The sequence below is a fragment of the Coenobita brevimanus genome, chromosome 117 (genome assembly GCF_032717465.1).
Source record: "Coenobita brevimanus isolate Jiangsu-jjx chromosome 117, ASM3271746v2, whole genome shotgun sequence".
In the NCBI taxonomy this organism is placed as follows: Eukaryota; Metazoa; Arthropoda; class Malacostraca; order Decapoda; family Coenobitidae; genus Coenobita; species Coenobita brevimanus.
In genome coordinates, this window is record NC_137070.1 from 2,840,527 (window position 1) to 2,910,640 (window position 70,114).

The 70,114-nt window shown below is 49.8% G+C and overlaps 5 protein-coding genes across 5 annotated transcripts; 2 read left to right on the forward strand and 3 right to left on the reverse strand.

Annotated features, from left to right (window-relative positions):
* Positions 1-16,134: 16,134 nt before the first annotated feature.
* Positions 16,135-16,446, reverse strand: LOC145419038 (histone H4-like). Its single transcript, XM_080287284.1, has one exon. The coding sequence runs from the start codon at positions 16,444-16,446 to the stop codon at positions 16,135-16,137; it is 312 nt and encodes a 103-aa protein (XP_080143410.1).
* A 961-nt stretch (positions 16,447-17,407) lies between these two features.
* LOC145419051 (histone H3-like) lies at positions 17,408-18,424 on the forward strand. The gene is made up of 2 exons (XM_080287297.1): positions 17,408-17,437; positions 18,074-18,424. The coding sequence occupies exons 1-2, from the start codon at positions 17,408-17,410 to the stop codon at positions 18,422-18,424; spliced, it is 381 nt and encodes a 126-aa protein (XP_080143423.1).
* Positions 18,425-21,190: 2,766 nt separating this feature from the next.
* On the reverse strand, positions 21,191-21,559 carry LOC145418905 (histone H2B-like). The gene has a single exon (XM_080287163.1). It carries the CDS (start codon positions 21,557-21,559, stop codon positions 21,191-21,193), a length of 369 nt encoding a protein of 122 aa, XP_080143289.1.
* A 1,491-nt stretch (positions 21,560-23,050) lies between these two features.
* On the forward strand, positions 23,051-23,422 carry LOC145419052 (histone H2A-like). The gene has a single exon (XM_080287298.1). It carries the CDS (start codon positions 23,051-23,053, stop codon positions 23,420-23,422), a length of 372 nt encoding a protein of 123 aa, XP_080143424.1.
* An 18,265-nt stretch (positions 23,423-41,687) lies between these two features.
* On the reverse strand, positions 41,688-42,056 carry LOC145418906 (histone H2B-like). Its single transcript, XM_080287164.1, has one exon. The coding sequence runs from the start codon at positions 42,054-42,056 to the stop codon at positions 41,688-41,690; it is 369 nt and encodes a 122-aa protein (XP_080143290.1).
* Positions 42,057-70,114: the final 28,058 nt, after the last annotated feature.

The following is a 70,114-nucleotide window of genomic DNA, read 5'->3' on the forward strand; positions in this document are numbered from 1 at the left end:
ACTTGCAGCATCGTGGGCATATTGAGACGTGCGAGCTATTCCAGTGTTGACAGTGATAAACTTCGTACTCTTAACGTTTCTCCAGGGATAACTGACGAAAAACTAAAGTGTTGATAGTTTTGCGATTGCGATGTTAGCTTGTGGCTGAATTGTGTGTTTACTGGGCTGGAATGCCCGAAATGAGACAACGGTCAGCCGGTTGGTCGTCTGGGAGCAACGGTGAGGTGAGTAGCGTTGTAATTTTTGTGGTGTTCGTGAATCTTCGTAACGCGTCTTCTTTACTGATTTATTTATGTGCAGGGCTCAGTATTTTTCTCCTGTAGGTGATTTGTGCAGTCTCTAACAGTTTTAGAAGGATGCTGATGGCTTGAAATATTTAGGTGTTACGAAGCTTCCATTGACCGTATTCTCGTAGCGTTGGAGGCTTTGTAGCTCCGTTTTTAGTTATTTATCCCCAGCCTATTACTCCGTGATAGTCTTCCATTCCTGGTTGGCCCTTAGTTTATAGTTACCTGTACTGGTGGGGTAGGTGGGCAGTATAGCATATAAATCCTGCCTGCACATTGGGCAGTTGATTTCCTTCATTTTCTATGGGTTCTGGAGGACTGATGAGCCAACGGACCAAGCGGGATTTGTAAATACCTAAGGATATAACGTACTAAACCATGAGCGATGTGCTTCAGAGTGAGTAGATGTAGGTAATAAAACAGCTACGGGCATTTTATAGCGGTTTGCCTTAGTAACGCACCAGTTAAATTCAAAATAAATCTCGAGGAAAAGTTGCAACGACGACTCCCCTGTTGCGTATAATAGATTATTTTGTTTTTAATGTTTTGAAACGTTTGTTTTATAATATTTGGTCGTGGTTTGGTTATATTGTTTGGCATATTCAGTGTTAAAGTTGTCTAAGCTTGGTTCGGTAAAGTTATATTGTTAGTTGTCGCCTTCTCCCATCCGGGAGATTTGTTTTTAACACAGAGTTATACATAACTCTTTGGTTTTTAAACAAGATGGCATTTTCTTTTCTCTCTGTTGTTCATTTCTCTGTTCCTTATATTCATAATTCTCTTCGTTTCAGTATTCTGCCCACTGTATTTGCTACCACCTGTAATTCATTTTGTTTTAGTATATCTATTATTGATTCTTTTCCTTTCATTTCTTTTGTTATATCTTCGTATGCTTCACATATGAATAAATGGTGTTGATTTCCATTCTCTTCTTGACACATCTCATATATTAGGTTAGGCTCATACTTTTTCTTATAATTTTCCCTCAGTTCTAGAGTTTTGGTTCGCATCAAAAATATTATCTTTGCACTTTCAGACTCTAGTTTCTCTAATTATCTCTGTAGGCCTATTTCTTCTTCCACTGATTACTTTGCCATACTGCCTTTTCTCATGTCTTCACAAATTTCTTCTTTATTTTTTGTCATTATTTTTTCTTTTATTACCCTTTTTGCTACTCTCTCCTGATGTTTCTAAGTTTTCAGGTATGCTGTACTTTTCTTTAATGTCTTTTATTTCTCTCATGTACTCTCTTTCAAAATCTTCACAATGTTTCTCACCTTCAACAACTTCTTCCCTATTCTGAGTTCAGTGTAATATTCCAAGTTTTCTCTGGTTAATTTTGTGTTCTGTTTTTACTTCCTTTGTTTTATTTAGTAAAGCACATTTCGGTGTTGTCCTTGGTCCTTTGATTAATTTTCTTACTTGAGTTGGAACACTATATAGAGCTTTCTTTTCCTTTTCTCTTATTGTTTTCCCGCTTTCCACTCCAAACAACATTATGGTAATACACAGATGTTAAATAATTTTAGCCCACTTATAATTCTACTTTATTTTTCAGTTCTTTTCTGTTTATAATGTTAATACATTCATTTGCCGCTACTCTTGCCTTATTTACCATATTTTCCACTTAATTATTCAGTTTCCCTTTTTCTTGTATAATTTTTCCCAGGTACTTATGGCTACGTGTTGTTATAATTTCTTTACCCTTTATTTTTACTGTTTTTCCCTTCGCAACTAATGCTGATTGCTTTATGTTCATTCATTTTTAGTCTTTAATTTTAGAAACTCTTCTATAGTGATTATCCTGTATTTTGTATTTTTGTAATTTTCAACTATGATATCATCTTGAAATATTAATGGGCGTATCCTTACATTTCCTGTCTTGCAGTTATTTTCTTTTTCCTCATCATTCTCATTAGTGAATCCATAGTTATTGAACTTATCTTGGCCCCCAGCACTGATCCCTGTCTTATCATGTCCTGTACATACACTCCTTTACATTCCCCAATGTCAGTCATTGGTATCAATTTTTCATATTAATTTCATATATCATTCTCCAGTTTTTACCCTTTATTCTCTTTAGCCATAACTCCTTAATTACTTCCTTTAATACCATTTTGTCAAAGCACTTTGATACATCAAAAGATACTGCTACTTCTTTGCTGTGCTTCGTTAATAATAATAAAAAAAAATATATGTTCCCTCCCTGATTTTCCTTTCCTTGTATCGCACTGATAATCACTCATGTTCTCCAGCTTTTCTGTCTCCTTCATTTTATTATTATCTGCATCATTTTCATCAGGTGTGAGTTCAGTATCAGTTCTCTATAATTGTTTAAATCTTGTTACCTTTTCCCTTATATATATTTTTTATGTATGCCTTGTGCCATTTATTTGTTATTATTTCTCTTTCATATATTTTCATCATCATTCTTATTATTGAATCCTTCATACATTTCCCACATCTTTTTATCATTTCATTGCAAGTTTATCTGGGCCAGTTGCTTTACCAGTCTTTAGCTTTGTAATTATCCTTTTCACCTCTTCCTCACTTAAATTTGTCCTCTTCCTTGTTTTCATACATCCAACATTCTCTTATCATACTCTCTAAGCATTCTGTGTATTCCTCATATCCTGTTACTTCATTTGTTTTGTATATCTTTATAGTATTCCGTGACTCTTTCTTTTATCATTTCTGGGTTTCTTTTATCATTTCCATCTTTATCACTATACAGTATATTGCCACTGGGGTTTCTTGTTAAGTCTTTAATTTCCACAGCGTATCACCATTAGTCCTGTTATCATTAAGCTGATTGGTAATTTCTTCTCTCCTTCTTTCATCATTTTCGTTTTTTATATTTTGCTTTGTTTTATTCAGTCTCTTTTCTTTCTGTTATAAAGTTTGCTTTTCTGGTTTTATCATTCTCTTTTTTCATATATTTCTTTATCTTCCTTTTCCTTTCCATTAATATCTTCACCCTTTTATCTATTCCTTTTTTTTTTATATATATATTCTTAGGCTATTTTCCCAAATGCCTTATCCAGTATATTATACACTGCTTCCTTCCACTTATTCCACTCAATTTCTATACATTATTCTTGGTTGTTTACTCTTTTCCACATGCTCTCAAAAATTTCATTTTTCACATTTCTTTAAACTTTTCCCATCCTCCTCCTTTTTTTTTTTAAAGTACTTCTTTACATTTTCATTCCTTACCTCTGTCATTTTATCATCCATTGCAATTAATAGTGTATTATGGTCTGATTCTTTAACTTCTTTGTTTTTGTATTTCGTTTGCCTGTACATTCCGTGCCCATCTATATTCATATCTATTATGTCTTCATATACACTCCTGTTCTTTATCACATAATCTAGTAGCCTATAGATTTTTCCTCATTATTTCTTATGTTTACTCCTGTCCATTTACGTTTACATTTTTCTGTTCCATTTACAAATACACCTTTAACATTCTCTACCATTTGGATCAGCGCTTTGCCTGCTTTATGTTTCCCTGCATTATTTCCAACTATACCATTCTCCTCATTTCCAGATTTTGCGTTTAAGTCTCCAATGATTGTATAATATTCACCTATTATTTCTGTTTCTAATATGATCTTTAACCCCTACACCGCGGGCTTGTTTACCAATGACTTGCGTGTCCCGCGTGGTTATTTGGGCTCCGACAGACTCTCAAAAAATATTTGCCAAAAATCAGTTATTAGTCCTAGAATAATAAAATTATATATGCTTATTGCACATACCTTCAGCTTTCTCCTGGAATGATTGTTGAGCCTTCATCAGTTTCCGTAGGACTTGTGGAGACCTCTGAAGTAGGGTAACTAAGTCTTCACTTTACACTTCCCGACAACCCGTTATATGATTACCACAGCCAGATACAAACACTATAAACACTATTCTACCATTTTCAAGTAGTTTTGGATCCATACTAAAAAAAAAAACACTGAAAGCAATGGAAATTACGAGCGCGTCTGATCGTCGCACTTGCGCTAGTTCGCTCTAGGCACTCTGTCATTTATTATTCATAAAACCCCTCACACTTTATATTTCTATTACTGTATCACATTTATATATATCTGGAGTCTTTCTCCATAAGTTTCCTTCAGTCGTATTATTTTATTGTCACTGAAGTCATTCAATTTTTCAGTCAGTAAAATACGTAGAGAGCCACGGATTCACTTTCACTGTTATAACATAAATTATTTGTACTCATATTCTTATATTACTAATTACTTACATTACTATTTACATTTTCTATTCTATTTTCAATATTTACCCTTCTATTTTACTTACAATATGTTATTCACTGTCACTTTTAGTAAGATAAAACTATAATACACTGTTCAATCATATGAACTGAACATCCATTGCTTTCACCTGCTATTTACACATTATTTACACATTATTTACACATTATTTCCAAATAATTCTGCTTCCACACTTGCACTGTTAGAACTGCTTCTGGCTGTGATAATCGAAGCAGGTTACACAGAGGGGAACCTGGCATTCAGTGCACTGCCAAGAGGTGCGTTTGTACTCAGGTGTGCGGCGTGTGGTATGCGCACATACCTGACACCTGCGAATCGCAGCCTTCCTTTTCCCTGTGGCAGGCATTGGCTCAAGTCTGTGCCGATCCATATACGCCCTCTGCTCAAGTCGGTCGGGAAGTGTAACTGGATGGCGCCTTGGAGTTGCTGCTTGCACCCTACCATATTTTTCCAGCAGCTGCTGGACACAAGTCCTGGCGAACAACCTCAGGGAGAAGGACTTGGGTGGCTTTACCTTCATCTTGTACAGGATGAAGGCATTCATCATCGTCATATCTATGAGATGCAGAAAAACTTTCCTGCACCACCTAGTATTCTTCCTGAGGCAGTCGATCTCACCAATCATCATGTCGGACTTGTCCACCAGCCGCATGTTTATATTATAGCCCAACACAGCATCAGGTTTCATCACAGGTTCGCCTGTCCTACGGTCGACCTTCCCACTGTCATCTTCCCCTTATGTACGGTGGTGAGCATGTGCACGACTCTCTTGTCATGCCACCGTATTGCCAGCATCTTCTCAGACTTGCGTAGGTGCACGTCTCCTCGCTGCGAGTTTCCCGCCTCTGGGAATTTGGGGAAGTTGGCACGATTACTTTTCACAGTGCCGCAGGAGCCAATGCCGTGCTCAGAAAGGTATTTGGCAAGTTTCGGTGCTGTATAGTAGTTGTCTGTATACAGCACATGATTCCCACCAAATTACTTTTCTAGGAGGTACTTTCACTACACAGCCTGAGAAGCCAAGGGGGTGTGTTTTATCGAGATCGACAGTGCTGGCTGAATATGTGACGAAGTCAAGGATGTACCCCGTCTTACAGTTGCACAGTACAAAGAACTTAATTCCAAAGCGATGGCGTTTGCTTGGAATGTACTGAACAAACCGAAGACGTCCTCTGAACAAAACCAAGGACTCATCAATGACAACCTTCTGAAATGGGTGGAAGAATGACATGAACTTATCCTTCATTCTGTTCAGAATCTCCCGGATCTTCCAGAGTGGGTCTGTTTGGGAAGGTGCATCATTATCGGCAAAGTGCAGGTTTCCCATGATGTTCCGGAAGCAATCTCTGGCCATGTACTTGTTGAAGGTCGGTGAGGGTAGTAAGGGGTCCATGGACCAGTATTCTTCCAACTCATGCTTCTTGGAGTGTGGCATAAGAAGCATGAGGGCAAAGAACTCATACAGCTCCTGCACTCCCAGCATGGTCCACTGTTGCATCTTGGCTGCACCTGTACCACTAGCAGCACGTTGTGATTCGAACCTGTTGGTCTCATCACATATGTGCTGCATGACTTCGTCATCTAGGAAGGCCAAAAGGTAGTCGACACACTCAGCATTTTCGTCCATAGTGAAGGCAGGCTGAACTGACGAGCTCTCATCGAAAACCAGGTTTTCGGGGACAAAATCTGACCCTTCCGTCCATGCGAAGGCGTCCAGGATTCCCTGACGTGGCGGTGGAGGGCTGGTGGTGGTGGTGGTGGTGGAGGTTGGCTGAGAGGGAGGCTTATCTCTGTCAAGGTCACTCTCACTGACTCTAGGTTGCCGTACAGCACTAGCAGCCCTTACCCTACTAGCTACACTACTTTTCACTCTCTTAGATCTACCTCTACCTCTACGGCCGGCCTTCACTGTTGATGCTGGTGGTGACTCCGACGACGAAGACTCCGGAGATAACTCAGCCGACGATGATGACGAGATGAGTAAAGCGGGGCTTGGGGAACGGGGAGGTGAATGCACTCGTGACTCATGGCGGGCTGGGTCACGTGGGGGCATTGTTCTGGGGCTAACACGCCGCCTTTTCACTCCCTTCCCAAATTCTTGTCCTTCCTGCACTAAAGGCTCCTTTCCCTTGGAGCTAGACACTAATTCACTGGTAGGAGCACTTGTTGTCGCTGTTTCTGGCGCGATAACTTCACCTGGCTCATCACACGATTCACCGGAATCGTCAAAATCACTGTCCATTATTATCATGGACAATTCAGCAAGTTCTCGTGCCACTGCAGAGTCACTGAGGCCTTTCCTGCTTGCCTCAACACTTTTCTTGGGGGTAGAGGTCACGGGGCCCTTTGCAATGGGCGCAGAAGCGGCAGGAATGGCGGGGTGCGAGTGCGACATGTTGTCTCTGCAGTGGAGGACAAGGAACTAAATGCCGTGGCTTATCTGAGAAGGGAAGGGTTGACAATGACACTTTAGGCTGACTGCTGCTAACTTACAGGCTAATTTTTTATAGGTAGAAAATCTCGGCAATAAATAAATAGGTAGTTCCAGGTGAATGTAAATGTCAGTTAGGAATCTCCCTTCCTTTCTGATATATATTTTTATTACAGACATCGATTACAAGGCATAAATCAAAGGGGAAATTACCGTGGTAATGTAGCGAATGAATGCACGTGAGGTTTTGTCAGGTGATAATTAGCCAATTTCTGGATTATAACACTATCACTTACCTGTTTATTTTTTTGGTATAATTGGGTAAAAATATAGGGCATAGGGCTTATTTCAATGGATGAAATCTGTGGAAAAAGAAGGGGGAAATTTCCGTAGCGCAGCGCGGCGTGGGAGGTGAGAGGAGAGGGTAATGGAGGGCAGGTAGGGAGGGGAGTCACGAAGGGGGTAAATTATCTGAGAAGGGAAGGGTTGACAATGACACTTTAGGCTTACTGCTGCTAACGTACATGCTAATTTTTTATAGGTAGAAAGTCTCGGCAATAAATAAAGAAATAGGTTGTTCCAGGTGAATGTAAATGTCAATTAGGATTCTCCCTTCCTTTCTGATATATATTTTTATTACAGACATTGATTACAAGGCATAAATCAAAGGGGAAATTACCGTGGTAATTTAGCGAATGAATGCACGTGAGGTGTTGTCAGGTGATAATTAGCCAATTTCTGGAGTATAACACTATCACTTACCTGTTTTTTTTTTTGGTATATATTATTGGGTAAAAATATAGGGCATAGGACTTATTTCAATGGATGAAATCTGTGGAAAGAGAAGGGGGAAATTTCCGTAGCGCAGCGCGGCGTGGGAGGTGAGAGGAGAGGGTAATGGAGGGCAGGTAGGGAGGGGAGTCACGAAGGGGGTAAAATAGCTAAAATGTCAACAATGGATGGGAGTACAGGTGAGATTTGGAGTGCTGACTAGTGTTGGACATTGGCAGTACTGATAGATGATACAAGCCACCACTTGAGAGCCCGGGATAATTCAAAATAACACAGAATCACAAAAGTGACGCCCCGCGGTATGATCCATTGTAGCCGAGCGTCACGAAAGTGACGCCCCGTGGTTAAGGGGTTAAGATACAGTACTGAAACTGTTCCCAAATTTTATTGTTCTTCACATCCTTCTGTTCTTCCATATACACTAATTACATTCAGGCTTCTTTTTCTGGTTTCTCTTGTTACTGTCATTTCTGCATCTCCTGTTTCCTCACTAATTTTTACTGTGTTTAACTCTGAATTTATTTTAACTATAATTTCTATTCCTCCACCCACTTTATTTTCTCTGTTATTATTATATGCTTTATAACCTACCTTCACCACTTCTCTTCTCAAGAATGTTTCATTAAGGACTATAATTTCTAGGTCTGTTTTGTTCGTCACTTCTCTTAAACTTACCTGCTTTTCTTTACTTCCTCTACAGTTTGCATACAAAATTTTAATTTCACTTTTACCATCATTTTGTTACTTTGTACTGTTATGTTTTCTGTTTTCATTTGTTTTATGAGTGACTTTGTTCTTTATTTTCTCTTTCACTCTCACCTAGATACTCATTTTCCATCACATTCTTTCTTCCTGCAAGTTTTTCATTTCCTTCCATATGTCTTCCACTCTCAATATTAAATTTTCTAGTACTATTTTTCTGCTTTCCCCCAAATTTTCTTCCTTCAATAGTTCTCTCATGTTCCTCATTTTTGTTTCACTATTTTCATTTACCGGTACTTTTTGTTAGTGTAAAAAGTTTGATTAAGTTAGAGTAGAAGAAATGAGCCTATTATGTTAAATTCATCTAGGTTTTAAGTTAGAGATGAAGCTGTTATAATTTTTTTCTGTGTAAGAAGTTAGAAATGAGGTGGTTTCGATAAATTTGCCTAGGCTTTTAAGTTAGAAATGGACATGTTTTAAATTTGTCTGGGTTTTATGAAGATAGAGAAATGAGACTTTTATGTCAAAATTGTGTAGGTTGTATTTGAGCTGTTGTTAGAATTGTGTATGCTTTATTTGTGCTGGTGTATTATTGTATAGGTGTTATTTGTACTAGAATTGTGTATGCTTTATTTGTGCTGGTGTATTATTGTATAGGTGTTATTTGTACTAGAATTGTGTATGCTTTATTTGTGCTGGTGTATTATTGTATAGGTGTTATTTGTACTAGAATTGTGTATGCTTTATTTGTGCTGGTGTATTATTGTATAGGTGTTATTTGTACTAGAATTGTGTATGCTTTATTTGTGCTGGTGTATTATTGTATAGGTGTTATTTGTACTAGAATTGTGTATGCTTTATTTGTGCTGGTGTATTATTGTATAGGTGTTATTTGTACTAGAATTGTGTATGCTTTATTTGTGCTGGTGTATTATTGTATAGGTGTTATTTGTACTAGAATTGTGTATGCTTTATTTGTGCTGGTGTATTATTGTCTAGGTGTTATTTGTACTAGAATTGTGTATGCTTTATTTGTGCTGGTGTATTATTGTATAGGTGTTATTTGTACTAGAATTGTGTATGCTTTATTTGTGCTGGTGTATTATTGTGTAGGTGTTATTTGTACTAGTGTTAAAATTGTCAAAGATTTATGTGTGCCAGTGCTAGAATTGTGTAGGTTTTATTTGTCTGTCTATCTATCTATTGCCAGACGCCTCAATCCCGTAAGGAGTGGCCACAAACAAATCGCCTCCACGTCGCCCTGTCTCCTGCCATATCACTGCCCTTCTCCCAACTCACACCCCCCTCTCTCATATACCTCTCCTCCCCATCCGTCCATCTCATCCTCGGCCTCCTCCTCCCTCTCCCCCCCTCCACATCACTCACATACACTCCTCGTCAGTCTCTCACCCTCCATCCTCTCCACATGGCCAAATCACCTCAGTGTGTTCCTCCTAATGCTTCCTGTCACATCCACATCCACACCACATCGCTCCTTTATATCCTCATTTATTAGCCTGTCTCTCAATGCGACTCCACGGGCTCCTCTTAAATAACTCATTTCCACTGCTCTCACACTTGACTTGTGTCCTTCCAACAACGTTCAAGCTTCACTACCATACGTTAGAGTTGGTATCACAATACTGTCATGTAGTAACTTTTTCACTTCCATGCTCACTTCCCTGTTTCTTACCACTGCCTTGAAGGAACCAGCAACCTTTCTTCCTTGTTGTACCCTTTCAAGCACTTCATCCTCCAAACTTCCATCCTGACTCATCACACTACTCAAGTACTTAAACGTACTCACATTTTCCATTTCCTCATCCAACCTCGGTGTACATTCACTGACTTCACCTCTCTCAAAGACCATCACTTTACTCTTCCCTGCATTCACCTTTAGATTCCGTTTCTTACACACTCTCCCAAACTCATCTACCAAGCCTTGCAGCTCCCCTTCGTGTTCACTCAACAACACAGTATCATCTGCAAACAACAGTACAGGGAGTTTCCAAACACTACCCTCTCTCACCAGGGCCACTCCAACATCCTTTGCCCTACCTTGTACGTCTTTTATTACCCCATCCATGTACAGATTGAACAGCCATGGAGATATGACACATCCCTGTTTCAACCCAACCTTCAAAGAGAAAAATTAACTCTGTTCACCATCCACACACACTGCAGCCTTAGCACCATCATACATACTCTTCACAGCGTTCAACAACTTCCCATCTACTCCATATATTCTTAATACTTTCCACAATCCTTGTCTATCCACCCTGTCATATGCTTTCTCCAAGTCCATGAAAGCCGAATACAACGTCATTCCCTTCTCTAGAAACTTTTCCACTAAAGATCTAAGAATGAATATCTGATCTACACAACCTCTCCCCTTCCTAAAGCCTCACCGTTCTTCTCCAACTAATTCCTCTGTTCTTTCCCTAACTCTGTCAATAAGTATCGAACCATACACTTTTTCTATTACACTAAGAAGACAGATGCCCCTATGATTACCACACACTTCTATTTCGCCTTTTCCTTTGTACAAGGGAATAATTATACCTGACTTCCAATCCCCCGGGACTCTACCTTCCACCCAGGCCTATCTGCACATCTTCCATATCCATTCTACTACTATCGCTCCCCCATGCTTCAGCATTTCACCACACACTCCATCAATTCCTGGGGTTTTCCCCAATTCAACTTTCTTCATTGCCTCCACAACTTCTATCGTACTGATTTCTTCCTGTCTTCCCACCTCCCTGCTTCTCCCAGCCATTCCTCAGCCACTTATACTCGCATTCCTTCCATCCACTATGTTCAACAGCTCCTTAAAGTGTTCTCTCCATCTGCTCACTTTTTCTCCCTTCTTCAGTAGTAATATACAATTTTTATCTTTCATTCGCCAGCTAACTTCACTGCCACCCTGTCTTACTCTCTTCACCTCATTCCAGAACATTTTCTTACAGTCCCTCCACTTTGCACTCAAATTCGATCCAAATTCCTCATCCACTCTCTTCTTACTCTCGCTTACTAATCTCTTCCTTTCTACATATAACTGTCTCTTCCGCCTCTCAACTTCTTCCACGCCCCTGTTTCTCCTCCATTCATTGTATGCTTTCTTCTTTTGTACCACAGCCTGGTGTATAAATTGTCTAGGCGTTATTTGTACTGGAGTTAAAATTGTCAAAAATTTGTTTGTGCCAGTGCTAGAATTGTGTAGGTTTTATTTATGCCAATAATTAACATGTTTTGGTTAAATTTGTGCCAGTGGTAAAATTGCTTATGTGTTTTGAAGATGTCAAAAATTTGGCTGTTGGATGAATTTGTGTAGGTTTTAAGACATATTTGACTAAGATTGAGTAAAGATGGGGGGGGGGGACAGGGCGACGTGGAGGCGATTTGTTTGTGGCCACCCCGAACGGGATTGAGGCGTCTGGCATAGATAGATAGAAAGATAGGTTAGGCTGGGTTAGGGTAGATCAAATGATGTTTAATGCCGTCTGTCCAATGACATGGTTTATTCTTGCTAGCCAGACAATTTTTTTCAGCTCTTGTGATACTTTTCAAACAGGTTAGGTTAGATGCAGCCTCCGTGTCCCCCTCACTACACTAGGTCTTCCCACAGCTGAATAAAGTCGCTGAAGTTAGCAAGAATAAAACAGTAAAAGCCACCAGATTGATGGATTAAAAATTGTCGAGGCTTGGTTAGGTTAACCTAGAGCCGCTTACATTACTCTCTCTAATCTGATATTTATAATTCCCTTTATTTTTTGTACCTGGCATTTTATTTAGCGCAGGAGCGTTTTATAACGAGTTTATTCAGCTTAGGAGAGTTGTAGAACGTTTGTATTCAGCTTAGGAGAGTTGTAGAACGTTTTTATTCAGCTTAAGATAGTTGTAGAGCTTTTGTATTCAGCTTAGGAGAGTTGTAGAACGTTTTTATTCAGCTTAAGATAGTTGTAGAACGTTTTTATTCAGCTTGAGAGAGTTGTAGAACGTTTTTATTCAGCTTAAGAGAGTTGTAGAACGTTTTTATTCAGCTTGAGAGAGTTTTAGAACGTTTTTTTTCCAGCTTAACAGAGTTGTAGAACATTTTTATGGAGGATAAGGGATTTAGAACGGTTTTATTCGGCATAGAGAATATAGAACAATATTATTTTTCTTAGGAGAGAACTAAGTCTTAGAAAAGACTTAGAACGATTTTAGTCAGCTTAGGAAAGACATGCCCAATTTGTTCTGCTTAAGAGAGACTTAGAACGGTTTTATACAACATTTGAGCGACTTGGAACGATTTTATTCAGCATAGTAAAGACACAGAACTGGCGGGGTTAGGTGCATCGTCCATTGGTCTGCCACTACAGGTGCGATCTCCCATATTGAGTAAAGCTGTCTGGAGGTAGCAAAACTAAAATATAAAAAGCGTCTTTGAATGGACGTAGTTGTGTATGGGGAATATTAGATTAGACTAGGCTATGGTTACGTTAGGTTGGTTAGATTAGGTTAGTAATCGTGTTGGGGAAAATTAGATTGTACCAGGCTGTGGTAATGTTAGATTGGTCAGATTGGGATAATTGTGTTAGGATGTGCAAGTCTAGATTACTTTGTGCAGACACAGGCTCATTTAATGTGAACCTTTTTGACTACAGGCTAGAATAAAATTGGACTAGGATAAGGAATAGATTGGGTTAGGCTGTGGATGTTAGATTAGTTAGGTTAGTTTTGTTAGGATGTGGAAGTCTGGATTATTATAGTAATAGTTGCAACCCCAGGCGCATCTGAATGCGACCCCAGTTGACTAGAAGGTATTTAACTGATATACCGATAACTTGTCATGGTTGGCTAGCAACTTGCACTGTAGGGTATTAGGAGGTAAGTTGCAGTAATTATGATTTACCATTATTTTCCCGTTAATTGTTGCATGGTAGGATAATTTCTTTTTAAATAAATAGGCCGGTATTACCTTTTTTTTTTTTTTAATAATTATAGAATATAGGTATTTGTTTTACGTAGCTACGGTATTTATGTATTTTTATGTGGGTTGGGACAGGTAGACATTTTTTGTTGTTGTATACCGTAAATGTTGCTTGGTATGACGATTTTGTGAATAGCCTAATTAGAGATGCTGATGTTATAAGGTAACCAGTACTTTGCTGCTAATCACTGTTTACATGCACTTGCGTACCATATTCCACTAACATATCTTTGTTGTTTATTGTATTACCTATTATTTCATTATCTAATCGTTCTGTATATTTATAACGTTTCTTGATAATCGTTAGCTATTTCATTTACATACTCGTTCTTTATATTTTGCTACGTCATTTACATATGCAAGGCTTGGTGAATGAGTTTAGGAGTGTGTGTAACGGAATCAACGGTGGGTGTAGGGAAGAGTAAAGTTATGGTCAGAGATCGGATTGAAATGTTATTTAGGCCATTTTAGCTTTTCTGTGTATTACGTGTTTGCACTAAAATATATGACGGTAGAACTAAAATATGTAGTTTTAATCAGTGCTTTATTTCGGTGAAAATTCAGGAAAACTAAATCAGAAATGATACCAACCAATCCTGCATCCAAGGGGGACAGGGGTGGATTATCCCTGAAATCTATTGACATTTCAAAACAGTAGCTTATATAATACCGAATGATCAATTGATCGTATCAGCAAGCCATAAACTGACATTAAGTACATATACCGTAGCTAAAAAATGAGAAAAAAGGAAAGGAACATATGATTAACTTTTTGAATTAGCTAACGATTCCTCCCGAAATAAAATTCTGGCTACAGACCTGTATACAAAACATAGTACTGTAAGATAAAGCTCAGACTGCAGAACGATTGTAAAAACAGTTTGTAACCATGATTTTGTTCAGATTTTCTTCCGTAAGACGCTGTCTTCTGTCAGTCATTACCAGAGATCTGATAAACATGTTATTTAGGCCATTTTGGTGCATCTTTAGCGGAAATCATTTTTTTTTTTTCTTTGCAGAAAACGTGAGAAAATATTTTTTGTGCTTCACATATTTTCCTGATCTCTGGTTATGGTGTTTGAGAGAAGTGAAGTCACTGAATGTACAGTGAGGCTGGATGAGGAGGAAATGGAAAATGTGTGTGCGTGTAAGTACTTGGGTAGTGTGATGAGTAAGGATGGAAGTTTAGTGAGTGAAGTGCTTGGACGGGTACAACAGGGAAGAAAGGTTGTTGGTTCTTTCAAAGCAGTGATAAGGAACAGGGATGTGAGCATGGAAGTAAAAAAGGCAGTGCATGACAGTATCGTGATACTAACTCTAACGTATGGAAGTGAAGTTTGGACCATGTTGGAAAGACGCAAGTCAAGAGTGAGAGCAGTGGAAATGAGTTATTTGTGAGGAGCATGTGGAGTTACATAGAGAGACAGACTGATATTATCCGTGTGGTGACGACCATGGTGGATTTAACACCCCCAAATAAGAGGAATAATTAAGAAAATACTATTCATTCATTTCTCTCGTCATTAGGAGTAGTATTGCAACAACTAGTTCCTATAAAATCAAAAACCTTAGTCTATCTATTCATCCATCCATCCATTCATTCATTCATCATCATCATCAAGATTAATAATAATAATAATCATCATCATCAACAGCAGCAGCAGCAGCAGCTATCGAACTGCGAACTCCGGTGAAGGCCTGCTTAGTGAAACTGTTGGGAGGCGAGTGTCAGCCACCTTGTCAACCACCTCTTCTATATAATGCACTAGCGGTCGTGCAAGTACCAACCAGATCCATTTAAATTTGATTTCAGGCCTCAGCGGTTGTATGGCGGTTGATGCAATGCTTGTACGATGGGTGATTGGTGGGTTTTGGCACTTAGAGAAAACGGCCGTGACAGCGACAAATTCAAGGGATAACTTGTTCATATGCAGACATTCTGTCTGTCTAACACTTAGGCATTCATATCATGCACTGTGTGTGTGGTGCCTCACTGACGTGACTGACTGTCTTCTATTCTCTAGGTGCATCCTTCAAGTTTGCTGCTCGTGCATATGAAGGCAGAAATACCTTGGAATAGTGGGATTTGCCTTCACGATTTATGGAGGCGACTCCCTGAGCACAGCAGAGGAGATGCTCTCGCAACAGGATGGAAATTGCCCTGATAGGTATGGAGAAAGCTTTCCTGAAATGGGGGGGGTTAGATCAGAGGGACAGAGAAAGCAATGGTCCAGCAAAATAAGTGATAATGTATGTGTATGCAGACGTCCATTAAAATTAGAAGATGTAGAAGCAAAATTGACAGTTGCCTAACCCCCCAATTTTTTTTTTTTTTTTAAACTGCCAGAGAGAGAGAGAGAGAGGGAGGTTTGGTATGGTTCAGGTAGGTTAGGGTTGGTTATGTTAGGTGTGGTAAGAGTTGGTTGGGTTGCATTACATGTCTTCATATCCGTTACATTAAAAAAAAAAAAAAAAAAAAAAAAAAAAGGTGCTAGCTAGCCTGCTCAACGTCTGCATTTACTTATACTACTATGCCTTCATTCATTCTCTTTCACAGAAATTAGGTGTGGACCTCTAAAAGAGGTCTGGGGGTGGTTATTGTTGTTGTGTGCTTTGCCGTGGCCAGGTGGAATAGTGCCATGCAGTTAGGCACGCACCCTCTTAACCGCCGAAGCCGTAAAGGGTGCGCCCTTGTCTCTTCAAGGCGTACACCACGTCCATCGCGGTCACGGTCTTGCGCTTGGCGTGCTCAGTGTAGGTGACAGCATCGCGAATCACGTTCTCGAGGAACACCTTGAGAACACCGCAGGTCTCCTCGTAGATCAGGCCCGAGATACGCTTCACGCCGCCACAACGAGCCAGACGACGGATGGCAGGCTTGGTGATGCCCTGGATGTTGTCACGAAGCACCTTGCGGTGTCGCTTGGCGCCTCCCTTGCCCAGACCCTTGCCGCCTTTGCCTCGACTAGTCATAGTGTCTACAGCTGCTGCTCAGACCCAGTAGTAGTGAGTGTCCGCTCCGCTCCCAGCACAAACAATGATGACGACTCCGCTGGTGGTGGTGGTGGTGGTGGGATATTCGCCTCAGTGCAATACTGAAGCACGGGCAAACTTGTGAGCCCGTTCAGTGACGTGCGGCTGCACTGTTAAATAAATGAATGGGGAGTACTCTGTAATAGGGGGATGATTAAGTTGAAGTAATTTGAAGAAGTGCTGTGGAGGTGCAATACCTGGTCGTAAAAATGGTTAGGTGTAGTGCGTAGTGCACTGTCCTTTATCGTGGGGGGGGATATTTTTCTACTGTGGTAAGTATGGTTTGAAGTGGCATGTTGGCTATAATAGAAGGGGCATCAATTTCATCAATGTGAGTCCAGGTGAAGCCTCTGTTTAGGTTTGCTCTGAGAGGGTGTGTGACTGGACACCGTAGGATGTAATGGTGTAGTGGCGAGGGTTCTTGGTCCTGGCAGTGATGACAAGGGCTAGGATTGGTATTAGCAATTTGATCGTAACAGTGGAATCCAAGCCGCAAGCGACGTAGGCGGACTAGGACATAATTGGGTGTGTGTGGGAGAGGTGGAAGAGGCACACAACCCGTGGCCCTGCCGTACCATGTGGCAGAGCGGGAGGCTTCTGCAGTGAGGAGTTGGTGTTCCTCTCTAGTCCACTGCCATGTCGCTTTGATGATTGGTGCCAGGATTGTTCGAGGGGAGTCAGGAAGATTAAAGGTGATGTTGGGTAGGCTGTATGCATCTTTAGCAGCCTGATCTGCCCGCTCATTGCCCTGTAGGCCTACGTGGCCCGGCACCCAGTGTAAGAAAATGGTACCTCCATTATCTTTAATTTTCCTGGCGTACAGGAAAATGGAGGATAGAAGGAAGGGGTTGTTTCCTAGGGTGTGAGAATGGATTGCGCGGATCGCTGAAAGTGAGTCAGAATGCACAGCGATGTTATAGTGTGCATGATGGTATGCATGCCTTAATGCTCCCAGAATAGCTGTAAGCTCCGTTTGAAACACTGATGCGCCTGGTGTGAGTCGCCACGACACCACCTCATCTCCACAGACGAAGGCTGCACCCGCAGCTTCGTCTGCAGTGACAGAGCCGTCAGTGTAGTAGTCTGCAGACGACCAGCGTTGCAGAGCTTCTACACGAGCTAAGGCTCGCTGCCGAAGGAGAGCAGGGACGCAGTTGCGCACCCTCCCCTCCCCCGGAAAGACGAACCTGAAGGGTGGTGTTGCCCAGTGTTGGTCGTGCAAGTACGAACCTTATCCATCTAACCTTGATTTCAGGCCTAGGCCCCACCCCAGCTCCCAGGAGGCCAATCCTAGAGAGGTGTCGTAGCCAGGTCACGCCACAGTGCATGCCAAATTTTGCAAGCAAACCAGGAATTGCATCGGAAAAGCATGAACAGTAAATCATCGCCATGTACATCACACCCCGACCATTCACACGCCGCCAGTCCTGAGGCGGCATAAAAGGCCGCTGCCAAGCGCGGCGCGCCAACACTCTCGCTCTTCTCGCTCGCTCAGTCACGCTCAGCCATGGCTCGTACCAAGCAGACTGCACGCAAGTCCACTGGGGGCAAGGCCCCTTGCAAGTAGCTGGCCACCAAGGCCGCTCGCAAGTCTGCCCCTGCCACCGGCGGCGTCAAGAAACCCCATCGTTACAGGCCTGGCACTGTGGCCCTGCGTGAGATCCGCCGCTACCAGAAGAGCACTGAGCTGCTTATAAGGAAGCTGCCATTCCAGCGTCTCGTCCGTGAGATTGCCCAGGACTTCAAGACTGACCTGCGCTTCCAGTCCTCTGCCGTCATGGCTCTGCAGGAGGTGTCTGAGGCCTATTTGGTCGGTCTCTTTGAGGACACCAACCTGTGTGCCATCCACGCCAAGCGTGTAACAATCATGCCTAAGGACATCCAGCTGGCCCGCCGCATCCGTGGAGAGCGCGCCTAAGGCGAGAGACCCCTCACCTCGATCGAAAGAAATCTCGGCCCTTTTCAGGGCCAAAACCCTTTTTCAAAGAGAGATGATGACAGACCCTCAGTTTAGGTTTCCATATATCAGCTCTGGCTTTTCCGCACACACACACACACACACACACACACACACACACAAATGAACTCCATTACTTACCTACATGCATGCATTCATTCATTCTTTTTTTCTTTTTTTAAATCATTTCCTTTTTTTTTTTTTTTTGAAGGGGGGGAATACTTGCCTATTCGTTTATTTCTTTTATTGATCTGTTGTTCACGTCGCAGTTTTTATTTTCGTTATTTGCCTGTTTCTTTTACTTACTCATCGATTCACTCACGCCCTCATAAAGGTACACAGGTTTGCACAACGAGAAAGTCATTCCCGCTGCATATTAGGAGATGCTCTCTATCCGTCATCAACGCACGGTGAATCCTTCAGTTACTATGCTGGAAAAAAAAAAAAAAAAAAAGGTGAACCTGAACCCATCGATTTTCGCCTGCTGCAGTTGTGCTCGTGTATGTATGTTTATACTGTACCTATGTATTTGTGTGTCTTTGTGAGCATGTATGTCTGTGTGTACGGACGTATGAGCACAGACACACACACACACACACACACACACACACACACACACACACACACAAACGGACGAATGAACTGTACTTATGTAGTTACATACATGCATTCATTCATTCATCCCTTTTTTCAATCATTCATTTCCTTTTTGGGGGGTTGGGGGGGGTGGGGGGAGGAGGGGCAACTTGCCTATTCGTTTATTTCTTTTGTTGATCTGATGTTAACGTCGCAGTTTTTGTTGTCGTTATTTGCCTGTTTCGTTTACTCCCTGATCGATTCAGTCACGCCCTCATAAACGTACACAGGTTTGAACAAGGAGAAAGGCATTCCCGCTGCATATTAGGAGAGTCTCTGTACCCGTTATGAAGGTTTGACAGTGGCCACGAACGCACGGTAAATCCTTGTGTTAATATACTGAGGAAAAAAAAAAAAAAAAAGTGAACCTGAACCCATCGATTTTTACCTGCAGTTGAGCTTGTATGTATGTATGTATGTATGAATGTTGTATGTTTATACTGTACGTGTGTGTGTGTGTGTGTGTGAGCATGTATGTCTGTGTGTACGGAGGTATGAGGGCTTGTGTGTATGTGAGCATAACTTAGTGTGTACGTACATGTGTAGGTCACTGCGTACACAGTATAAATGTATTTGTGCACATGTGTTGTTGTATGTACGTACAGATTGTAGACTGACATGAATATGCATGATACGATGTCATGCATGTATTTACTGTACGCCTGTCGAGTGTGTGGGTTGGTACAGTCGGCCTAAGAAGTGCCGGCGGAGTATCCAGAAGTTTTCGGTCAGCGATAGTGTCCATACTCTTCCTTATATCTGTACGAGGTGAAACCTAATACGTAAAATTGTTACAAAAAACAATAAATCCATGGCCAGTTATCTGTATATTTCCAAATTATTGTAGGAAGCAGTTGGTTAGTTACGATAATAGGAATTCGTAAACGGAACTAATTGATATTTCACAACTGTCGCTCAGGGTGAGCTTCAATAAACATTGGCAATGATTAATTATTAGTTATTAAATAATTTCCGTTAAAATACTAGGGAATAATTTCAAGTCATTTATTTCCGTTTCCAATGTCTTCATGGACGACGACAGAAAGCGGGAAGGAGGCGTAAGCCAGTAAGCTATTTTTAATGTTTCGATCAACACGCACGAAAGGAGATAACATTCACTCAAGGACATGCAGTTATTACACTGCCTTTGGCCAGTTTCCCATGAAGAAAAATCTCAGGATTATTTCATATAAGACAGAGGGCTATCGGTGGAAAAAAAAAAAAAAAAAAAAATGCCTACCGTACATCAGAGTCGGAGCTCCTTGGAGAATGCTACCTTCTGTCAGTGTCTGATATCCTCAGTGCATAATCGATTCGCAAGAGTAATAAAATGCAGAGGTTCATAAACAAATCATTGAGTTCAAAACTTCCAAATAAGCATTTTCTGTTGAGCAGGACAGAGTTTATTAAAAAAAAAAAAAAAAAAAGTGACTGGGAGTTATAGGCGTACTGGCCACCGCGCGCGAAGTTAATACATTTCACATTCATTCAAATCGGGAAAGATAACTAAGTGTTACCATCTAATATATCACTGCCTCCTGTTATTCATTTTACATCATTATTTTCGCGATATGTACGTTATTTGGCATGACGTGATGAAGGCATTGAATGTTTACCTTATATTCACTGTTTTCAAAGAACGTATGGGAGTGGAGAGTGACTGAAGCAATCTGAAACTGTGCCGTCACTTCTTGGGGCGACGCGACGGTACGTTGTTGTTGTTGTTGTTGGTTCTCCAGATGAATAAGAAGGCGCGCACGCCCATATTTACTCTTTTATTTTGACTCTATTGTTTTAACCCCCAACCCTAGTTCAAAACATTTCGATTGTGCCTATGGTCCCATCCCAAACCACCGTTGCGGAAAAGGAAGAAAGAAAGACATGAAGGGAGAAAAGAAAGAAAGACATGAAGGGAAAAAAGAAAGACATGAAGGGAAAAGAGAGAGAGAGCGAGAGAGAGAGAAAAAAAAAGGTCGATAAACCCGAGTTCCTGAGAGGATAAATTGTAAGTCTGTCTTTCCCCTTTTTATCGAAAGTCTTGTGGCTCCGATTGGAGCCGGAAATGTTGAAATGGCCAAGAGCGTAACCTCTCTACTTTGAGGAGGTGTACTTGGTGACAGCCTTGGTGCCCTCAGACACGGCGTGCTTGGCCAGCTCGCCAGGGAGGAGCAGCCTGACGGCTGTCTGGATCTCCCGGCTGGTGATGGTTGAACGCTTGTTGTAGTGTGCCAGGCGTGAGGCCTCTGCAGCAATGCGCTCGAAGATGTCATTCACGAAAGGGTTCATGATAGACATCGCCTTGGAGGAAACGCCGGTGTCAGGGTGGACCTGCTTGAGCACTTTGTAGATGTAGATGCTGTAGCTCTCCTTCCTCCTACGCTTCTTCTTGTCTCCCTTGGCAATGGCCTTCTGGGCCTTGCCAGCCTTCTTGGCAGCCTTTCCGGAGGTCTTGGGTGGCATGGCGTCGCCGAGTCAGACGGTATGTGCACGGTGCGGGAGCGAGCGAGAGACTGAGTCGACATGGGTGATGCGCTGTGTGTTTGTTGAGATTTGTCCATTTTAAGAGTAAAATTGACCCGGGCTCAGGGTGTAGAGCCCACCAGAGTTGTCGGTGATAAATGTGGAGCAGCCTCTATGAGGAACTGCTGGGGCTGGTTAATTTTTAAAATAATTGTAGGTCTGTCAGTTTAAGACTGCCAAGAATTAAATCGGGATTGAGTTCCGATTGTACAATGGCCCGTATCTGATCTGCGTTGTGGAGCATGGAGTGCATGAGACGATCCCGGCAGGAGGTGGTGGAGACACAGGATCGTCAGTCTCCATCTCGTCAAGTGGTGGTGGAGGCCTTCCTTTCTTCCCCTTCTTCTTTTTCTTCTTCCTCGGCTCTTCGTCAGTAGCAGGTGGTGGAGTCGAGGGCGGCAGGTTTTCTTCTTCCCTGTCGATGGAGGGGACGGGAGAAGGAGCCCTTTCCTCAGCTACTGATGGCGAGTAGAAGTCTTCTGAGGCAGCTGTCTGTGTAGGCTCGGTGGGCGGTGCAGTGGCAGTGATGGCAGAGGCAGCAGTTGCCCTGTTTAAGGGAGCGTCGAGCTGCAGCCTTTTCTGCGGTGTTGTGCGGGGTCTAGGAGGCTGCAGCCTTGTGGTGTGACGCTCCTGACGCGGGGCTGGCCGTGCATCACGAGCGAAGCTCTGAGGGATGAGAAGGTGTGGCAGCCCGTTCTTCTCAAAGATTTGAGGGAGTAGAACGAGCATAGCTGCCTTGTCATCGCCACAGAAAGCCTTCGCCGTCGCGATGCACATGGCGACAATGGTGTCCACATCCCCAGGACATTGGGGATCGCCAGGCCGCCGCCCCTGAGCCGTGGGGCGCCGCTGTGCATAGGCAGAGCCTTGCACAGCTGCACCCCCCGGTCCAGTGACGTTTATAGCCTCGGGACCCTTCGGTGTCTGGAGAATGTGGAACTCCACTGTCTTACCCTGGCGTAACAAGGGCGAGTGGCGCCGAGAAGAGGTAGCAGCAATCCCTGAGCGAAGCACAAATACATCGGTGCCAGAATCCTGGCGCCGGATGAATCCGTACTTTGCCTTGATGCTGTACCACTTCACGGTACCGGTCATGGTGGTGGTCTGCCCTTCTCCCTCAGGCTCAGCTGCCAGGTTAGCCCCCCTCAACGGGTCGTAGGCTGTGGCAGAAGTAGAGGCCATGCTGGAGAGAGGAGGAGGTGTTGCTGCTACCGCTGCTGGACCGCGAATGGGGGGGGGACGCGCTTGCTGAAATCCTTATATGTGATTGCTGCCCGATCGCAGCCCGGCTTCTGCCTCGTTCCCATTCGCGGGTGGGATGGGGCCGGATCGGGAAGACGGGTATTTAAGGGAAGGTCGCGGGCGGGTGACGCATTAGTCTTCTCCTGAAGGTCTTCCTACTCCAGCGACGACGAAGACGATACTACTACCATGTCCGGACGTGGCAAGGGAGGCAAGGTGAAGGGAAAGTCCAAGTCCCGATCTAGCAGGGCTGGGCTCCAGTTCCCCGTCAGCAGGATCCACCGTCTCCTTCTTAAAGGCAACTACGCCGAGCGTGTGGGTGCTGGTGCCCCCGTCTACTTGGCTGCAGTCATGGAGTACCTAGCAGCTGAAGTGCTTGAGCTGGCTGGCAACGCAGCCCGTGACAACAAGAAGACTCGTATCATTCCCCGTCACCTGCAGTTGGCTATCCGCAATGACGAGGAGCTCAACAAGCTCCTCTCTGGCGTCACCATCGCTCAGGGAGGTGTCCTGCCTAACATCCAGGCTGTGCTGCTCCCCAAGAAGACGGAGAAGAAGTAAACACTTCCAAGAAATCCTTCTTCTTCTTCACCTCCATCGGCTCCTTTAGGAGCCACATTCGTTTCTTGAGAGAGAATAGACTTTGCCCAACATCATCATCTCTGTGTATGGATGAATGTGTTGGTATACTGTAATGTATGTGTCTGTCTGTCTATGTATGTGCGTAGAATGTGGTATGTGTTGAATGCTGGCATGTGTGTGTGGCTATATTTACGTTCGGTTGCATGTAAGAAGCTACTGACATCAGTGATGGTCGATTAATAATAATAATAATAATAATAATATTATTTCCACTACTACATAGCGTCTTGTCCCGTTCCCAACTGCACCTACATAATAATACTGTACTGTATAATTATGCCTCCTAAATAACTGCCTGGCCGGGTGGATGAATGAAAACATAGGTGATGATCATGGCTATTCTCCTACCATCGAAGGAATGGACAAAGTCGTTCAGTGACAGAGGATATGGTGATGTATACAACAGTATATATATATATATATATATATATATATATATATATATATATATATTATCCGTGTGGTGACGACCATGGTGGATTTAACACCCCCAAATAAGAGGAATAATTAATAAAATACTATTCATTCATTTCTCTCGTCATTAGGAGTAGTATTGCAAGAACTAGTTCCTATAAAATCAAAAACCACAATCTATCTATTCATCCATCCATCCATCCATTCATCATCATCAATCATCATCATCATCATCAATCATCATCATCATCATGATCAAGATTAATAATAATAATAATCATCATCATCATCATCAACAGCAGCAGCAGCAGCAGCCGCCATCGAACTGCGAGCTCCGGTGAAGGCCTGCTTAGTGAAACTGTTGGGAGGCGAGTGTCAGCCACCTTGTCAACCACCTCTTATATAATGCACTAGCGGTCGTGCAAGTACCAACCGGATCCATTTAAATTTGATTTCATTCCTCAGCGGTTGTATGGCGGTTGATGCAATGCTTGTACGATGGGTGATTGGTGGGTTTTGGCACTTAGAGAAAACGGCCGTGACAGCGACAAATTCAAGGGATAACTTGTTCATATGCAGACATTCTGTCTGTCTAACACTTAGGCATTCATATCATGCACTGTGTGTGTGGTGCCTCACTGACGTGACTGACTGTGTCTTCTATTCTCTAGGTGCATCCTTCAAGTTTGCTGCTCGTGCATATGAAGGCAGAAATACCTTGGAATAGTGGGATTTGCCTTCACGATTTATGGAGGCGACTCCCGGAGCACAGCAGAGGAGATGCTCTCGCAACAGGATGGAAATTGCCCTGATAGGTATGGAGAAAGCTTTCCTGAAATGGGGGGGGGGGAGATCAGAGGGACAGAGAAAGCAATGGTCCAGCAAAATAAGTGATAATGTATGTGTATGCAGACGTCCATTAAAATTAGATGTAGAAGCAAAATTGACAGTTGCCTAACCCCCCATTTTTTTTTTTTTTTTTAAACTGCCAGAGAGAGATAGAGAGAGAGGGAGGTTTGGTATGGTTCAGTTAGGTTAGGGTTGGTTATGTTAGGTGTGGTAAGAGTTGGTTGGGTTGCATTACATGTCTTCATATCCGTTACCTTAAAAAAAAAAAAAAAAAAAAAAAAAAAAAGGTGCTAGCTAGCCTGCTCAACGTCTGCATTTACTTATACTACTATGCCTTCATTCATTCTCTTTCACAGAAATTAGGTGTGGACCTCTAAAAGAGGTCCGGGGGTTGTTGTTGTTGTTGTTGTTGTGTGCTTTGCCATGGCCAGGTGGAATAGTGCCATGCAGTTATGCACGCACCCTCTTAACCGCTGAAGCCGTAAAGAGTGCGCCCTTGTCTCTTCAGGGCGTACACCACGTCCATCGCGGTCACGGTCTTGCGCTTGGCGTGCTCAGTGTAGGTGACAGCATCGCGAATCACGTTCTCGAGGAACACCTTGAGAACACTGCGAGTCTCCTCGTAGATCAGGCCCGAGATACGCTTCACGCCGCCACGACGAGCCAGACGACGGATGGCAGGCTTGGTGATGCCCTGGATGTTGTCACGAAGCACCTTGCAGTGTCGCTTGGCGCCTCCCTTGCCCAGACCCTTGCCACTTTTGCCTCGACCAGTGTCTACAGCTGGTGCTCAGACCCAGTAGTAGTGAGTGTCCGCTCCGCTCCCAGCACCAACAATGATGACGACCCCGCTGTTGTTGTTCTTTGGATATTTGCCCCACCAAATATGGTGGGGACACGGGCAAACAAGAGAGCCCATCAGAGGTGCGCATGAGGCGCTAACCTTGAATTATCGAGGGGGAGGGTAGTCCCTGACCGTTTGGAGTAGAATATGGAGGGGAGCATGGGCGACAATGCCAGCAGCATCCATAGAGTCATCTCCAGACCGTGCCAGTGCTGTGTCAGGTTGAGGCCTAAGCATGGTAGTGGCAGGACTTTTAAGCAGATAGTGAATGAGCGGCTCCATAGAACTAGCTAGACAGTGGGCACACAGTTCTGGCTCTGCGCCCATAATCTGCCTGTAGCCAGAGAACCCCAGACGCAAGCGCCTGAGCCTCACTAGAAGATAATTAGGTGTACTCGGAGGAGGTGACAGCAGGGAATAGGACGTGGCTGTGGCATACCAGGTAGCCGAGCGAGAGCCCTCCGTTACCCAAAGCCGATGATCCTCTATGGATTGCCTGCTGATTGCAGCATTTAGAGTGCGGATGAGGTGCGATGGGCCGGGGCGCAGTGGAAATGTTATATCAGGGTGAGAGCAAGCTGCCCGTGCTGCGCCATCCGCAAGCTCATTGCTGCGGATACCAACATGTCCAGGGAGCCAGTGGAGGATGATATTAGCACCCCTGCGGACAAGAAGTGATGCAAATGTATAGATGGCCGTGAGAAGAAAGATATTGTCCCGAAGGGAAAAGTAGCGGAGTCTGTGCAGGGAGGAGAGTCAGTATGAATAATGACTCGGTGGCGATGATGGTGATGGGCGTGTCGCAAGGCACCCAAGATGGCAGCAAGCTCTGCTTGGAAAGCTGAGACACCCTGGGAGAGTCACCAAGACTCTACCAGTTGGCCAGAAACAAAGGCCGCCCCAGCAGAGCCATCAGATGAAACTGAGCCATCAGTGAAGTAGACGGCCGAGTCCGGTAAGGCTAGAGTGGCTACTCGGCTTAGACCCTCCTGACGGAGGAGTGCAGGAAAGGATGAACGAGGTTTAGCCTCCGAGGGACCAAAAAAGTGAAAAAGCGGGGGATCCCATGGTGATGGTTCCACGTATCCCGGAAAAGGGGAGTCAGGATCCTGACAGAGGCTCTCTGCAGCTCCCAACCCATGAACAATGGCAGCTGTATTGCGGGCCCAGTCACGCTGAGGGGCCTGTGCAGGTGGTTGACACATGAGCCTTTTTAAGAGTGCCGAGACAGGCAGGTGGGGCCGGCATTGCACCAGCTGTAGAGCGATGAGCACCACTCGTAGCGCAATACGATGTGCCAGAGATGGCAAGCCACCCTCCATTCGCAGATTGATAACCCGGGTCCAGCGTGGAGCACCCAGCATGACACGGAGGGCATCGTTCTGGATGACCTCCAGAGATCGAGACACTGGTGGACTGAGGCCAGTCAGACAGATGGCGCTGTAGTCCACCAGAGATCGGATGGCGTGAATATAAGAAGTCCGGAGGACAGAAAATGATGCCCCCAAACTCTGCCTGGAGAGATATCTAAGAGCAGCCATTCGAGTGGAAGCACGTTCCCTCAGATACCGAACGTGACACGCAAAGGCGAGACCCCCATCTAGCCAGACCCCCAGATACTGGTGGACGGTGACCAGGGACAGCTGATGACCTCCAAGCAGCAGTGGAAAGTCGGGGGGGCGGAGGCCAAAAGGGAGACACTTCGTCTTGGCGAAATTAATCTTTAGGCCTAGCTCGGTGCACTTGGCATGCAGCCGAGAAAGGGTCAAGTCCGCCTGTGTGTAGCAGTCTCTCCTCGTAAAGACGAGGGCCAGATCGTCAGCATAGCAAAGGAGAGTTATGCCAGGCCCATATTCCACAGTTAGGAGCTCCTCCATCAGGACGTTAAAGAGGAGAGGGCTCAAAACGCTTCCCTGGGGGGTGCCATTAGGATGAGGATGAAAAGGGGAGAGGTGCCCCTGAAAGTGGACCCCCGCAGTGCGGTCACTGAAAAAGTCCCGGACCCAGGATATGAGCCTGCCCCCTACTCCCCTGGCCGCAAGAGCCGCTAAGATAACAGTGGGGTTTGCCAGTTCGAAGGCTTTCTCGAGGTCGAGGAAGATGGCCATCCCCTGTCCGTCCCTCAGCTCCCCAAGGAATGATGCAAGGCAGTGGGTGGCACTCCTGCCTGGATGATAGGCATAAATCCTTGGGTGCAGCGGTCCCAGCTGCCAAGCAAGACGAGCCCGCACAACCCTCTCAGCTGTCTTAGCAATGCAACTGAGCAGGGAGATGGGGCGCATGGCAGTGGGATTGCGAGGCTTCGGAATCGGGTGGATGACCGCCATCTTCCACGACCTCGGTAGACGCCCCTCAGACCACGAGAGGTCGAGCAGATCAAGAAGCCGATCTTTCCCACAATCTCCAGCATGCGATAAAAGAGAGTAGGTTAGCCCGTCGAGCCCCGGAGCAGTGTCTCCTCTGTGCTGCAGCGCTTTATGCAGTTCCCCGCTGGTGAAGGGAACATCGGCGGGGTCAGGCCTTTCACAGGCAGTTTGAATTGCTGCAAGAAGAGAGGTAGACAACTGCTCCTGCTTGTCTCTAATGGACTGTGGAAGATTGTGGGAAGCAGAGCGATCCGCGAAGTGTTGAGCGAGACGGCTGGCTTCAGCGGCTGGGTCAGGGTGAGAGGGAGGACCGGGGGGACGTGGATCAGAGATAGACCGGATTCTCCTCCACATCTCCCTGAGAATGGAGTGAGAGTCTAAGGTCCTGCACCATCTGATCCACGCCTCCTCCTTCAGCCGGCGTTTTTCTGACACGACATGTTGCGTGACAGCAGCAAGGTGTCGGCGGTGTGGGGATGTGCGGCACCGCCGGTATTGCTTTCGTACAGCGTTGAGTCTGTGGTTAAGTTCCCTGACCCTGTCGCAGTAGATCCAGCCGTCTTGATAACGCTTCTCGGAACGTCGCTGTTGCGGGATGGATATGGAGGCGGCCTGTACAAAAGCACTGGCAACTTGATCTGCACTACCCTCGAGGTCCAGGACAGGAGGGGAGGCCTAAAAAATGGTGGATTAGGCCCTGGCAAAGGCAGCCCAGTCAGCTTTGCTGAGGTCCCATCTCGGTGGGGGAGGTGGGGGCGGGGGGAGGGGTGTGAGTGGCAGCCTGATCTGTATGGCAAAGTGATCGCTGGCTAGGCGCGGGTGGAGCGACCATTGCGCCGGGCCAGGAAGTGGGGTGGAGGTGAATGACAGATCCAGGCGTCCTCCCCGAATGTGGGTGGGTTCTTGAATGTTGTTTATTAAGGAGACACCTTCCATCTCCTCGAGAACGAGAGAGATGTGCCGTCCTGCCTCACTGGATGGAAGGGGCGATGCAAGAATGTCGTGATGGGCATTAAAGTCACCCCCGATAAAGACAGAACGGGAGGCAGCATGGGAGAACACCTCCCCCAACATCAAGAGTGCCCTCCTGGCTTTTGTAGACATTGTACACAGTTAGTGAGGAGGATGCCAGGTGTAACACAACACCTTGCACCTCTACACCTGGCCCACAAAAGGGTAGGGGGTCACAAACAGTGTGGGGGACGTGATCTTGGACGAGAATGGCACATCCTCGTGTGACTCCACGTTCGTAGGGGAGGAGATGGGAGGTGTATCCAGGTAGCCGAAAGGAGGAACTGTCTGGGAGTAAGGTCTCCTGCAGGAGGAAGACGTGGGGCTGATCCCTGGCGACTGCCTCCTGCAGGAGGGGGAGCTTGTGTCTGATCCCCAAACAGTTCCACTGTATTAATCGGATATCTGCAGGATTTGCTTGCAGGTCATGAGGGGCAGGGGGCTGTCGCCCGAGAGGGAGACCGTGGCCTCGACCACCGTGTCGACTGCCACTGGTGCCGGCGCTTCCTCTGCTGGGAGAGGTGGGAGACAAGGCTCCTGAGCCCTCTGGGATGAGGTAGAGGTGTGTCAAGGCCATGCCCTCCGTCTCGGGCGAGCCACCCTGCGCGGTGGGGGGTTGGTAGTCTCTGGAGGGGGTGCAGGCTGAGGTGTGCCGCTTCGCTACTTTTTGATGGCCAGCTTGATGATCCCATCGATTGCGGCTGAGACAGGGGCTGTGGAGCACGTTATTCCCAGGCATTGGCTGATCCCCACAATTAAGGCCTCGGCTATCTGTTTCCCAATGGAGTGGAGCTCCACGAGGGTGAATACAGGCTCCTGCTGGATGGGGGCCTGGGAGGGACTGTGAGTGGCCCTGGCTGATGGGTGCTGCGGTGGCAAGGCTGGACAATGTACCACTGCAGTCGTGACGACCTGGGTGAGAGCAGGTGGTGGGGGGACTGCTGTCGTGGTGCATAGCGGTGGGCTCGGCGTGGTAGGCAGCGGAGGGAATTCTGCCTCGCTGGTGGCTGGGACTTTTTCCGTGGGCGGCGCTGTTGGCCCCAAACGAACGTACCTGGAGGGGCTGGAGTCAGGCTGATGGCCTGCTGCTCCTGTACCCATGCCACTTGCTGTTTGCGGCCTTTCAGTACTCTCCTCGTTCTGGCTGGGCAGCTGGGGTGCCAGGCATGGTGCGATCCTGAGCAGTTGGGACATCGGGAAGTTACAGGCTGTTTTGTTTTCAGCCTTGCCAGGCACTGCTCGGTGTCGTGGCTGGCGCTGCAAATGCCGCATACTGGGGGGCGGTGGCAGTTGGCCCTGTGGTGTCCGTATCTTTGGCACCTGTAACAACGGAGCGGCTCTGGCGTGAAGGGGCGCAGGTGGAATTCGCCCCAGTTCCCTAGATTGAGGGAAGGCATTAGCGGGCCCCTCAGAGTGACTGTGACCTGAAGGGTCTCTTCCCACGTGCGCTGATTTTGGCAGCGCTTGGCCTCCTCTACTAGGGGGTGCTGTAGGAGGATTCCCACCGGCATACGCCTGGGGTAGCCCATGACAGTGGCCTTGGTGAGCTGTTCGCCCCTTTGCAGCTCTACAATCTTCAGAGGTGGGGCCTCATCCTCCGCCAATGCCCTCAGTCGCAGGTAGGTCTCCTCGTCCCGGGGGATGAGGACGCAGCTGTCGTCGCGGCCATAGCGTTTTGTGATGGCTAGTCCCTTTAGGTGGTTTTCCAGGGCTTGGACCGCGCCGTAGCTGGTCGTGAATCCCGGTTGGACTGGGACACGAAAGGGTGGGAAGTTGGAAGGGGGTGGTGGAGGAGGCCGGACTGAGACTGAGGGGCGTGGCGCAGAAGGGGGCCTCTGAGGAGCATGGTGCAGGTGGTGGCTGCTGGGTAGCAGTCATGCGGCTGGCTGGGATTCGTTCATTTCCCTGTGTCACTCATGATTTTTTGCGCGACATAAGGGTCCAGCCCTCTTCATCAGGAGAGTTAACAGCAGTGGTGGCAGCAGGGGCAGGCGGGGTGCCTGTGGGGGCAGTTTCCCTGGCAGCAGTGGTGGCCTCTGTGGCGCTGTCGCGTGCTTGAACACTCGGCTGGGCCTTGGCAGTAGGCTGTGGTGCACTTGCAGAGGGGGGGCAGGGCGGTCACTTGTGAGTGCTGGAGGGGCTGCGAGTTACTTGGGGAGAAGCCTGGGAGCCTGAAGAGGTGGGAGCTGGGGCAGGCGTGATCCCATCCATGGTTTCGTGAATCCGCGCGATCTTAGCTCGCGCGGACGAGGATGTGGTGGGAGCAGCATACCGTGGGTGTGCTGCAGGTCCGTTAGGCCTTGGAGCGGGGGGAGCAGTGGGGGGGGCCCCGGAGGAGGATGAGGAGGAGCTACTGGAGGAGAGTTTACGCTCTCGCTTCTCCCCGGTAGTGGGCTTGGTAGGGGGTGGCCTCGAGGGCGGGGAGGGGGGGCGGGCAGGCCCCTTGGGCCTGGAGGTGCATGCCACCTTCATGGCATATGCACCAGGCAGTGCAGAAAACGTAAAGGCAACTCAAGACACACACACACACACACAATATGATAATTGATTTACTACAATATGCGGTCAATTCGTCTGTTGGGTTGACAGAACAAGTCAACTCAACAGTAAACAGATGAGCAGAATTGAAGCAAATTAATTATATAAGAATTTAATTTAATCTCAACCTGAGCAAATCTATCAGTGTGAACTAATTTGTTAAATAAATCAGAACACCTGGACAGACCTACGCAGGAGAAAGTAAATTAAATAAGAACACAACGGTAATGCTATTTAGTTTAGAAAAACTAGGTTAGGTGAGTCCCGGAATTAATTTGCAATACAAACTAATTCCTCAGACAAACCCAACGAGTTAGTGTAACCTAAATTTAAGACTGGGCAAAGGGAAGCCAAGAGCACAATACTAAAGTGATATTTAGTTTAGTAGAACTATGCTGGGGCAGCCACAGAACTAACTTGCAATGCAAATTAATTCTTCAGAAAACCACAGCAAGTTGATGTAAACTAAATATGAGGCGAAAAAAAAAAAAAAAAAATCGGCCGAGAAAAAACCCTACAGTGACGGGGGGGGGGGGTTCCCCGTCCTCTAAAGGACGTCGAGGGAAGACCCGTCACTGCCCCGTGAGGGACTTTCCTAACCCTAGCCCTAACAGAGAATGCTGCCCTCACCGCCTCCTATAACCAGGCCCTAAAGACCCCCTTCATGGAAATGCCCTGCGGCACTCCTTCAGGGTTCTGCGTCGTACTATCGTGAGGGACACTAACGGCAGGCCGGAAAAAAAAAAAAAAAAAAAACGCAAGAACGAAAACTCCCTAGAGCAAGAGCAGGGCTCTTAAAAAAAGCAGGGAGAAACGCTGTGCAGTAGAGAGAGAACACACAGCTCTAGCAGCACCGGCAAGGCCGATAACAGCTCCAGTGTCGAGCAGTGGTGATTAAGGAAGCAAGCCTCCAAGACAACACCAAAAACAGGACCACGTGGAGATATAAACAGGCACAAGGCAAGAACTGGAGAGCTGGGAGACACGTGTTGACAGCACGACTGCAGCGCGCGAGTGACAACCCCGCTTTTTTTTTTTTTTTTTTTTTTTTTTAAGATATCCCCATATTGTAGATGGGGCCGGGCCTTTGATTGGCCCAGTCAGTGGGTTTTTGGCTGTTATAAGATAGGTGGTAGAGGCAGCTAAGTGCCTTTATGCTTGAGGGTGCTTATAATAAAATGTATGCGCATGCAGCTCCATGTAGACATGTGCACATGCTTAGGCATGCACACATGTGTACACTGCATGTGCAAGCGCATATGTTGACATCAAGGGGACAACATATTTACACACACACACACACGCACACACACATTCATACTTGTGAGTACTGTGTATATGGCCCTCAACTCCCCTGGGGGGGTCGAGGGTCATATGCAGCTATGTCGGTGGGGGTTTGGTGCGTACTAGCTCCATGAGAGTATGGTTGTGGGTGGTAGCGATGATAGTGGCGGCAGCATTCCGGAGTGAGGTGGGAGACATGGCGGAGGTGTCGTTTACGGGAATGTCGGGGTTGAGGTGAAGTGGTCTGGGTCTTAAACTGGATGTGGCAGGGCAACGAAGGATGTAGTGCAGTAGGGGGTAGGGCGTGTTGGTGTCGCAATATGAGCATTTGGTGGGGCCTGTGTTTGTGTTTATTTCATTGTAGGATTTGTATCCAAGGCGAAGGCGGCGTAGTCGTGTGAGGGTTTTGTTGTCTTTGCATCCTTCGGATGGTGTTGTTTTGTACAGGGTGGCCATGGCGTACCATTTAGCAGAGGGGGAGCCTTGTTGTACATATCCTTGGTGATCTTCTCAGTTTAGGACTTTTGCTTTAATTTTTATGTCGTGTTTGATGTGGCTTAGGCTGGTGTTGATGTGCATATCGATGTTGGGATGTTTGGTGGCACTCTTTGCTAATTGGTCCGCTTTTTCATTCCCCGCAATGCCAACATGGCTGGGGATCCAGTGAATCGTGATTGATCCCCCAGCATTGCATATTTGTTGAGCAGTGTTTAAGAGGTTGCTGATCAGTGTGACATTGTCAGCTGGGGTGAGTCTTTTTAGTGAGTGTATGGCTGTGGTGGAGTCTGTGTGAATGATAATGTTGGCTGTTGGGTCGTTGTTCAGGGCGTCAGACAGGGCTGCAGAGATGGCTGCCAGCTCAGCTTGTAATGTGGAGGTTCCGTCAGGTATTCGGATGCTTTGGGTCCTTTCACCACACACGAAGGCTGCTCCTGCCTTCGGTGCAGAAATGGACCCATCAGTGTAGTAGGTGGAGGAGTTTGCGCATGTGATGGAAGCTATGCGTTTAAGGCCCTCTTGTCTTAGCTGTTGTGTTGGTGTTCGACTTTTGGCTGGAGAGTGTGGGATGAGGAGTTTTAGTAGTGGGGGGCTCCATGGTGGTGGTGGTCAGTAGGTTGTGTTTGGCATGTCGGGAGGTTGGTGCATGAAGCAGCTGGTTTGAAAGGTGTGAGTGGCTTTGGCGACACTGTGTGTCCAGCTGTTTGACAGTATTTCAGGGTCGAGTTTGGAAGCAGCTGTAAGTCGTGACAGGACAGGGAGGGGGGAGGCAGAGTGTGCAAGCTTTGCTGCCAGGCCTGCTGTTCTTGCCTTTATGCGAAGGTGTAGGGACTCAATGTTACACTCTAGGCGGAGGTTACATAATCGGGTCCACATTGGGGAGCCAGTCATGGTGCGTAGGGCGTCGTTTTGGATCACTTCAAGTTTGGTGACAAGTTTTGGGTCAATGGTTGGTAGGGCTGGGGGCAGCATAGTCCACTATCGATCTGATTGCCTGGATGTAGAAGAGGCGAAGAATTTTGTATGAGGCTCCCCCTCCCTTTCCTGCCAGGGATCTTAAGGCGCTGAGTCTAAGTTTTGTTCTTTCTTTGAGGTACTGGACTTCTTGTTCAAATGAGAGTTTGTGGTCGAATATGACCCCTAAGTACCGGTGGGTGGTGACGTACTCTATGTGAGTGTTGCCAAGGTGTAGCTTGTCTGTGGGGGCTTGTATTCTGAAGGGTAGGGCTTTGGTTTTGGTGGCATTGATTTTAAGGCCAAGTTCAGTGCACTTTTGGTTGAGTTTGGTTAGGGCTCTCTGGGTTTTTGCATGGTAGGGGCCACCCTGTGTGACTAAGGTTATGTCGTCTGCATAGCACAGGAGGCGTGTACCAGGGCCTAGGTTGGTATGTAGGAGGCACTCAACCAGTGTGTTGAAAAGGATGGGGCTGAGTATACTGCCCTGTGGAGTACCATTTATATGATGGTGTGCAGTTGAAATGTGACCCTGGAAACGGACTGACGCTTCTCGACCCTCGAAAAAGCTCTCGAGCCAGCTTAGGAGGCGACCCCTCACCCCCCTGCCTGCCAGGGTGGCGAGGATGGCCTCAGTGCAAGCCAGCTCGAAGGCCTTCTCCAGGTCGATGAAGACGGCAAGTCCTTTGCCACCTCGCAACTCTGAGAGGAAGGAACTCAGGCACTCCGCTGTTCCCTTGCCCTGGGTGTAGGCAAAGATGTGACTGTGGGGGGTGGGGAGAATCCAGCGGAGGCGTCTGTGGATCATCCTCTCAGCTGTTTTGCTGAGGCAGCTTAGAAGAGAGATGGGTCTGAAGGCTTTGGGCTCATGTGGCTTTGGGATGGGGTGGATGGTGGCTTGCTTCCATTGGCTGGGGAGTTTGCCAAGGTGCCAGGAGTGGTTTAGAAGGTCTAGGAGGGCGTCCTTGGCAGTGGGGCCAGCGTGGGAGATCATAGAGTATGTGATGCCATCGGGGCCTGGGGCTGTGTCGGCGCTAGACTTCAGGGCTTGGTTGAGCTCATCGATGGTGAATAGATGGTCTGAGTCAGCTGCGCTGGTCTTGCTGGATGTGATGAGGTCTGCTCTGGCTTGGTGCAGTTCCTCCTGCCGTCGCCTGGTGCCTTCTGGGAGTTGAGTGGGGGAGGTTCTTTGTGCAAATGTGGAGGCTAGTCTTTCAGCTTCAGCCTGTGGGTCAGGGTGAGAGGGTGGGCGAATGGGATGGGGACTGGAGACAGCCCTCAGTTTCTTCCATATGGTACCCAGTTTGGAGTGGGCCCCCAGGGATTGGCACCACTCTGTCCACTTTTGCTCCTTGATGTCATTTTTCTCAGAGATGGAGTGCATTATCACTGCCTGAAGGTAACGGAGGCCCTCTGGGGAAGGGTGAGCCCTATAGAGTTTTTTGGCTCTATTTAGCCTCCTGTTGAGCTCCCGCACTCTGTCACAGTAAAACCAGTGGTTTTTGTGGTGTACATTTGGCACAGTGGTTTTGGGGATGGATGCTTCGGCCGCTGTGCGGAAGGCAGTTGTGAGGAGGGTGGCATGGTCATCGAGGTCTACTGGAGGTGGAAATGATGTTGTTTTTTCCAGTGTGCTGAAGAAAAGGTTCCAGTCGGCTCGCTTGGTGTTCCCTCTGGGTGGGGGGCCAGGGGGTTTGGGAAGGAGAGCGACATCAATGGAGCAGATGATGGCATGATGGTCAGAGGTGAGGGTGGGGTGCAATTCCCAGTTTGTGAGGTTCGCTAGGCCAGAGGAGGCGAAAGAGAGATCGAGTCTGCCTCCTTGTAAGTGAGTTGGCGTTTGTGGGTTGTTCAGGAGCGAGATGCTGGGTACCTCTTGTAGCAGCTCGGCTATGTGACGACCGGTGGCGTTTGTTGTTGATGTCGAGCCGAGGCAGGGGTAGTGGGCATTGAAGTCTCCTCCGACAAATATTTGAGAGGAACTGGAGAGGGTGAACACTTCTTCAAGGTTGGCTTCGGTGCTTGGGGAACGGTAGATGTTGTAGATGTGGAGGCTGTCATTTGCCAGTGTGATTGTTATGCCCTGAAGTTCAGTGTTGTCACTGCAGGTTGGAAGAGGGTTGATGGATCTGGTGGGGATGTGGCTATGGACAAGTATGGCACAGCCCCTGGGGCCTCCAACTGCCTTAGGAAGGAAAAAGGTGGTGAAGCCACGCAGACGGAGTGTACGTTGTTTACTGAGGAGCGTCTCCTGGAGGAGGAAGATGTCGATGTTATCTTTGTGAGCTGCTTCCTCTAGCAGGGAGCGCTTGGAGGCCACACCTCGAATGTTCCATTGGAGTATTCGGAGCTTGGAGGTGGGAGGGGGCTGCTGTTGTTTGTCAGGGATGGGAGGGGAGATTGTTAGCTCTCTGCATCCATGTCTGTCTGTGTTGGTATGGGAGTTCGCGAGCGTATTCTGTGTGGCGTCTCCTTGGTGGTTTGCGTTGGTTTGTGCTTGTCTTTGCTGGGCATGGGGGATCGTGAGGGTACTCTGTGTGGTGTCTTGTCTGTGTTTTGTGTGTGCCTGTGAGTGTCTTTGGAGGAGCTGTGTCGGCTTCTGTGTTTTGTCCTGCCTTCCCTCGACCGGGATCGGCTCCGTCGTTCGCTTGGCTCCTGGTTCAAGCGGTGTTGTGGTGCTGGCTGAGTGTGTATTTGTGGTGCTGTGTTCAGAGGTGAGTTGGCTGGGGAGACGGATGTTGTTGTTTGGGGAGCCAGTGTTTGTGTCTGAGGGGTGTTGTGTTGCTGAGGAGCCTCGACGTGGCAATCCGGTGGGGGATTTTCTACAAATTTGTCGATGGCCCTGGTGGCTGCAAGGGATATTCCTTCCTTGTTGAGGGGACAGCCGAGCTGCATTGCTAGAGTGGTGGTTATGGCCTCGGCTAGTTGCTGCCCAAGTTGGTGGAGGCCCTCTATTGTGACCAGCATGCAACCAGGAGGTGCAGTGGGGGTTGGAGTTGGGGTTTGAGTGGAGGATTCTGGCTCCGTTTGAGTGCTGGTGTTCTGTTTTGCATTGGAATGGCGTGTTTGTTGGGGGAGAGGCAAGGTTGGGGTGGTGCTGTGATGTGTTAGTGTTGCTGGTTTCTGATGCAGCGACTTTGCAGGCTGTCGAGTGCCTGTGGACAGTGGAGGGAAGTCTGTCTGGGTTAGGATGTGAGGGTGTGAGGGAGTGGGGGTGTTCTGCTGGCCCCATGTGAATGTTCCTGGTGGTGCTGGTATCAAGGCCGCCCTCTCCTGGATCAAGCGGTGCTCCCTTGCCATGCCTCTTTGGACTTGGTCCTTTCGGGCCAGACAAGCTTTCTTCCACGCATGGTGGTTCCCCTGGCAGTTTGGACATTTCGCTGTGATGGACTGCCCTGCCTTGAGCTTGTCGAGGCATTGTTGGGTGGCATGGCGGTTGCTGCAAATGGCACATGTTGGGGGTCTGGTGCATTTGGATTGGTGGTGTCCAAATCTTTGGCACTTGAAGCACCTTAGGGGTTCTGGGGTGTAGGGGCGCAGGTTGAAGGTGCCCCATGATTTGAGGTCGAGAGCTGTCTGGATGGGTCCTCGAAGGGTGTCAATAACCTGCTTGGTGGGTTCTCCCTTGACCTCGCATCTTTTGGCCTCTTCTACTTGGGCGTGGTTGAGGATGGCTTGAATGGGAAAATTTAAGGGATAGTGTTGGATGACTAGTTTCCTGGTGGAGAGGTTGGGGTCGAGTTTTGTAAGTTGGAGGGGTTTGCCTGCGACTGTGTTGGTGTGGTCAAGTGTTTCGTAGGTGTCTTCGTCTAGAGGGACTAGGATGGTGTTGAGGTTCTTAGTCGCCTCTAGCTTGAAGTTGAGGTGGGGGAGCTCTGTCTCAATGGCTGCCACTATATCATAGGGCGTGGGGAAGGCGTCATTTGGGGATATGAGGAATGCTGGGTGCTTGGTTGGGGGGGCTCTGGTGAAGTCGGTGGTGTGCTGGCGGCTGTCTTGACAAGGTGCAGCAGGGGTGGAGCGGTTCTGGGTGTTCTCAGTGGCGTTACCTGCTGGTGTTCTGTTCCTTTTGCCTGCAGTCTTCCTCCTGTTGGTGACAAGGGTGTAGCCGTCATTGTTATCCTGAGAGTCAGTGGGTGCTTGGCTTGTGGCAGCAGCTGCATCAGTTGAGGGTGTGGGGTTAAGGCTTGGGTTGAGGTCAGATGTGGGAGAGTCGTCAGTGTCCATGGCCGGGGTGGAAGAGTAAAAGTCGTCAGGGTCGTGGTCTGGTCCAGTGAGTCTGGGCTTCTTGGCAGAGGAGCGCAGACTAGTAGCAGAGGTGGAGGGTCTGCTGACCCATCCTCTGGGTCGGAGGTGCGGTGGGAATCAGACGTGTTCATGGCTTAAAAAAATATATATATATATATATATATATATATATATATATATATATATATATGTGTGTAAAAATATATATATATATGTAATTTGTTTATTTATTTATTTGTTTACATCCTCATTAACTAACATGTACACATATACATACACACATACACATGTACACTAGTAATGTACACATGTACGTACGCCTATGTACACATATATATGAATAAGAGAAGATAAACAATTAAATTAAAGAAACAAACAAATGTCAGCGAGCAATCCGGCGGTTCCCTACAGTGCCGGGGGGGGCTTACTCCCACCCTCTAAAGGGCGACGAAGAGTACCCCAGCACTGCCCCGTGAGGGACTTACCTAACCCTAGCCCTAACAGAAATGCCTACTCTTACCGCCTCCTATAACCAGGCCTCTAAGGCCCCCCTTCATGGAAGTACCCTACGGTACCCCTTCAGGGTTCGGCTTCGTACTACGGCAGGGACTCTAAGTGGCAGCCGGAAAGCCAGCTGACAAAACGAGACAGAAAAATGAGCCAGAACAGTCAGTAGGTAACTGTGAAATAGTCACGATAGACGAGAAAGTCTTAGGAAATGTAATCCAAAGTTCACTATCCAGAGACTGGGGACGAGATGTTGCTGCTACGAGCGCTGGCCAGGAACTGTGACGACCCCGCTCGCCAACCACGCCTAAGGCGAGAGGCCCCTCACCTCGATCGAAAGAAATCTCGGCCCTTTTCAGGGCCAAAACCCTTTTTCAAAGAGAGATGATGACAGACCCTCAGTTTAGGTTTCCATATATCAGCTCTTGCTTTTCCGCACACACACACACACCCACACACCCACCCACCCACCCACCCACCCACACACCCACACACACACACACACACACACACACAAATGAACTCCATTACTTACCTACATGCATTCATTCATTCTTTTTTTTTTTTTTTTTAATCATTTCCTTTTTTTTTTTTTTTTGAAGGGGGGGAATACTTGCCTATTCGTTTGTTTCTATTATTGATCTGTTGTTCACGTCGCAGTTTTTGTTGTCTGTTTCTTTTACTTACTCATCGATTCACTCACGCCCTCATAAAGGTACACAGGTTTGAACAAGGAGAAAGGCATTCCCGCTGCATATTAGGAGAGTCTCTGTACCCGTTATGAAGGTTTGACAGTGGCCACGAACGCACGGTAAATCCTTCCGTTAATATACTGAGGAAAAAAAAAAAAAAAAAAAAAAAAAAAAACGATTTTTACCTGCAGTTGAGCGTGTGTATGTATGTATGAATGTTGTATGTTTATACTGTACGTGTGTGTGTGTGTGTGTGTGTGTGTGTGTGTGTGTGTGTGTGTGTGAGCATGTATGTCTGTGTGTACGGAGGTATGAGGGCTTGTGTGTATGTGAGCATGATTTAGTGTGTACGTACATGTGTAGGTCACTGCGTACACAGTATAAATGTATTTGTGCACATGTGTTGTTGTATGTACGTACAGATTGTAGACTGACATGAATATGCATGATACGATGTCATGCCTGTATTTACTGTACGCCTGTTGAGTGTGTGGGTTGGTACAGTCGGCCTAAGAAGTGCCGGCGGAGTATCCAGAAGTTTTCGGTCAGCGATAGTGTCCATACTCTTCCTTATATCTGTACGAGGTGAAACCTAATACGTAAAATTGTTACAAAAAACAATAAATCCATGACCAGTTATCTGTATATTTCCAAATTATTGTAGGAAGCAGTTGGTTAGTTACGATAATAGGAATTCGTAAACGGAACTAATTGATATTTCACAACTGTCGCTCAGGGAGAGTCGGGAATAATGATTTTGTGGCGTTCAAATCTAGCATGGTAACAGGCAGTGATTTTTGGGTAGCGTAAGACTGAACAAAAGGGAGCTTCAATAAACATTGGAAATGATTAATTATTAGTTATAAAATAATTTCCGTTACAATACTAGGGAATAATTTCAAGTCATTTATTTCCGTTTCCAATGTCTCCATGGACGACGACAGAAAGCGGGAAGGAGGCGTAAGCCAGTAAGCTATTTTAAATGTTTCGATCAACACGCACGAAAGGAGATAACATTCACTCAAGGACATGCAGTTATTACACTGCCTTTGGCCAGTTTCCCATGAAGAAAAATCTCAGGATTATTTCATATAAGACAGAGGGCTATCGGTGGGGAAAAAAAAAAAAAAAAAAAAAAAAGGCCTACCGTACATCAGAGTCGGAGCTCCTTGGAGAATGCTACCTTCTGTCAGTGTCTGATATCCTCAGTGGATAATCGATTCGCAAGAGTAATAAAATGCAGAGGTTCATAAACAAATCATTGAGTTCAAAACTTCCAAATAAGCATTTTCTGTTGAGCAGGACATTAGAGTTTAAAAAAAAAAAAAAAAAAAAAAAAACTGACCGGGAGTTATAGGCGTACTGGCCACCGCGCGCGAAGTTAATACATTTCACATTCATTCAAATCGGGAAAGATAACTAAGTGTTACCATCTAATATATCACAGCCTCCTGTTATTCATTTTACATCATTATTTTCGCGATATAATATAGACGTTATTTGGCATGACGTGATGAAGGCATTGAATGTTTACCTTATATTCACTGTTTTCATAGAACGTATGGGAGTGGAGAGTGACCGAAGCAATCTGAAACTGTGCCGTCACTTCTTGGGGCGACGGTACGTTGTTGTTGTTGGTTCTCCAGATGAATAAGAAGGCGCGCACGCCCATATTTACTCTTTTATTTTGACTCTATTGTTTTAACCCCCAGCCCTAGTTCAAAACATTTCGATTGTGCCTACGTGCCCATCCCAAACCACCGTTGCGGAAAAGGAAGAAAGACATGAAGGGAGAAAAGAAAAGAAAGAAAGACATGAAGGGAAAAAAGAAAGAGAGAGAGAGAGAGAAAAAAAAAAAAGGTCAATAAACCCGAGTTCCTGAGAGGATAAATTGTAAGTCTGTCTTTCCCCTTTTTATCGAAAATCTTGTGGCTCCGATTGGAGCCGGAAATGTTGAAATGGCCAAGATCGTAACCTCTCTACTTTGAGGAGGTGTACTTGGTGACAGCCTTGGTGCCCTCAGACACGGCGTGCTTGGCCAGCTCGCCAGGGAGGAGCAGCCTGACGGCTGTCTGGATCTCCCGGCTGGTGATGGTTGAACGCTTGTTGTAGTGTGCCAGGCGTGAGGCCTCTGCAGCAATGCGCTCGAAGATGTCATTCACGAAAGGGTTCATGATAGACATCGCCTTGGAGGAAACGCCGGTGTCAGGGTGGACCTGCTTGAGCACTTTGTAGATGTAGATGCTGTAGCTCTCCTTCCTCCTACGCTTCTTCTTGTCTCCCTTGGCAATGGCCTTCTGGGCCTTGCCAGCCTTCTTGGCAGCCTTTCCGGAGGTCTTGGGTGGCATGGCGTCGCCGAGTCAGACGGTATGTGCACGGTGCGGGAGCGAGCGAGAGACTGAGTCGACATGGGGGATGCGCTGTGTGTTTGTTGAGATTTGTCCATTTTAAGAGTAAAATTGACCCGGGCTCAGGGTGTAGAGCCCGCCAGAGTTGTCGGTGATAAATGTGGAGCAGCCTCTATGAGGAACTGCTGGGGCTGGTTAATTTTTTAAATAATTGTAGGTCTGTCAGTTTAAGACTGCCAAGAATTAAATCGGGATTGAGTTCCGATTGTACAATGGCCTGTATCTGGTCTGCGTTGTGGAGCGTGGAGTGCATGAGACGATCCCGGCAGGAGGTGGTGGAGACACAGGATCGTCAGTCTCTATCTCGTCAAGTGGTGGTGGAGGCCTGCCTTTCTTCCCCTTCTTCTTTTTCTTCTTCCTCGGCTCTTCGTCAGTAGCAGGTGGTGGAGTCGAGGGCGGGAGGTTTTCTTCTTCCCTGTCGATGGAGGGGATGGGAGAAGGAGCCCTTTCCTCAGCTACTGACGGCGAGTAGAAGTCTTCTGAGGCAGCTGTCTGTGTAGGCTCGGTGGGCGGTGCAGTGGCAGTGATGGCAGAGGCAGCAGTTGCCCTGTTTAAGGGAGCGTCGAGCTGCAGCCTTTTCTGCGGTGTTGTGCGGGGTCTAGGAGGCTGCAGCCTTGTGGTGTGACGCTCCTGACGCGGGGCTGGCCGTGCATCACGAGCGAAGCTCTGAGGGATGAGAAGGCGTGGCAGCCCGTTCTTCTCAAAGATTTGAGGGAGTAGAACGAGCATAGCTACCTTGTCTTCGCCACAGAAAGCCTTCGCCGTCGCGATGCACATGGCGACAATGGTGTCCACATCCCCAGGACATCGGGGATCCCCAGGCCGTCGCCCCTGAGCCGTGGGGCGCCGCTGTGCATAGGCAAAGCCTTGCACAGCTGCACCCCCCGGTCCAGTGACGTTTATAGCCTCGGGACCCTTCGGTGTCTGGAGAATGTGGAACTCCACTGTCTTACCCTGGCGTAACAAGGGCGAGTGGCGCCGAGAAGAGGTAGCAGCAATCCCTGAGCGAAGCACAAATACATCGGTGCCAGAATCCTGGCGCCGGATGAATCCGTACTTCGCCTTGATGCTGTACCATTCACTGTACCAGTGATGGTGGTGGTCTGCCCTTCTCCCTCAGGCTCAGCTGCCAGGTTAGCCCCCCTCAACGGGTCGTAGGCTGTGGCAGAAGTAGAGGCCATGCTGGAGAGAGGAGGAGATGTTGCTGCTACCGCTGCTGGACCGCGAATGTTTTTTTTTTTTTTTTTTTTTTTTTTTTTTTTTTATAGGAAGGTGGGTGAAGGAAGTGGGAGAAGGGGAAGGGGATAGAGGGAAAAAAGAAGGAAGGAGGAGTGGAAAGATGGTGGGCTGGCCACCTTGCTTTTTTTTTTTTTTTTTTTTTTTTTGATTTATTTGTTTGTTGTTTATTTGGTTGATTAGTTGTTTGAGTAATACTGTTGGGTATTACTGTTGTCATTATTATTATGTTGTCATTGTTGTTTCTTGTTGTTATTTATTTATTTATTTGGTTGATTAGTTGTTTGAGTAATACTGTTGGGTATTACTGTTGTCATTATTATTATGTTATCATTGTTGTTTCTTGTTGTTACTGGCTAACTAGCTAGCTAGTTTGGTGTTGTGGTGTTATTACGGTAGGAGGATCGTGGTGTGAATTCTTAGTAGATGGGATTGGGGATGGTTGTAATGGTTTTTAAGCTGCTTGGGAACCATTTATGAATGGATAGGTTTCCCTCGTCGATGGTGTTTTTAAGGTTGGTGTATAAATCTAGGTTTTGTTCTTCAATTTTTTGCCATATCTTTCTTGCTTGCAAGTATAGCCTGATGTTTAAGGCTTTAGTTTTGGTGATGTCGTGTATTTGTTCAGTGTTTAATGTGTAGGGATAGTGTTGGTTCGTGGCGAATCTGAGTGCTTTGTTTTGCATTATCTGGAGTGTCTTGAGTTGAGTGTTGCTGAAGGCATGTGTAGGTAGGGGGGATATTCTAATATGGGGAGGACCAAGGCTTTTACCAGGTGTGTTTTTATTTTGATGGGCATGTTTTTAAATTTGTAGAGCCTGCATAGTGCCCCTGTTGCCTTTTGTATTCGGTCTTTTATGCTTCCAAGGTAGCCTTTGGAATTGATCTTGAATCCAAACATTTTTCCTTCTTCCATAAACTCTACGATTTCGTCATTGATAACTAGTGGTTCTTTTCGTGTGTTGGAGAGTTGAATTATCGAAAATTTGTTTATATTAGTTTTGATTTTCCGTTTTGATTCGTAGGAGTTTATTCTTTCGACGTCGAGTTTTGTTTTGTTGTTCATGATGTTTCTGGAGGGACCAGGGTAATGAATGATTTGGGTTATGTCATCGGCAAAGCTGATGTTAATGCCGTGTAGAGCAGGGGGGGTGTCGTTGGTGAAGATTGTGAAGAGGGTTGGGGATAGCACACTACCCTGGGGGACACCACAGCCCAAGACAAAGCTTGCGCCTGTGTAGTTTTTTATCTTTATTTTTGCTCTTCTGTCATCTAAGAAGTCGCACAGAAGTTTTTCAGTGATGGTGGGGAGGTTGAGGTTAAGAATTGTGAATTTGAGGCCTAAGTGCCATACTTTGTCGAAGGCCTTAGTGATGTCCCTAAGGACTACATGGCATTGTCCTTTGTTTGACTTGTTGATAGCTATTTGCTCTGTTGCAAGAGCAATAGCATGGGTGGTGCCTCTAGAGAATCTGAAACCGTATTGGTTTGTATTGTAAAGGTTGTTGCTTTCAAGATGTAGTTGGAGTCTTTTGTTAATAAGCCTCTCTAGAATTTTGCCAGGAACTTCTAGTAGCGAAATTGGTCTATAATTTTCCACTAGATGGGTGTTTTTGTTTTTTTTCGGAATTAATTTTATAGTGGCTTCCTTGAACCGGTCCGGGAAGTAGCCTGCGGAGATGGATGCATTAAATATTTGTACTAGTGGTTTTATGGCCGTGTTAGGGAGGTTAGCTAGGATGGTTTTGTTGAAGCCACTTTCCCCAGGGCAGGTCTTTTTCATTTTTTTGATGATGGAAGTGATTTCATCGTCCATGATGGGGGTGGTGAAGATAGTATCAGAGTCTAGTCTAGAGGGGTCTGCTGTGTGGAATGGGATGATCCTATTGATGTTGTCATTTAGAAATGTTCTAATGTTGTTTTCGTGCATTTGGTTGTTTGGATTCATGCCATTTTCTTGAAAGATTGTTTCCGAGTGATTCCTGTGTGCGGTTTCTTTTTCTCTAGGGGTGTATTGTCTGTTGCCACGAGGGTCCAATATATAGTGTGGGTCAGGATCAGGGTAACATGTAAGGTGTTTAATTTTTCTCCAGAAGGTGGGGGGGTCTCTGTATGTGTTGGCAATGTCTGTAATGGTGTTGGACCAGTGTGTGTTGTGTTCTAAAAGGAGAGATGAATGTAGTTGGGCCTGGAGTGTTTTATAGTGTCTGAAATGTGCACGAGTCCAGCCATGTAATTGGGAGTGATTTCTGAGGGCGTTGTATTGGTTAATCAGGATTTGTGTGTCTCTGTTGTGTCTGGGATGTGTAATTGTTCTGTGTGTTGTTGTGGGGATGTTGTTACTGATGGCGGATTGAATGGTGGAGTACTAGTGTTCAATGGATTGGTCAATATCTTCCAGGGTTCCGTTTTCTAGGTTGGGAAAGTCGGTGAAAGATCTGTTTAAGTCTAGTTTGAAGTTCTCCCAGTTAGCCATGGAGAAGTTGGGTCTGGGTGGGCTGGGAACGTAGACTGGGGCAGTAGAGATGGAAGCAATAATAGGTGTGTGGTCACTGGTGGTGAGAGGTCCTGGGGTGAAAAGAATGTTGTGGTATGCTGCAGGATTGCCTAAGGCTATGTCAGGGGTGGTGGTGGAGTTGTGTGCGTAGTATGTGGGGAAGTGGGGGCCTATGAATCTTAGTGTTGTGTCGGTGATTAGTCTTGATAGTTGCATTCCTACGGTGTTTGAATTTCTGTTTCCTAAGAGGTGGTGTTTGGCATTGAGGTCTCCAATGAAATACACAGGGGTATTCCTTCTGAAGAGGCTGACGAAATCTGGGGTTGGTAAGTAAGGTCGGCTGGGGGGAAGGTATGCTGTTGCAATGATGATTTTTCCTGTGTGTGTGTGTGGATTTCGGTGGCAATCATGTCGTATATGAAATTGTCAAGTATTTTGAATTGGATGTTATTTTTAACTGCTATTGCAGTTCCGTCCATGGGACGGTTGAGGTAATTCCTTTTGTGGGTTGAGTAACCTGGGATATGTATAGGGGGTTTGTGTAGTGGTGCCATGGCTGTTAATCAGTATGATGTCTGGGTCTATGTTTCTGTAGGTGTTACTAAGGCCGATCCTCCTTCCGGGCCAGTTGAGTGCATTGTGTTGGAGTATTTTCATTTTAGTGTCTCTTGGGTCTAGTGTGGGCAGTTTGGGATGTTAGGGCATGTTGGTCTTGACCTTCTAATAGGTGTCTTTCCTCTGTAGTGTTTGTGAGTCTGATAAGAGGTTGGAAGTTTTCATATTTCTCAGTGATAATTCTTATTTCGTTCATTGCTGCATCCTGGTTCATTGTTGTGTTGTGCTTTTTTACCATTGCTTTTTTCTCTTTGACTGCTTTGATTAGTTCACGTGATTTGAATTCTTTGTTGGGTCTCCAGATTGAGGGGAGAACTGCCACTTCTACTTCAAGGTGGGAATCTAGGTCATCTTCCTCGTTTTCCTCATCAGAGGGTTCGGTGTTATCGTCAGCTGGTGGTGTGGTGGTGGTTTCGGTTTCCTTTTCAGTTACTTCAGGGCGTACTTCAGGTGTGGGAGGGGAGATGGAGGTTGCTGTTGTGCCTTCAGATACTTCAGTGGAGGTGAGGCTTGTTTGATTGGGTTTTGATGGCTTCATGATATTATTTGTGGGAGGAGAGAGCAGGTTTTTAGTTGCTGGTGGGAGTATGGCTTGGATTATTTTGTCTGAAGGGGGGTTGGGGGGCAGCTTCAGGATGGGGAGGCCATTTAGTGAGCAGCTCTCTTCAAGGGTAGAGTTGAAGCTCCCAGGGACAGCAAGTTCATTCATGTGGGCATTTATGATAAGCACCATGTAATCGGAAAATTTATCTGTGACTGCTGTGTTGTTTGGGGGTGTTGAGTGGCTGAGGGTGTTTGGTTGAATTGCAGCTTGTGCAAAACTCATTCCAGGGAGGACGGTAGAGGAGGTGGATTTCTTCAGGTTGATGTTGTTTTTGATGATTTCTTTTCTTTTTGGGCATCTCATGGCAGTCGTGCGGTGACCACCTTGGCAGTTAAGGCATTTTTTTTATGGTTGCTTTGCAGTCCTTCCACGAGTGCTCAGTGGATGAGCACTCTGAGCAAATGGTGTAGTCTGAGGGCTTGGGGCAGTTATTAGATGTGTGGTTGTCTAAAGCATAGCATTTCATGCAGATGTCAATGTTTATGAACTCTTCTTTTTCTATTTGATGCTTGCTGATACACAGGTGGAATAATTTTAGCCCCTCCAGTGCTTTTTGTGCCATTTTGGCTTCCTCAAATTCTATTTTGAGGTTATTTCTTTTTCCAAATTTGGTAATTTTGGTAACTTTTGCCCAGCTGTTGTGTGTTGAGAGTTCTTGTTGTATATCATCTGTGTGACAGTAGATAATGTCGTCAACCCTTGAGCAAATTATGCTTCTGTTTGCTTTCATTTCTGGGGGTAATATGGGGCTGAATCCATTATCCTGAAGCGATTTCGTGGGTCCTGTTGCTAGTAGTTGTTCAGTGTCGTCTTCCGTGGCCGTGGTAACAATAATGTACTCCTTGGATGCTTGCAGTCCATTTATCTTAATGTTAAATGGAGCTACTAATTCCAGGAGTTTGAGTTTAGTTGGGGTTTCCTGGGGGGATCTGTGCTTAATTTTGACTCTGCCCATTTTCAGTCGTTGGAGTGCATTTAGGGAAAGTAATGAAGGTCTCTAATAGGCCTTCTATGGTCCGTCCTACCTACTATCTTAGGCTTTAACCTATCTCCCCCCCCTCTAAAGGGAGTGACCACTTGCTCGGCTGAAGGAGTACCTAAGATTCCTAACTCTACTAGATAAAACCCGCTCTGGTGCTTCCTATAACCACCCCCTAACGGGGCCCCCTCGTGCCACTGGCCTCGGGGTTCGGCGTCGTACCACACCAGAGACTCTACTGGGCGAGCCTAAACGGACCAAAGTCTATCTTGGAAATTTGGGTGTCTCAGCTGGAGAACAAGGATGAGGAGTGATCCACGGCTAGGATGTTCAGCATCGGCGTGAATTGGTGAGGAGTGTGTTGGAATGAACACTGCTGTGTTGTTTCCTATTTAGATTGCCTTTGAGACAGTTTGAAAACTGTCATATTCTGCTGGATCGCATGCCCTCCAATAGGGAAGCAGATCCGGCGCCAACCAATCAGAGCGCAGTGAGGTGACAGCCACTGGCTAGTGGAAGGCGAATGGGGATGCGCTTGCTGAAATCCTTATATGTGATTGCTGCCCGGTCGCAGCCCGGCTTCTGCCTCGTTCCCATTCGCGGGTGGGATGGGGCCGGATCGGGAAGACGGGTATTTAAGGGAAGGTCGCGGGCGGGTGACCACTCCTAGCTCAGACTCTGTCGGGTGAGGAGGTCTGGCCGTTTTCTCTCGAGCCCTGAACACTGTCTCGTTCACTCGTGAAGAATTTCGCCAGTTTTGCCTCGTTTTCTGCCAGTCTTGACTTAGTCTCTGGCACTGAGGAAGCTTTTCTTTTGTTTTACAGGTTTTTTCTGAGACTTAGTCTCAGATTGCCTGGGTGTGAGTGGGAGTGTGTGTGTGTTGGTGACTGAGTGTGTGGGTGTTTTTTTTTTTTTTTGGCCTGCCGTTAGTGTACCTCACCGTAGTACGACGCCGAACCCTGAAGGGGTGCCGTTAGGGCACTTCCATGAAGGGGGGCCTTTAGGGCCTGGTTATAGGAGGCGGTGAGGGCGGCTCTGTTAGAGTAGGGAAGACCCGAAAGGGGCAGTGGCGGGGCCTCCCATCGCCCTTTAGAGGGCGGGGAGCATAGGTTGCCCGTCACTGTAGGGACCTGGCCTCTTTTTCTGTATTTTGTTTGCTTGTGATTTTTGAGTGGTTGTGTGTGTGAGGTGTATGTGCGTGGGTGTGTGTGTTTTGACTGAGTTTTTTGGCTGCTCCGGTGAGCACCATGAAGGGATCCAGCATCCCTAGGCCCCACGGGCATTCCCGCCTCCCGCTTCCTCATTCGAGGCCCTTCATCCCGTGCCCTGCCACAGGCACGAAGAGAGAGCGTCACTGCTCGGACTCGAGCTCTCACTCATCAGCTCACGAGGCCGCTTGTGCAAACCCCTCCACACCTAAATCTACGGGAGTGGTACCTCGCTCGCGAGGTGACTCTACCCGCTCGGCTAAGGCAGCCCGCCGACATGAGGCTATGGAGGAGGTTGCACCTGCTCCACCATCTCTCTCTTCCACCAGGGGCACTTCGGAGGCTCCTGCTGCGACTCAGCTCTCCCCCTCTGCAGATCCCGCTCTGCATCTAGATGAGGGTTTCACCCCCGTGGTACGGAAGGGATCGAGGCGTGCTCGCCAGGGAAACGGCCCTTCTCCGGCAGTACGCACTGGGCCTCCCCTCAGGGATCCCTCTGCTGCCCGTCCCTCCGTGTCCGTAGCTGTGCGTCCGCCTCCCCGCTCTGCATTTCCAGCTTTCCGTGTGCCGGTACAGGACGGCCATGCGACGAGCTACGACGCCGTGGCTGCACTAGAGCGTCACCTGCCAGGGCTACGCTGCTCCAACCTGATAGGTCGAGATGGCAGCTCGGTGTTGGTGCCGAAGGACGAGGGAGCATACGACCTATTGAGATCAGCTATGCAGGACGAGGCCTGCCCTGTGAAACTTGTCGAGCTGACGCCCGGCCAACAGTCGACGAAGGCAGTTGTCATGGGCTACCCCTTGAGAATGCCTTTGGAGATCCTCCTTCACCACCCTCAGGTCGAAGAGGCGACCCGCTGCCAGAAAACGCGGACCCGGGAGGAGACTCGTCAGGTCGTTGTTACCCTGCGGGGTCCTCTGATCCCTTCCATCGACCTAGGGAACTGGGGAACATATCACCTTCGCCCCTTCACCCCGGAGCCTCTCCGTTGCTACCGCTGCCAGCGCTACGGGCACCACCGTGCCAACTGCAACCGCCCCGTCATCTGCGGCATGTGCAGTGGCGGCCACGACACGGCCGAGTGCCTCCAGCGGTACAAGGAGAAAAAACCGGTTGCGGCCAAGTGCCCCAACTGCTCCGGGCGACACCACGCCTGGCACCCCAGCTGCCCCGCGAGGGTTCACAGAGTGAACCAGGGTCGGGAGAGGCAGGTAGCGTTTGTGCAGGAGAACCAGGCCGCCAGCGCTACTCCAGCTCCCCCTGGCACTTTCATCTGGGGCCAACAGCGCCGCCCTCTCATCCAGCGCCCACCACCTCTCAGCGACCAGGAGTTCCCTCCATTGCCCTCAGCTCTGACTGTGGTCCAGACCACAGCAGAAGTCCACCGCCAGCAGCCACCTGTCTCGCCAGCACTTCCACCTGTAGAGACCTGCCAGCCACTGACTGTTCCGCCACCAGTGCCAGGCTCCACACCCAGTCCACCAACCGCTCCTGCTCCTCCGGTGATCTCTTTCACAACGGAGGAGCTAAGGACCTTTGCCACGGAGCTGGCGCTGACCCTTGCGAAGACAATAGCGTCAACCCTCGACATCCCTCTCCCAACCGAGCCTCTTGCCGAAGCTGCCAATCGCCTGGTGGACCGGGCGATAGAGAGGAAGATGGCGAGCCTAGGTGCTCCTCTGTCCCCTCGCCGCCCAGCTCGTTCGGCAGGGCGACCCCGTCCCACACTGCACAGGACAGCTCGCCCGTCCAAGAGGGTCAAGCCACGACCTCCCAATGCTCTGTCTTCCACCACACAGCTGCCTCGTCAGCGTCATCATTTGGGGAAAACCCTAACACCATCAGGGTCCAAAGTGATGGAGAGGGCCTCACCACTGCTGCAGGAGAACGACCGTCCGCAACTGTCGCCGGACGGCCAGTAGACCGCTCTCTCAGGCTCCTCCAGTGGAATTGCTTGGGAGCACGGAGCAAGCTCCACTTTTGCAGGAAGCGGCCGCCAAGGACCGCCCTGATGTCATTCTCCTGCAGGAGACCTTGCTCTCAGGCAATTCCACTTTCCATCTCTCGGGATACATCACCCATCTCCTCCCGTATATTCGTGGCGTTACACGGGGATGTGCCGTTCTGGTCCGGGACCACATCGCGTGCACGGATTGTGAGCCCCCTCCTTTCTGTGGACCTGATGTGGAGGTTCAGGGCGTGGTTCTCCATCTGGCGACGTCGCCCCTGACGGTGTACAATGTATACCGGAGCCAGAGGAGCACCCTGGAGTTGGGGGAACTTTTCTCCCAAGCTGCCAGGGGAGCTGTGTACATTGGGGGCGACTTCAATGCCCACCACGCCCTGCTCTCTTCGCCTCTTCGGCCCAACGATGCAGGACGACACATCTCTTTAATACTGGAGGAGGTGGGTGATGTTTCCCTACTAAACGACACCACCGAGGCCACACACATTGACGGGGGGCGCCTGGACTTGGCGTTTGTGTCCTCCCCCCTTGCGGGCTCGGCAACATGGTCGCTGCACCGACACCTCGCCAGTGATCATTTTGCCCTAGAGGTCACTTTGCCAACTGCTCCACTCCCACCGACGCCGCCCCCTCCTTTGCGGTGGGACTTCCGTAGGGCCGACTGGGCGGCTTTTGCACAGGCCTTAGCTGGGGCCTTTGCTGCATCTCCTCCCGCCTCAGACCTCGAGAGCCGAGCAGAACAGGTGGCGAGTATTTTTTCACAGGCTGCCTCTCTTGCTATCCCCCTGCAGAGTCGATCCGCGAGGTGCTATCGGGACGGCTGGATTTACTGCGACAGGGTCAAGGAATTGAACCGGCGGCTAAATGCGGCACGTAGGCAGTACCGACGGCGTCGCACATCGCCACACCGTCGGTACCTGGTGGCTGTCACGCGACACGTCACCACAGAGAAACGCCGCCTCAAGGAGGAGGCGTGGATTGGATGGTGTCGTACCCTAGATGCTCACTCCACACTCAGGGAGATGTGGAGGAGAATCAGGTCCATCTCCGATCCACGTCCTCCTCGGCCGCCCTCGCATCCTGATCCTGCCGCAGAGGCCAGCCGCCTCGCTCAGCACTTCGCTGATCGCTCTGCTTCAAGCAATCTCCCGCAATCCGTCCAGATCCTGCAGGCTCAGCTATGCACCGCTCGTGCCACGGCAGTTCAGGCTGCCTGTGATAGGCCAGACCCAGCTGATTGTCCCATCACCAGCGGGGAGGTCCTAAAAGCACTGCACCACAGGGGAGACTCTGCGCCTGGACTGGACGGAATCACATATTCCCTCCTGTCACACGCTGGGGATAGCGGGAGCGAGCGCCTAGTTGATCTGATCAACCTCTCGTGGTCTGAGGGGCGTCTGCCAAGGTCGTGGAAGGCGGCTGTTATTCACCCGATTCCCAAGCCTCATGATCCTACCGCCATGCGCCCCATCTCCCTCCTTAGCTGTATCGCTAAAACGGCTGAGAGGGTTGTGCGGGCTCGTCTCGCTTGGCGGCTGGGACCACTGCACCCAAGGATCTTCGCATACCACCATGGTAGGAGTGCCACTCACTGCCTCGCGTCTTTCCTTGGGGAACTGAGAGGGGGAAAGGGGATGGCCGTCTTCCTCGACCTGGAAAAGGCTTTTGAACTAGCCAGCCCTACGGTTATTTTGGCTGCCCTTGCAGACAGGGGTGTGGGAGGCAGGCTTTTATCCTGGATCAGGGACTTCTTTGCGGATCGCTCTGCAGGGGTCAGATTCCAGGGGCACCTCTCACACTTTTGCACACATTTTAATGGCACGCCCCAGGGGAGCGTACTAAGCCCCCTCCTGTTTAATATCCTTATGGAGGGGCTCTTAACCATCGATTATGGGCCTGGCGTCACCCTCCTCTGTTATGCAGACGATCTTGCCCTCATTTTTACCAGACGGGATTGTTTTCGACAGGCAGACTTGGCCCTTTCTCGGCTCCATGCCAAGTGTGCCGAGTTAGGCCTAAAAATTAACATCCTGAAGACCAAGTGCCTGCCATTTGGACTCCGCCCCCCAGACTTTCCACTGATACTCGGTGGCCATCAGCTCTCCATCGTCAATGCACATCGGTACATTGGGTCTGGCTTGACACGGGTCTCAACTTTGCCTGCCATGTTCGGTACCTGAGGGAGCGTGCATCCACCCGCATGGCTGCTCTCCGCTATCTGTCCAGGCGGAGTTTGGGGGCATCATATTCCGTCCTACGGACTTTTTATATACACGCAGTCCGATCCTTGGTGGACTACAGCGCCATCTGCTTGACGGGCCTTGCTCCGCCAGTCGCTAGATCTCTGGAGGTCATCCAGAATGATGCCCTCCGCATTATGCTGGGTGCTCCACGCTGGACCCGACTGGTCAATCTGCGTATGGAGGGTGGGCTGCCGTCTCTGGCCCATCGCATTGTGTTGCGAGCGGCAGTAGTCACCCTGAAGCTGATCCAGTGCCTGCCTCACCTGCCTGTCTCTGCCCTCCTAAAACGCCTTCTCTGCCGCCCACCCGAGCCGGCCCCTCAGCGTGACTGGGCCCGCACCACGGCCGCTGCCATCCATGGTTTGGGAGCTGCTGCGAGCCTCTGTCAAGATCCCGACTCTCCCTTTCCTGGATACATTGATCCACCGCCATGGGATCCTCCCCTTTTTAATATTTTTGGTCCATCGGAGGCTAAACCCCGCTCCTTGATTCCAGCACTCCTTCGCCAGGAGGGTCTCAGTAGGGTGGCAGCTCTGGCCTCACCAGACTCAGCCATCTACTACACTGATGGCTCCGTTTCCCCTAATGGCGCAGCTGGAGCGGCCTTTGTCTCTGGGCAAATAGTGGAAGCTTGGCGACTCTCTTCAGGTATCTCCGCTTTCCAGGCGGAACTTGCTGCCATCCTGGGTGCTTTGCGCCATGCTCACCACCATCGTCGCAATCGAGTCATAATCCACACAGACTCTCTTTCCTCCATTCAGAGATTACGATCCTTCTCGCTGCATGACAACGTCTTTCTCCTCACAGCGATTCATACATTTGCGTCACTCCTTGTCCATAGGGGGCACCAATAATTAACCTTCACTGGCTTCCGGGACATGTGGGAATTAGTGGCAACGAGCGTGCTGATGATGCGGCGCGCTCAGCTTGCGATCTCCCAGACATCACATTCCCATTACGCCCTAGTCCCTCGCACCTCATCCGCACTCTCACTGCCACCATAGGAAGACTATCCCTAGAGGACCATCAACTCTGGGTCACGGAGGGCTCTTGCTCTGCAAAATGGTATGCTACTGCCACGTTGTATTCCCTTCTGTCGCTCCCCCCAGGACTACCTAATTTTATTGTAGTCCGACTTCGAAGATTGCGTCTTGGGTTTCTTTGCTACAAGCAAATTAGGGGTATGGAGCCAGACCCGTGTGAACATTGCTTGGCCAGCTGTGAGGAGCCCCTTTTGCATTATCTTCTGGACTGCCCAGCCACCACCAGGCTCAGGTCTGGGCTCGACTCGGCCCTAGCCCGATCTGGTGATGTCTTTAGGGACGCTGCTGGCATTGTTGCCCATGCTCCATTAAATATATTACTTAGTATGGTCAGGGATTACCCTCCACCTCGCTAAAGCAAGTTCGCGCAAGTAGTGCGCACCTCTGACGGGCTCTCTGTTTGCCCGTGTCCCAGGAAACTGGGACGAATATTCCACAAACAAACAAGGCGGGTGACGATTCTGCTGCCTGCCTCCACACTGACAACATCTCCTGCTCCTGTCTTGTTTCAACAAGGGTAACAGCTCTCCGGTTCGCCGTTGATCGAGCTGCTCTGCCCCTCTTGTCTCTTGACAGTGCTTTGAGGTGTTGTTGCTGTCGTTGCTTGCCGCCTTCATCCTGACCACGCCTTGGTCTCCAGCCACTGTTGTGTACCGGGGTGCTCACGCTTGTGCGCGCTCGCCCTTCAGTGGTTTCTTTTGCCTCTTACTGTATTTCCTTTCTGGCTCTTAGTGTTCCCCTGGTACGTGGTACGAAGCCGAACCCCGCGGTTTCCAGGCGCAGGCCTGGTACACAAGGGGGCCCCGTAGTCGGGGTGGTTATAGGAAGCTGCAGGGGTGAGCCACAACTTTGTTTAGGGCTAGGGTTAGGCAAGACCTTCGGGGCTGTGGTAAGGGCTGCCGCGTCCTCCGCTAGCGGAGGGGCAGATTCCTGCCACAGTAGGTAGGCTTCTTCCTGCGTTTCTGTGTGCCTGTTCTGTGTGTTTGTGTGAGTGTTAGTGTGGGTGTTTGTGCCTGTGTGTGATGACAGGCAAGTCGAGGTCTAGGCCCCCAGGGCCTTCGAGGATTCCTATGCCATCTAGGATCCAGCTGCCTGGTTCATATGCTCGCGTCCCCTATGCTGGAGGTAGGGTTGAGACGGTTCCTGGGGTCTTGAGTGGGAGCATTGCTGCGGTCGCCCATCCAGCTGCTGTCTCGGCCCAGGGTGTCTTGACCTCGGCCACCCATCCAGCTGCTGCTAGAGGCCAGGATTCTTTCACTACTGGAAGAAAAAGGGAGCGTCGTGGATCAGGGGATAGCTCGACTGTGTCTGCTGGTGGTTGTGCTGATCCGGAACGTCCAGTTTCTTGCTCCTCTGCTTCCTCTACAGCACCAAGGAAGATAGCTCGCCGTCATGAGGGGATGGATGACATTGTGCCTGCTCCAAACCCTGACACTGCTACTTCTCCTGTTGATGCTGTTTCCACCGCTGCTGCTACTCCTGCTGTTAAAAATAGCTCTGCAGATGATGAAGGGTTTACCCTTGTGTCTCGCAGAGCTAAGCGTGCAACCCTGACCAAGCCTGCGGCCCAGGGTTTTTCTCTGCCAGCTCTAAAGCAACCTCCTCCTCCACCTCGCCCTTCAGTGTCTGTGGCAGCCCCTCCTCCACCCCGCTCCTCTTTTCCAGCTTTCAGGGTTCCACTGCAATCGGGTTACGACACCAGCTACGATGCAGTGGCGGCCCTGGAGAGCCAGCTGCCGGGTCTTGCAGCGAGAAATCGCTTTGGCAGGGACGAAAGTTGTGTCCTCATTCCTTCCACGGAGGAGGCTTATCAGCAGCTCAAGGCCGTAGCGGAGGACGAGGCGGCAACAGTGAGGGTGACAGAGCTCACACGGGGTGGACAGGTGACGAAGGCTGTAGTGATGGGATACCCTCGTCGGTTCCCATTAGACATCCTTCGAAGGCACGACCTGGTAGAGGAGGCTACCAGGTGCCAGCACCAGAGGACGCGGGAGGAAACCTTACAGGTGTGTGTCGCCCTCCGCGGCCCCCTCGTCCCCTCTCTCGATCTTGGGAACTGGGGAGTGTACTGGCTACGCCCATACACTCCAGAGCCACTGAGGTGCTACCGCTGCCAGAGGTTCGGACACCATCGTGCAAGCTGCAGCAGGCCTGCGGTGTGCGGGATCTGCAGCGGCTCCCACGACACGGAGCAGTGCTTGGCAAAATTCCGAGCAAAGGAGCCGGTCACTTCCCGCTGTCCCAACTGTGCAGGAGCACACCACGCCTGGCATCCCAGTTGCCCAGCGAGGGTGAAGAGGGTGAACCAGGGCAGAGCAAAGCAGGTCTCTTGGGTGCAGGAACAGCAGTCCTTGGTCTCAACGCCGGCCCCCCCAGGCACTTTTGTTTGGGGTCAACAACGCCGCCCCCAGGCACAGACTCCTCCTGTCTTAGATACGACTGCTTTTCCTCCCCTGCCAACTCCCGTACAGACTATCGAGACAGTGGCGGAGGTTCACAGGCCCATGGCCTCAATGGATCCATCACCCCTGCCGCCCCCTCCTTCCCAAGAGGATCCAGTGCTCGCGCCAGTCTCGCAAACCCCTCCTCCGCAGGCACATCAAACTCAAGCAGCCCCACTCTTCACACTGGACGAGCTGCGCACCCTGGGGACTCAATTGGCTCTGGCCATAGCAGAAACCGTGGCTCAGACTCTGGGGGTCCAGCTAAACACAGATCCTATAGTGGCAGTAGTGGACCGTACCCTGAATCAAGCAATCGAGGCGAAACGACAGCTCGTTGTTCCTCCTGCCTCAGCCAAGCGGCCTCGATCACCGAGGAAGCCCAAGTCGTCCCCCAGAGGGGCTGCTTCGAAGGTAGCCAAGATCAAGGCTCGGCCACCCCGCACCCTAGCGGCCGGCTCTCCTCATCTTCCATCGGCCCCCTTGGTATCTCCTTTGATGCCAGTGGGTCAGGAATCAGAGGAGGTTCGCCTCTGTCTGTCTCCGGACCCCAGGACGGTGCCTACCTCAGGGTCCTCCAATGGAACTGCGCAGGAGCAATGAGTAAGCTTCCCCTCCTGCAAGAGGTGGCCAACAGGGATCTACCACACGTTATTCTCCTGCAGGAAACTTTGTTGACTGAGAGCTCCCGGTTTCGTTTGGCGGGATACACCTCCTATCTCCTCCCTCGTGAACGCGGTGTAGCTCAGGGTTGTGCCGTTCTGGTTAGGGACCACATCGGTTCTGCAGTCTGTGAGCCTCCCTACTGTGGGATTGGTGTTGAGATCCAGGGCGTGATCCTACAATTGGCGGGGTCACCCCTCACTGTATTCAATGTATATCGTGGCCGAGATGCCTCTCTGGAGTTGGGGGACTTGTTCTCCCAGGCTACCAGTGGCCCTGTGTTCATTGGAGGCGACTTCAATGCTCACCACGATATGTTTTCCTCGCCTCTCAAGACCAACGAGGCTGGTCGGCACATCTCTGTAGTTCTGGAGGAGATGGGAGGTGTCTCCCTGCTGAATGACATCGATGAGGCTACTCACATTAGAGGAGGTCGACTAGACCTCACCTTCGTTTCCACCCCTCTCGCAGGTTCGGCAACGTGGTCACTCCATCCCCACCTCATGAGTGACCACTATGCTGTTGTGGTTGATCTACCTTTGGCTCCCCTTCCTCCACCCGGGTCGCCTCCTCAGAGGTGGGATATTAGCAGGGCGGACTGGGCAGCCTTTGATAGGGCTCTCACTCTTGCCTTCTCATCTGCCCCTGCATCAGACCTCGAGGATCGAGCAGAGCAAGTTGCTCATGCTTTTAGGCAAGCAGCATCTCTTGCTATCCCGTTGCAGCAGCGCTTTGCGGGGTGCTACCGGGATGGCTGGTTCTATTGTGATAGGGTCAGGGAGTTGAATCGGAGGCTGAATGCAGCTCGCAGACAGTACCGGCGGCGCCGCATTTCGCCGTGCCGCCGGTGCTTGTCTGCCGTGTCTCGCCATGTCCTCGCGGAGAAGCGCCGTCTTAGGGAGGAGGCGTGGATTAGGTGGTGTCGTACCCTTGATTCTCACTCCACACTCCGTGAGATGTGGAGGAGAATCAGGTCCATCTCCGATCCACGTCCCTCCCGTCCACCTTCACACCCTGATCCTGTCGCAGAGGCCAGCCGCCTGGCTCAGCACTTTGCAGACCGCTCTGCCTCCTGCAATCTCCCGCGGTCCATCTTGGCCATTCAGGAGCAGCTGTCCGCCTCTCGTGTTGAGGCTATTCAGGCGGCCTGTGACCGTCCTGATCCAGCTGATTGCCCCATCACTAGTGGGGAGCTGATGGCAGCTTTGCAGCGTAGATCGGACACTGCTCCAGGCCTTGATGGGCTGACTTATTCCATCCTGTCGCATGCGGGAGATTGTGGTACAGAACGGCTTCTTGCTCTGCTCAACCTCTCGTGGTCTGAGGGGCGTCTGCCGAGGTCGTGGAAGACTGCTGTCATCCACCCCATCCCGAAGCCTAACAATCCTGGTGCCATGCGCCCCATCTCGCTGCTCAGCTGTATTGCCAAGACGGCTGAGCGGGTTGTGCGGGCGCGTCTGGCATGGAGGTTAGGTCCGCTTCACCAGAGGATATTTGCCTATCATCCAGGCAGAAGTGCCTCTCACTGCCTTGCATCTCTCCTCGGTGAACTTCGGGGTGGAGTGGGGATGGTGGTCTTCCTTGACCTTGAGAAAGCTTTTGAGTTGGCGAGCCCTAAAGTCATACTTCAGGCTCTTGCAGACAAGGGAGTGGGTGGCAAGCTCTTGTCATGGCTTGTGGACTTTTTAATGAACGTGCTGCGGAGGGTCCGCTTCCAGGGGCAGCTCTCCTCCTTTCATACCCACCTAAATGGCACCCCCCAGGGGAGTGTCTTGAGCCCTCTCCTTTTCAACATCCTCATGGAGGGGCTCCTTACTGAGGACTATGGGCGCGGTGTTACCCTCCTGTGCTATGCCGATGATCTGGCCCTCGTCATAGCCAGGAGGGATTGTTACAACCATGCAAATGTTGCGCTTGCACGGCTATACAGTAAGTGTGCGGAGCTGGGCCTCAAAATTAACTACGCAAAAACCAAATGTATGCCTTTTGGCCTTAGGCCTCCCCGCTTTCCCCTTCTGATTGGTGGCCACCAGCTGTCTCTCGTGGCAGTACACACATATCTTGGGGTGCGACTAGACAGCAACCTTACATTCGAGAGCCACGTCAGGTACTTGCGCGAGCGGGCAAAAACACGTCTGTCTGCTCTTCGCTCCCTCTCAAAGAAGAGTTTGGGGGCCTCTTTTTATGTGCTGCGCACGTTCTATGTCCACGCTATCAGGTCTTTGGTGGACTATAGTGCCATATGCCTGACGGGTCTAGCCCCAAGTGTTTCTCAGTCTCTGGAGGTCGTGCAGAATGAGGCTCTGCGCATCATTCTGCATGCACCCCCTTGGACCAGACTGGTGAACCTGCGAGTGGAGGGCGGTTTCCCTTCGTTGAAAGGCCGCATTATGCTCCGGGCTGCAGCGACCTCTCTGCAACTTGTGCACCGCAGGCCGGATCTCCCAGTCTCTTATCTACTAAAGCGGCTTCTGTCACGCCCTCCTGACCCGGCCCCTGGGCGGGACTGGGCCCGTGCCACGGTTGCTATGTTACATAGTATGGGTGCTACTGCCGAAATATGCCAGGTCCCTGACTCGCCCTTCTATGGGTTCGAGGAACCACCACCTTGGGAGCCTCCCCTTTTCCGGTGTGTTTATCCAGTGGGTGGAAAGCCTCGCAATACCATCCCAGCACTCCTCCGTCAGGATAGTCTCCGCCGGGTAGCTACGCTAGGGTCTGCGGGGTCAGCAGTTTATTATACTGATGGCTCTGTGGCAGCTGATGGCACTGCTGGAGCGGCCTTTGTTTTTGGTGACATGGTGGAGTCTTGGCGAGTGTCCCAGGGGGCGTCTCCCTTCCAAGCAGAGCTCGCAGCTATTCTGGGAGCTTTACGGCATGCACACAACCGCCGGTATTGCCGTGTGGTTATTCATACAGACTCGCTCTCATCTATTGTACGCCTTCGCTCCTTCTCCCTCAAAGACAACATTTTTTTGTTATCCTCCATATACACTGTAGCTTCTCTCCTCGTCCGTGGGGGAGCCACGATCATCCTTCACTGGCTTCCAGGTCATGTTGGCATCTTGGGGAATGAGATGGCAGATGAGGCTGCGCGCTCTGCCTGTACTCTCCCTACTGTCACGTTCCCACTCTGCAAAAGTCAGGCTCAAATCATTAGATCTTTCGCTGTGACTATTGGACATCAATCAGTGGAGGAACATAGGCTATGTGTGGCTGAAGGCTCACGCTCCGCCACTTGGTATGCCAGTGCCACTTCTTATTCACCATTGCAGCCCCCTCTGGGCTTACCGAATCGTCTGCTAGTGAGGCTGCGGCGTTTACGTTTGGGATATTTATGCTATAACCAGATAAAAGGAGTGGCCCCAGACACTTGTGAACACTGCTTAGAGAGGTCGGAGGAGCCTCTACTGCACTATCTATTGTATTGCCCTGTGACTTCTTCTCTCAGGTCTCTCCCTCGTGGGGCATACGTCCCATCCGAAGATGAGGTGAGGGATGCCGCTGGCATAGTTGCCCGTGCTCCTTTTTCACAATTACTTCGGGTAGTCAGTCGCTACCCTCCGCCACGATAATATAGATGCGCATGCATAGCGCAACTGTGACGGGCTCACATGTTTGCCCGTGTCCCAGTACGTCCTGGGACGAATATCACACAAACAAACAAGGCGGGTGACCGGGGATCACTCTGCTGCCTGCCTCCACACTGACAACATCTCCTGCTCCTGTCTTGTTTCAACAAGGGTAACAGCTCTCCGGTTCGCCGTTGATCGAGCTGCTCTGCCCCTCTTGTCTCTTGACAGTGCTTTGAGGTGTTGTTGCTGTCGTTGCTTGCCGCCTTCATCCTGACCACGCCTTGGTCTCCAGCCACTGTTGTGTACCGGGGTGCTCACGCTTGTGCGCGCTCGCCCTTCAGTGGTTTCTTTTTGCCTCTTACTGTATTTCCTTTCTGGCTCTTAGTGTTCCCCTGGTACGTGGTACGAAGCCGAACCCCGCGGTTTCCAGGCGCAGGCCTGGTACACAAGGGGGCCCCGTAGTCGGGGTGGTTATAGGAAGCTGCAGGGGTGAGCCAAAACTTTGTTTAGGGCTAGGGTTAGGCAAGACCTTCGGGGCTGTGGTAAGGGCTGCCGCGTCCTCCGCTAGCGGAGGGGCAGATTCCTGCCACAGTAGGTAGGCTTCTTCCCTGCGTTTCTGTGTGCCTGTTCTGTGTGTTTGTGTGAGTGTTAGTGTGGGTGTTTGTGCCTGTGTGTGATGACAGGCAAGTCGAGGTCTAGGCCCCCAGGGCCTTCGAGGATTCCTATGCCATCTAGGATCCAGCTGCCTGGTTCATATGCTCGCGTCCCCTATGCTGGAGGTAGGGTTGAGACGGTTCCTGGGGTCTTGAGTGGGAGCATTGCTGCGGTCGCCCATCCAGCTGCTGTCTCGGCCCAGGGTGTCTTGACCTCGGTAACCCATCCAGCTGCTGCTAGAGGCCAGGAGTTTTTCTCTACTGGCAGAAAAAGGGAGCGTCGTGGATCAGGGGATAGCTCGACTGTGTCTGCTGGTGGTTGTGCTGATCCGGAACGTCCAGTTTCTTGCTCCTCTGCTTCCTCTACAGCACCACGGAAGATAGCTCGCCGTCATGAGGGGATGGATGACATTGTGCCTGCTCCAAACCCTGACACTGCTACTTCTCCTGTTGACGCTGTTTCCACCGCTGCTGCTACTCCTGCTGTTAAAAATAGCTCTGCAGATGATGAAGGGTTTACCCTTGTGTCTCGTAGAGCTAAGCGCGCAACCATGACCAAGCCTGCGGCCCAGGGTTTTTCTCTGCCAGCTCTAAAGCAACCTCCTCCACCTCGCCCTTCAGTGTCTGTGGCAGCCCCTCCTCCACCCCGCTCCTCCTTTCCAGCTTTCAGGGTTCCACTGCAATCGGGTTACGACACCAGCTACGATGCAGTGGCGGCCCTGGAGAGCCAGTTGCCGGGTCTTGCAGTGCGAAATCGCTTTGGCAGGGACGAAAGTTGTGTCCTCATTCCTTCCACGGAGGAGGCTTATCAGCAGCTCAAGGCCGTAGCAGAGGACGAGGCGGCAACAGTGAAGGTGACAGAGCTCACACGGGGTGGACAGGTGACGAAGGCTGTAGTGATGGGATACCCTCGTCGGTTCCCATTAGACATCCTTCGCAGGCACGACCTAGTAGAGGAGGCCACCAGGTGCCAGCACCAGAGGACGTGGGAGGAAACCTTGCAGGTGTGTGTCACCCTCCGCGGCCCCCTTGTCCCCTCTCTCGATCTTGGGAACTGGGGAGTGTACTGGCTGCGCCCGTACACTCCAGAGCCACTGAGGTGCTACCGCTGCCAGAGGTTCGGACACCATCGTGCAAGCTGCAGCAGGCCTGCAGTGTGCGGGATCTGCAGCGGCTCCCACGACACGGAGCAGTGCTTGGCAAAATTCCGAGCAAAGGAGCCGGTCACCTCCCGCTGTCCCAACTGTGCAGGAGCACACCACGCCTGGCATCCCAGTTGCCCAGCGAGGGTGAAGAGGGTGAACCAGGGCAGAGAAAAGCAGGTCTCTTGGGTGCAGGAACAGCAGTCCTTGGTCTCAACGCCGGCCCCCCCAGGCACTTTTGTTTGGGGCCAACAACGCCGCCCCCAGGCACAGACTCCTCCTGTCTTAGATACGACTGCTTTTCCTCCCCTGCCAACTCCCGCACAGACTATCGAGACAGTGGCGGAGGTTCACAGGCCCATGGCCTCAATGGATCCATCACCCCTGCTGCCCCCTCCTTCCCAAGAGGATCCAGTGCTCGCGCCAGTACCGCAAACCCCTCCTCCGCAGGCACATCAATCTCAAGCAGCCCCACTCTTCACACTGGACGAGCTGCGCACCCTGGGGACTCAATTGGCTCTGGCCATAGCAGAAACCGTGGCTCCAGACTCTGGGGTCCAGCTAAACACAGATCCTATAATGGCAGTAGTGGACCGTACGCTGAATCAAGCAATCGAGGCGAAACGACAGCTCGTTGTTCCTCCTGCCTCAGCCAAGCGGCCTCGATCACCGAGGAAGCCCAAGTCGTCCCCCAGAGGGGCTGCTTCAAGGTAGCCAAGATCAAGGCTCGGCCACCCCGCACCCTAGCGGCCGGCTCTCCTCATCTTCCATCGGCCCCCTTGGTGCCTCCTTTGATGCCAGTGGGTCAGGAATCAGAGGAGGTTCGCCTCTGTCTGTCTCCGGACCCCAGGACGTTACCTACCTCAGGGTCCTCCAATGGAACTGCGCAGGAGCAATGAGTAAGCTTCCCCTCCTGCAAGAGGTGGCCAACAGGGATCAACCACATGTTATTCTCCTGCAGGAAACCTTGTTGACTGAGAGCTCCCGGTTTCGTTTGGCGGGATACACCTCCTATCTCCTCCCTCGTGAACGTGGTGTAGCTCAGGGTTGTGCCGTTCTGGTTAGGGACCACATCGGTTCTGCAGTCTGTGAGCCCCCCTACTGTGGGATTGGTGTTGAGGTCCAGGGCGTGATCCTACAATTGGCGGGGTCACCCCTCACTGTGTTTAATGTATATCATGGCCGAGATGCCTCTCTGGAGTTGGGGGACTTGTTCTCCCAGGCTACCAGGGGGCCTGTGTTCATTGGAGGCAACTTCAATGCACACCACGATATGTTTTCCTCGCCTCTCAAGACCAACGAGGCTGGTCGGCACATCTCTGTAGTTATGGAGGAGATGGGAGGTGTCTCCCTGCTGAATGATATCGATGAGGCTACTCATATTAGAGGAGGTCGACTAGACCTCACCTTTGTTTCCACCCCTCTCGCAGGCTCGGCAACATGGTCACTCCATCCCCAACCTCATGAGTGACCACTATGCTGTTGTGGTCGATCTACCTTTGGCTCCCCTTCCTCCACCTGGGTCGCCTCCTTAGAGGTGGGATATGAGCAGGGCGGACTGGGCAGCCTTTGACAGGGCTCTCACTCTTGCCTTCTCATCTGCCCCTGCATCAGACCTCGAGGATCGAGCGGAGCAAGTTGCTGATGCTTTTAGGCAAGCAGCATCTCTTGCTATCCCGTTGCAGCAGCGCTTTGCGGGGTGCTACCGGGATGGCTGGTTCTATTGTGATAGGGTCAGGGAGTTGAATCGGAGGCTGAATGCAGCTCGCAGACAGTACCGGCGGCGCCGCACTTCGCCGTGCCGCCGGTGCTTGTCTGCCGTGTCTCGCCATGTCCTCGCGGAGAAGCGCCGCCTTAGGGAGGAGGCGTGGATTAGGTGGTGTCGTACCCTTGATTCTCACTCCACACTCCGTGAGATGTGGAGGAGAATTAGGTCCATCTCCGATCCACGCCCCTCCCGTCCACCTTCACACCCTGATCCTGTCGCAGAGGCCAGCCGCCTGGCTCAGCACTTTGCAGACCGCTCTGCGTCCTGCAATCTCACGCGGTCAATCTTGACCATTCTGGAGCAGCTGTCCGCCTCTCGTGTTGAGGCTATTCAGGCGGCCTGTGACCGTCCTGATCCAGCTGATTGCCCCATCACTAGTGGGGAGCTGCTGGCAGCTTTGCAGCATAGAGCGGACACTGCTCCAGGCCTTGATGGGCTGACTTATTCCATCCTGTCGCATGCTGGAGATTGTGGTACAGGAGCGGCTTCTTGCTCTGCTCAACCTCTCGTGGTCTGAGGGGCGTCTGCCGAGGTCGTGGAAGACTGCTGTCATCCACCCCATCCCGAAGCCTAACAATCCTGGTGCCATGCGCCCCATCTCGCTGCTCAGCTGTATTGCCAAGACGGCTGAGCGGGTTGTGCTTGGGCGCGTCTGGCATGGAGGTTAGGTCCGCTTCACCAGAGGATATTTGCCTATCATCCAGGCAGAAGTGCCTCTCACTGCCTTGCATCTCTCCTCGGTGAACTTCGGGGTGGAGTGGGGATGGTGGTCTTCCTTGACCTTGAGAAAGCTTTTGAGTTGGCGAGCCCTAAAGTCATACTTCAGGCTCTTGCAGACAAGGGAGTGGGTGGCAAGCTCTTGTCATGGGTTGTGGACTTTTTAATGAACGTGCTGCGAGGGTCCGCTTCCAGGGGCAGCTCTCCTCCTTTCATACCCACCTAAATGGCACCCCCAGGGGAGTGTCTTGAGCCCTCTCCTTTTCAATATCCTCATGGAGGGGCTACTTACTGAGGATTATGGGCGCGGCGTTACCCTCCTGTGCTATGCCGATGATCTGGCCCTCGTCATAGCCAGGAGGGATTGTTACAACCATGCAAACATTGCACTTGCACGGCTATACAGAAAGTGTGCGGAGCTGGGCCTCAAAATTAACTACGGTAAAACCAAATGCATGCCTTTTGGCCTTAGGCCTCCCGCTTTCCCCTTCTGATTGGTGGCCACCAGCTGTCTCTCGTGGCAGTACACACATATCTTGGGGTGCGACTAGACAGCAACCTTACATTCGAGAGCCACGTCAGGTACTTGCGCGAGCGGGCAAAGACACGTCTGTCTGCTCTTCGCTCCCTCTCAAAGAAGAGTTTGGGGGCCTCTTTTTATGTGCTGCGCACGTTCTATGTCCACGCTATCAGGTCTTTGGTGGACTATAGTGCCATCTGCCTGACGGGTCTTGCCCCAAGTGTTTCTCAGTCTCTGGAGGTCGTGCAGAATGAGGCTCTGCGCATCATTCTGCATGCACCCCCTTGGACCAGACTGGTGAATCTGCGAGTGGAGGGCGGTTTCCCATCGTTGAAAGGCCGCATTATGCTTCGAGCTGCAGCGACCTCTCTGCAACTTGTGCACCGCAGGCAACATCTCCCAGTCTCTTATCTACTAAAGCGGCTTCTGTCACGCCCTCCTGACCCGGCCCCTGGGCGGGACTGGGCCCGTGCCACGGTTGCTATGATACATAGTATGGGTGCTACTGCCGATATATGCCAGGTCCCTGACTCGCCCTTCTACGGGTTCGAGGAACCACCACCTTGGGAGCCTCCCCTCTTCCGGTGTGTTTATCCAGCAGGTGGGAAGCCTCGCAATACCATCCCAGCTCTCCTCCGTCAGGATAGTCTCCGCCGGGTAGCTGCTCTAGGGTCTGCAGGGTGAGCAGTTTATTATACTGATGGCTCTGTGGCAGCTGATGGCACTGCTGGAGCGGCCTTTGTTTTTGGTGACATGGTGGAGTCTTGGCGGGTGTCCCAGGGGGCGTCTCCCTTCCAGGCAGAGCTCGCTGCTATTCTGGGAGCTTTACAGCATGCACACAACCGCCGATATAGCCGTGTGGTTATTCATACAGACTCTCTCTCATCTATTGTACGCCTTCGCTCCTTCTCCCTCAAAGACAACATTTTTTTGTTATCCTCCATATACACTGTAGCTTCTCTCCTCGTCCGTGGGGGAGCCACGATCATCCTTCACTGGCTTCCAGGTCATGTTGGCATCTTGGGGAATGAGATGGCAGATGAGGCTGCGCGCTCTGCCTGTACTCTCCCTGCTGTCACGTTCCCACTCTGCAAAAGTCAGGCTCAAATCATTAGATCTTTCGCTGTGACTATTGGACATCACTCAGTGGAGGAACATAGGCTATGTGTGGCTGAAGGCTCACGATCCGCCACTTGGTATGCCAGTGCCACTTCTTATTCACCATTGCAGCCCCCTCTGGGCTTACCGAATTGTCTGCTAGTGAAGCTGCGGCGTTTACGTTTGGGATACTTATGCTATAAACAGATAAAAGGAGTGGACCCAGACCCTTGTGAACACTGCTTAGAGAGGTCGGAGGAGCCTCTACTGCACTATCTCTTGAATTGCCCTGTGACTTCTGCTCTCAGGTCTCTCCCTAGTGGGGCATACGTCCCATCAGAAGATGAGGTGAGGGATGCCGCTGGCATAGTTGCCCGTGCTCCTTTCTCTTTATTACTTCGGGTAGTCAGTCGCTACCCTCCGCCACGATAATATAGATGCGCATGCATAGCGCAACTGTGACGGGCTCACATGTTTGCCCGTGTCCCAGTACGTCCTGGGACGAATATCCCAACACAACACACAACGGCGGGTGACCGGACTCTGCTGCCTGCCTCCACACTGACAACATCTCCTGCTCCTGTCTTGTTTCAACAAGGGTAACAGCTCTCCGGTTCGCCGTTGATCGAGCTGCTCTGCCCCTCTTGTCTCTTGACAGTGCTTTGAGGTGTTGTTGCTGTCGTTGCTTGCCGCCTTCATCCTGACCACGCCTTGGTCTCCAGCCACTGTTGTGTACCGGGGTGCTCACGCTTGTGCGCGCTCGCCCTTCAGTGGTTTCTTTTTGCCTCTTACTGTATTTCCTTTCTGGCTCTTAGTGTTCCCCTGGTACGTGGTACGAAGCCGAACCCCGCGGTTTCCAGGCGCAGGCCTGGTACACAAGGGGGCCCCGTAGTCGGGGTGGTTATAGGAAGCTGCAGGGGTGAGCCAAAACTTTGTTTAGGGCTAGGGTTAGGCAAGACCTTCGGGGCTGTGGTAAGGGCTGCCGCGTCCTCCGCTAGCGGAGGGGCAGATTCCTGCCACAGTAGGTAGGCTTCTTCCTGCGTTTCTGTGTGCCTGTTCTGTGTGTTTGTGTGAGTGTTAGTGTGGGTGTTTGTGCCTGTGTGTGATGACAGGCAAGTCGAGGTCTAGGCCCCCAGGGCCTTCGAGGATTCCTATGCCATCTAGGATCCAGCTGCCTGGTTCATCTGCTCGCGTCCCCTATGCTGGAGGTAGGGTTGAGACGGTTCCTGGGGTCTTGGGTGGGAGCATTGCTGCGGTCGCCCATCCAGCTGCTGTCTCGGCCCAGGGTGTCTTGACCTCGGCCACCCATCCAGCTGCTGCTAGAGGCCAGAATTCTTTCTCTACTGGAAGGAAAAGGGAGCGTCGTGGATCAGGGGATAGCTCGACCGTGTCTGCTGGCGGTTGTGCTGATCCGGAACATCCAGCTTCTTGCTCCTCTGCTTCCTCTACAGCACCACGGAAGATAGCTCGCCGTCATGAGGGGATGGATGACATTGTGCCTGCTTCAAACCCTGACACTGCTACTTCTCCAGGTTGATGCTGTTTCAACCGCTGCTGCTACTCCTGCTGTTAAACATGGCTCTGCCGATGATGAAGGGTTTACCCTTGTGTCTCGCAGAGCTAAGCGGGCAACCATGACCAAGCCTGCGGCCCAGGGTTTTTCTCTGACTGCTCCACAGCAACCTCCTCCACCTCGCCCTTCAGTGTCTGTGGCAGCCCCTCCTCCACCCCGCTCCTCCTTTCCAGCTTTCAGGGTTCCACTGCAATCGGGTTACGACACCAGCTACGATGCAGTGGCGGCCCTGGAGAGCCAGTTGCCGGGTCTTGCAGCGAGGAATCGCTTTGGCAGGGACGAAAGTTGTGTCCTCATTCCTTCCACGGAAGAGGCTTACCAGCAGCTCAAGGCCGTAGCAGAGGACGAGGCGGCAACAGTGAAGGTGACAGAGCTCACACGGGGTGGCCAGGTGACGAAGGCTGTAGTGATGGGATACCCTCGTCGGTTCCCATTAGACATCCTTCGCAGGCACGACCTAGTAGAGGAGGCCACCAGGTGCCAGCACCAGAGGACGTGGGAGGAAACCTTGCAGGTGTGTGTCACCCTCCGCGGCCCCCTTGTCCCCTCTCTCGATCTTGGGAACTGGGGAGTGTACTGGCTGCGCCCGTACACTCCAGAGCCACTGAGGTGCTACCGCTGCCAGAGGTTCGGACACCATCGTGCAAGCTGCAGCAGGCCTGCAGTGTGCGGGATCTGCAGCGGCTCCCACGACACGGAGCAGTGCTTGGCAAAATTCCGAGCAAAGGAGCCGGTCACCTTCCGCTGTCCCAACTGTGCAGGAGCACACCACGCCTGGCATCCCAGTTGCCCAGCGAGGGTGAAGAGGGTGAACCAGGGCAGAGAAAGGCAGGTCTCTTGGGTGCAGGAACAGCAGTCCTTGGTCTCAACGCCGGCCCCCCCAGGCACTTTTGTTTGGGGCCAACAACGCCGCCCCCAGGCACAGACTCCTCCTGTATTAGATACGACTGCTTTTCCTCCCCTGCCAACTCCCGCACAGACCATCGAGACAGTGGCGGAAGTTCACAGGCCCATGGCCTCAATGGATCCATCACCCCTGCTGCCCCCTCCTTCCCAAGAGGATCCAGTGCTCGCGCCGGTAACGCAAACCCCTCCTCCGCAGGCACATCAATCTCAAGCAGCCCCACTCTTCACACTGGACGAGCTGCGCACCCTGGGGACGCAATTGGCTCTTGCCATAGCGGAAACCGTGGCTCAGACTCTGGGGGTCCAGCTAAACACAGATCCTATAGTGGCAGTAGTGGACCGTACCCTGAATCAAGCAATCGAGGCGAAACGACAGCTCGTTGTTCCTCCTGCCTCAGCCAAGCGGCCTCGATCACCGAGGAAGCCCAAGTCGTCCCCCAGAGGGGCTGCTTCGAAGGTAGCCAAGATCAAGGCTCGGCCACCCCGCACCCTAGCGGCCGGCTCTCCTCATCTTCCATCGGCCCCCTTGGTACCTCCTTTGATGCCA

What these genes read in the sequence shown, in the direction of transcription:
- LOC145418905 (XM_080287163.1), bottom strand. Translation starts at nt 21,559, where the DNA reads ATGCCACCCAAGACCTCCGGAAAGGCTGCCAAGAAGGCTGGCAAGGCC.
- LOC145419038 (XM_080287284.1), bottom strand. Translation starts at nt 16,446, where the DNA reads ATGACTAGTCGAGGCAAAGGCGGCAAGGGTCTGGGCAAGGGAGGCGCC.
- LOC145419052 (XM_080287298.1), top strand. Translation starts at nt 23,051, where the DNA reads ATGTCCGGACGTGGCAAGGGAGGCAAGGTGAAGGGAAAGTCCAAGTCC.
- LOC145418906 (XM_080287164.1), bottom strand. Translation starts at nt 42,056, where the DNA reads ATGCCACCCAAGACCTCCGGAAAGGCTGCCAAGAAGGCTGGCAAGGCC.
- LOC145419051 (XM_080287297.1), top strand. Translation starts at nt 17,408, where the DNA reads ATGCACAGCGATGTTATAGTGTGCATGATG. An exon ending in ATGTTATAGTGTGCATGATG is followed by an intron (nt 17,438 to 18,073) that starts GTATGCATGCCT and finishes CCTTGCAAGTAG; the next exon opens with CTGGCCACCAAGGCCGCTCG.